General features: G+C 34.1%; 2 protein-coding genes and 1 long non-coding RNA gene across 7 annotated transcripts; 2 read left to right on the top strand and 1 right to left on the bottom strand.

Moving 5' to 3' along the window:
• The first annotated feature begins 4,298 nt into the window (after positions 1-4,298).
• Positions 4,299-9,483, top strand: LOC139905272 (uncharacterized). The gene is made up of 3 exons (XM_071888093.1): positions 4,299-5,503; positions 5,560-5,646; positions 9,424-9,483. Exons 1-3 carry the CDS (start codon positions 4,823-4,825, stop codon positions 9,481-9,483), a joined length of 828 nt encoding a protein of 275 aa, XP_071744194.1. The 5' UTR covers positions 4,299-4,822.
• Positions 9,484-9,588: 105 nt separating this feature from the next.
• Positions 9,589-10,853, top strand: LOC121118988 (uncharacterized). The gene is made up of 4 exons (XR_011780439.1): positions 9,589-9,791; positions 9,857-10,357; positions 10,452-10,624; positions 10,713-10,853. It is a non-coding gene; the product is annotated as an uncharacterized lncRNA (long non-coding RNA).
• Positions 10,854-27,148: 16,295 nt separating this feature from the next.
• On the bottom strand, positions 27,149-42,760 carry chinmo (Chronologically inappropriate morphogenesis). Of its 5 annotated transcripts, XR_011780167.1 has the most exons (9): positions 42,542-42,626; positions 42,307-42,469; positions 41,142-42,153; positions 32,612-32,778; positions 31,834-32,063; positions 30,941-31,766; positions 30,689-30,859; positions 30,199-30,598; positions 27,149-29,981 (listed from the first exon to the last, which is right to left on the bottom strand). XR_011780167.1 is itself a non-coding variant. In XM_071888580.1 (8 exons), the coding sequence occupies exons 3-8, from the start codon at positions 41,927-41,929 to the stop codon at positions 30,255-30,257; spliced, it is 2,526 nt and encodes an 841-aa protein (XP_071744681.1). In that variant the 5' UTR covers positions 41,930-42,153; positions 42,307-42,469; positions 42,542-42,718; the 3' UTR covers positions 30,121-30,254. The 5 variants fall into 5 exon arrangements, 2 of the variants coding, with proteins under 2 accessions (XP_071744681.1, XP_040567549.1); XR_005864120.2 differs by having other exon boundaries at positions 42,307-42,760; XR_005864121.2 differs by having other exon boundaries at positions 28,813-29,984; positions 42,307-42,760.
• Positions 42,761-72,089: the final 29,329 nt, after the last annotated feature.

Here is a 72,089-nt window from a genome sequence, read left to right as displayed (position 1 = left end):
GAAAATAAACTTGAACACAATGTTCAAGTGGGAAACTTTCGTGATCACCTTGACGGAAGATAGTAATGGAAGGATTTTTCACAACATTAAAATGAAACAAAGTTATGTTTATAATACAGCTCTATTTCTTGGCTTCAAGGTGGATGAAATAAGCGGTGCTCAAGCTCAGTAGGAATATGTTTATACCTCTTTCTATACAAATGAACCCATAGATATTCAACCAAGACTAATATAATTTAAAAAAGTATATATGACAGAAGTAGATAATCCAAATGGAAATGCCATTAAAATAGCGATGAGAATTAAAAGAATCGATAACTTTGGAATCAATAAAAGGAAGATAATAAAAATATAGGTAATTAATAGGTTTAAAAAAGTGGATGAAACTAAGTTGAAAGAATGGATCACTAAATTCGGTGAAATAATTGACTCCTATCCTGATGCAAACCCTGAAGATCAAGACGCTTAAATGAAATTTAAGAAATATAAATAAGTTTGGAGGACGACGATATATTTGTAGTTCATGTAGATTCTTATACTACACCTCAAATAAATAACCTTATCAATGTAAGATTTCCCAGCGTACGTCTTCAGTTTCAAAATTGTTTGCAGTTTGGGAATGCACAGTTAAGTTGTGACGACAAAAAAATTGCAGGTCCAAAAATACAAATCAGTATTGATTCAGAAAATCAAAGAGTTTGAAGACCACAAAATCCCGAACTATGAACCTTAAGAACAAAAATCATCTGGGGCAAGTGAAGCTAGAAAACAAACTAGTCAAGGTAATATTACAGAGGAGGACAATGGGTCAAAGAAGCTTGAAGTAGTGAATTGTGAAGAAGTGGATATTGGAAACTCGAAATGCCTAAATCCAGATCTGGATCTAACTCAAAAAGAACTATATCTAACTCCCAGTCTTCCCCGAATACATTGTCCCAGCCTCATAAAACAACACCGAAAAGAATGGCCGTATCTATTCTTTCACTATACGTTAATCACTACAAAACATTAACAGAAAATATGACATAGACAGATTCCTCAAATGTTTTAGATTACCATTTATTGGGATTCTATGTGACACTGGATTTCACATAGAAAATGATTATTTCGTCCCAGAATGCTTTGATACTTTTCCCACTTTTAGAGACTCCAACATTGATCCTAAGAGAGGTGTTAGCCTGCTTATCAAATCCAAATTAATTCCCGCTGCTACTCATCGATGTTCCGATGGAAATCTGATTAAAACACAATGTAGTTACTTAGGTGTAAACTTTGATCTAATTTTTTAGAAGAAACCTAATGCAAACTATTTCTCACAGACCAACCATCATAGGAGGAGGCTTTAAAGTAAAGTTGAATATGGAGAGAGTCTAAGTAGCAAAGCATCAAATCCAAGCCCACGTTCGACTAAAATACTGACTTCAATAGTGGTGTCTTTAAGTTTCATGGATGTGGGATGTGAAATGAATAATCTTGAACACACCTTTTTCACATCTGATAAAAATAATAAATCTGTAACATCCCGAATTGATTTGCTTATGATCAAAGGTTTCCTAAGTGATGCAGTAAAATCATAGAATGTAATAGACGCTAAACTATCGGACCACAAATCCGTTCAAATGATATTGGGTCCTCAGTCTAAGGAAATTCGAAACAAGAAAAGTGGGTTCTTAACTCTTATATTATGAATGATCCAGAGGTCGACGACAGAATCAGAAGTGTTATTGATGATGTTTCTACCAGGATACGGTATTGAAAAAATATTTTCCTTCGAGGGGAATAAATGGTGATGAGAATTAAGGGTATGTGTAGAAGAGCAGGAGCTATATCTGCTAAAAGAAAACAACAAGCTTTAAAAATAATCGACTCATTTTCCAAAAACGATATTACTGAAGAGGAAAAAAGATGATGGACCTGCACCAAATTTATAAAGCAGTGGATTTAAAGTTCAGGATAAAACTAAAATTCGACGATATAGATGATCTATAAGGCTTATTGCAAATATAACCTTATTTTGGTAAACATACAAAAGGAGGCGTTGAGAAATACTAGGATTTAAAGTTCAGGATAAAACTAAAATTCGACGATATAGATGATCTATCACACTCAAGGTTACAGTGTATACGGCAGGATAATATAAAATGCAAATCAAAAAACATTAGTCTAAAGAAGAAGGATGGAACCACTGCTGACGACTCCAAAGAAATTTGTAGTGAGATGGAAGGGTATTATTCTTAACTATATACATGTTTCGATTGTGTTAATTAAGCTAAGTGTAGAAGATGTGAGTCGAATTTCGCCTCCTTTTGCGAAGAGTTAAGATGTGAGGCAGACGATGATTACAGAATATCTGAAGAAGAAAAGAATCGAGTAGAGAAACACTTGACATGCGAAGAAGTTAAGAAAGCTATAAACAAAAATGCTAAACTCAGCATTTTTACATTTGAATCCTACAAAAAATATTACTCTCTTTTAATGAGAAGGTATTTCACGTTGGATTTTTCCAGAATTGGCATCTGATGACATTTAGTCCTTATACCAAAAGTAAATAAAGACCCTGGATATCTGAATAACTACCATCTGTTAACGATGCAAAATTGTATTTATAAGATTTTCTCGTATGTCTTATCTAACAAAGAGCCCGTTGCTCCATTCCTCTCAGTATGGCTTCCTAAAAACAAACACATGGACAACATACCCGAGCTTGCAGACTTTCCTAGAATTACAGCAGGATATCTCCCTGATTCCTATAAATTTTGCCAAAGCTTTTGATACATTATCGCATGAATACATAATCCGTACATTGTTTAGTAAAGGCTTTGGGGATTTCATAAAAATGGTCGGGGTAACAATTTCTGGTTCTGGAACACTAAAATAAGGTTTAGAAAGTATGAAACATTCTTTCACAACAAAAGGTGGGTTAGACAAGGAGACCCAGTGTCGCGATCTTATTTATCATTTGTGTCGATCGAGTTCTCCAGATTATTCAGAAGCATGATCAAATAATAATGTTCATCCAAAGTGCCTTTGTTGCGCTGATGACACTTTCATTTTTGGTGGCAAACCTTTAGAAACTAAATGATCTATAAAAAAGAGCATGGCGATACTTCCAGCAGTCTTATCGGAAGGGGTTAGTGAAACGCTAATGGATTTTTTACAGAAAAATAACACACTTTTCATGGAGAATCCTCATGATAGTTACGAAAAAGTTCTTGAAAAACTAGGAATATACACTGAGCGTAGGCAGGGTATTTGTAAAGGTGCAAGTGGATCCATTAAAAATCTAGAGTTATTGGTTGGGAACGCCTTGTTAAAGAAACCATAAGTCTATCTGTAATCCAAACGGTCAATGCTGATATTACAGAGCAGGGCCGTACGTCAGTATTGCGCTTTGTCCGCTTCAGCGGACCAAAAAAAAACAACAACAACCTTACTCAACCGTCCACCAATCATATAGGTATGTAAATATAGATGAATTAAGTCATAATTAATTATTAAAATCTATTATAGATATGTAACTTATGACCAACTCATAATAGTACTGAGTCATTATAATAAAATTACATATTTGTAGCACGTCCACCCAAAAGGAAGCTAGATAATTTTTCTCAAAATTGAACATGGAATACATTTTCCAACAAATTATAGTTCATTTAAATGAAAAAAGGATTCTGATTAATCCTTTGGAGGCACCACAAATTGTACTGAAAGTAGCCAAAATTCACCGGCACATTTATAGAATTAGTAAATTAATAAATTATATCTCTAAGACAATATTGGGGCCAAATTATGTCAGATAGATAAAACGGAGGTTTTAAACTACAGTTAACACTCTCGGGTATCTCAATTCATCGCAGAAATTTGAATTCAAATCCTGTAATTTACCGTAATATCTCTTTCAAATATTGCCTGTCATTTTATAAATATAAATGATTGAACCTTTGAATATAAAACGCGTTTTCCGCTTCCCGTGATACATTTCTGGTAATTAATAAATTACTGCAATTATTTCAAGAGTACTTTACAGCCAAAAATAAAAAAACAAAGACGCACACAACATTTTTCGTATGGATTTAAAGTACTTCACATTGAGTGGATATTTGAGTTAGATATTACGTTTAACGTTACTGGTTGCAAATGTGAAGTACTTTACAACCTGTTCACACGACAATCATATTCTCAAAGATAAACTGGAGCCCGAAGTCAAAAAATTGGCTGAGCTGGGGCAGGTTTTGCCAAATGGACTTCACCTGACATCCAAAATGAGCTGATAGAGATTATAGCATCCAAAGTGACGGAAAATATAATTGAAGATGTCAAGAATTGTGCCGGCGATGATGACTACTGGTTCTCTGTGATTGTTGATGAGACATCAGATATGTCAAACACGGAGCAGTTCAGTCTGTCACTGGGATATCTGACGAGTGAAGGCATCAAGAAAGAGAGCTTCCTCAAGTTTGTAAAAGTTACCCAGACTGACGGCAAATATTTGTTTGAGAAGCTTCACGAGGCTGTCAAGGATCTCGGCCTTAACCCCGCCCTCACTGTCTCCCTGGCCGCGGATGGTGCCTCCAAAATATCCGGCATCAAGAAGGGTCTTGCCGCCAGGTGGAAGGAAGCAGCCCCACTGTGTGTCTACATCCACTGCTACGCCCATGTTCTCAATCTCGAAGCCAAGGATCTTCTCTCAGATATAACCCTGTTGAGAAATACAATGGGGACAGTACAAATTTTATAAAACTTCATTGAAGGGTCACCAAAGAGGTCAGGAATCTACAAGTCGGTGAAGATAACAAGTAAAGATGAGGAGCATACCAAGGTGATGACCGTGAAGAACCTGTCTGCTACCCACTGGATTCTCCGCTACGATGCTGTACACGCTGTATCTCTAGGGATGGTCAGAATCATGAAGACCCTCATGATAATGAGAAAAGATAAAGATCCATTGTCGAGTTCAACAGCAACTTCTCTGCTCAACAGCATCTTTAGTCACGAATTTGTTTTCGGCATTGAACTATTGAAGACACTCCTCAGACACACATCTAGCTTATCAGATGAACTTCAAGGCAGAAAGGTTGACCTAACAAAGGCCCGGAAACACGTCAACCTAGTGATTAGGACTCTTGAAGATCTTAAGAATGAGAAAATCTTTGAATCAATCTGGAAACTTGCTGAGTTCAAGTCGTCTGAGATGAAATCAGTATTTGACCAGGAGTACTCAATTGATTTGGAATTCAAGGAGGGGAAGATTCCAAGGAGAATAAAGTGGAAAGGAACAACTGAATCCTACTTCCGTGAAACACATTTCGATGTTGCAATCAATAAGATTGTATCAGAGCTTGAGAGCAGATTTGCCACCGACGATACAAACCTCACAATGGATTTCATTGCAATCGTCAATGACAGTGAAGTGGAGAACTGTGTCATTGAGCGTGTCGCCAAGCACTACAGACTTGAACTCGAGCAGCTCCAGTCAGACCATGCAATCTTCCAGCAATTCAAGGCTAATATTAGAATGTTTCATTTTGCATTATATGTTTAAAATTTATGTTTCTCTAGGCAGATATTGACACAGAAGACATGGTTTCGTCACAAATTGCTGCGGAGTTAATAAGCTCGGGAGTATTCCGCCTGATGCTATACAAGGTGATCGTTATCCTGGCATCAATGCCCATCAGCAGTTGTGAGGCGGAGCGGTCATTCTCCTGTCTCAGAAGGCTCAAGAACCACATGAGGACCACCATGGACCAGGAGAGGCTCTCCTCCCTCACCCTCTTGAACATGGACAAGGTGATGGTGGACAAGGTGCTCCATGAAGACATAGACAGTTTGATTGACACCTTTGCGTCAAGGAAAGAGAGGAAAAACTTCTTCTTCTAATCATGATAAAGAACACATGTATTTTTTTCTTCATTTTTTTCAAACACATAACCATGTATACATGCGAGTTAAGAACATCAAGACTTGCGAACATAATTTATTTTCTGTCGATGTAACCGTTTCATGGTATATTATAATCTCGTTCATTATCTTCATCCGTTATTATTTTAAAAATATTTAAGGAGGTTTAAATTGTTTGACTTAATTGTATAGTTCAAAAATTTTCTCTCATTCTTGCACCGTGCATTTTATACTCCATTATACTCCTTCCTTTATGAATAGGTTGGCATTGACTTTCCGTCTAGTGTTTTTCATTTTATTTTTCCCAATATTTGCCTGAAGAAAATAATGGTCAGACAGTCCATTGGACGATATTCTTGCAAGATTTAATCTATGCTGTAGCATTTGCCATTTTTAAATATCCCACATTCACCACTGAAAATCAACCGTTCACCCTTATAAAGCGGACGGAAAAATCTTCCTGACATACAGCACTGTTACAGATTATGTTATATCCTCAGCTAACTTGTTGGAGAGAATGGTAGGGCAAGCCTTCAAAGCCAGATTCAGAATCTAAAAATTAGTTCAGATGCCTTTGCTTCCATTTCGAATGAGGGCCTGTCTGCTATAAACTGCAGATATGAAAAAATGTGGAAAGAAACCAACAATGAAACCGTTTCAAAGTTATTTGGAGAGGAGAAACATAAAGAAAGACCCAAAAGACATCATCAATGCGTACAAAAAAATAATCAGGAGCACCGGCGAAGTAGTTTAAATACCACATTTTATCAGGAACTTTAGAAGTTGGAGCCAAATTTTTTAAAGACCAAAGACGTTCGTGCTCATTTTGCAACACAAATAACGGAACAACTGACCACCTCTTCTGGGACTGTGTAACATTAAAGGACCTCTACAAACGGGTCTCCCAGACTCTTTTAGAGAATTTTAAGGGAAGGACTAGTGGGGAAGACACTTTATCACATTTTAAAGGCAAGGAAGAAAATGAATAAATAAACATAAACAGCATAATAACAAAAACCCTAGAGATTATTTATGCTAAACGGACCACAAAAGATACAGATCTTTGAGGCCTCAATTCCTACGATTAAATTGGTGATCAACGTTCTTAAATCAATTAAATAACTGTTTTAAATTCTTATGTAAAATGTTGCTTTTGATTTTCCTTATAATTTGTTTATTATGTTTTTTTATATGTTCGTTATGTTGGTCTTTTTAATATAATTTTAGAGGTATACCGGACCGTGCAAAATTATTTACCTATGATGTAAATATACTTTTTAAGAGGTTTTATGGCAACCAGTCTGATTGTTTCGTATTTTTACTGTTAAAATAAACAAAAATCCTTCCTGTGAGAGCGTAGCAACTTACACACGTGAGACCATGTCCAATCAGGAAACAAAGAGGATCGAAATTGCAGCCCTCCTCCGAGCGGGAGTGTCTCATAACAACATTAAGGAACAGGTTGGGGCCTCGTTGAAGACAATTTACAACGTTTCCAAGTGCTTGGAGGCTGTGGGGGATCTCAAGCATTCCCCTGGGGCTGGCAGGAAGCCCACTGTCTCAACAAGGCAAGTAAAGGCAGTGTTCAAGAGGACTCCCAACAGGTCCATTGCCGATACGGCCAGAAAGATGGGAACGTCGAGATCAACTGTTTCAAGGGCATTGAAAGGGGCTGGAGGAAAGTCCCTGAGGCGTACTGAACGCCCTCTGCTAATTGAACGTCAGCGAGAAGTCAGAGTTGGGCGTGCCAAGAAAATCTTGAATAATATCAATGATTGTTATGACACATCATCATTTTTTCAGATGAGAAAACTTTTACGGTCGATCCTATTTTCAACAGGCAAAATGACCGTGTTGTGAGCTTTGGAGATGTTTGGAGATCCAACAGGAAGGCCATGAAGCCGGTATGGTTCCCCACTAGCTCAGACTAACAGGGGAGGATTATGTGAAGATTCTGGCGTCCAAGGTCCTTCCGTGGATCAAATCCATAGTCGGCAACTCTCATTGGGTTTTCAACAAGATGGAGTACCCGCCCACGCTTCCAAGAAAGCTCAGGAGTGGCTCAAGGACAACATGAACTTTTGGCTCAAGGACTACTGGCCCCCTCAGAGCCCAGATCTGAACCCACTAGACTTCTGTATCTAGGCGCAAGTGGAGACCAAGGCCTGCAAAAAATGACACAAGAACATAAATGCCTTAAAGGCTGCTGTCAACAAGGCCTGGGCCTCCATGGACGCCGATTACATCCAGCAAGTCTGTGGCAGCTTCAGACGTCGCCTGACCAGTGTCATTGAGTCAAATGGTGGCTACATTGATTAAATTTGATCACAAACTATTTTATTATTCTAAAAATTTATGAATAAATTGTTTCTCAAGTCATTCATATGTCATTATGGTCCGCGATATGTTCTGAACAAAAATCGGTAAATAATTCTGCACGGCCCGGTAATGTAAAAATCAACTGTGATGTTATTTATATCATAATTAATGAAATAAAGAATGCCATAGGGCCAATAAAAAAAAATCATGTTATGGATAAAAATAATGATGCAATCTAAAATGAAGATGATATGTTTTGAAAAATGCCCCACTTTTGTTTATTCTACAAAATTTGAATCCAATCCAGTTAACAATTATAACATTGAAAGAAAGATTGCCGCTACTCCCAAGTTAACTATTATTGAAAATCTAGGCTTGAAAATATTAATCTTGAACCTTTCAAAACTACATGTCAGGAGGGAATAGAGAAAGAAAAGGGATATATCAAATTGAGAGAATGGACACCTGAAACCATAAATTACGTATTTGTTTTTTTGGTATCAATATCAGAAAATTATATTTACTTTTCAATTCTGATTTTTATTTATTTTAAAATTACTTTTAAAAAAAATATAAATTTTTTTTACTAGAAAATGAATTATTTGATATTTTTTTCGAAAAAAATAAACTATAAAAATTTTAATAAATTTCACAAATTTTTTTAACAAAAATTAACTTTTTCAAATTTTTCTTTTATGAAAAAATATCTTTTAACAAATTTATTTTTTCAAATTCTTCTTTATGAAAAATTAACTTTTAAAAAATTTATTTTTGAATTCATTTTCAAAATATTTTATTTTTTAAATTTATAAAAAAAAAATTGTCCAGAAAATTAATTTTTGGGAAAAAAACTAAGAGTTATTGAAATTTTTTTCTAATAAATTCAAAATTTGAATTTTTTGAAAACAATTTGGAATTATTGAATTATTTTTTCAAGAAATTAAAAATTTGAATTTTTTTTCTTAAAATTTTATTTACATAAAAATAATTTTATTATTAACTTTTGTTCCAAAAGGTTTTCAGTGGCATGTCAGACATAAATGTACCAAAAAATTCTCGTTTGACATAGGCTCACGCAAAGAATTATGATAATTAAATGCAACATAGATATTTACTATGTAGATAGCTGATTGAGCCCATAAATTTTGAATGTTTTAACATTAATAAATAATTATCAATTATTACTTTTTTCTTAAATATCAGATACGTATCACGACTGCAACGTCTATAATGACCAAACTTTCATCCATCATTGACAAATAGACAACGGTTCCAATAGCCAAATTTAAGTACCTAAAAATGTAATTAGAGAATAATTAAGTAGATAACAATACTTATATGATTTATAGATAATTTTACTATCTTCATAGTAAATCTCCAAAGCTTAATAATTCAAAGTTCCATTTCATTATCCTAATATCCTGGATTTGTTTCTACATCAAACGGGACCTTTTCGGTACATTTATGTCCGACATCACACTGAAAACTCTTTTAAAACACAGTTTATGATAGGAGGGTTTTTGTATTTTAAAAAATTGCTATCAAGATTGATGGTTTCAGGAGCCAATTTTGTATGTATTCATTTTAATACTATTAATATTATAACTCTCACTATTTTGTTACAATCATGAGATAGATAAGTGACATTGGAAAGTGCTGTTAAAGGTTTTAAGCTGTTTTTATTCAATATTATACTTCATGGGTATTGAAAAACTTCAGTCTTTCGCCTCTGAAAATCGGAACGTTGTTGATACTCTTTAAATGAATGCATGTAATTTTTTTATTGTCGGCTTTCGTAAAATCTTCTAAATTCATTAAATGATGACGACCCAAAAAATAAGCTCCTAAAGGACCGACCAATACTACTGTAATGGATTGCTGTTGAGTGTCTGTAGTTCCGTCCAATGTATGAATATACCCTTCCCTCTTTCTTTATCTTGTATAACACGTTTTTACGTTGAGACTCCGTTGACTAGGTGATAGAGAAGTGAGAGGGAATTACTTTTCCAGTTTAAATTTCTACTCAACCAAATTTGGATGATTCATGATAGGGAGTTGAATATTGCAGAAGATAAGGATCTTGCTTATATCAGTAATCTAATGGGAACGTTCAGGATTGGAATTAATTATGTGAAATGTATGTATACAATACCAAATTCCTTTTAGGAATTTGAGTTTTACTGTGTCGTTCTACCTTGAATGTTTTCAGCAATAGAGTTCTATAATTACAGAAACCTCCCACAAAAATTCTCGAATCATCTTCGTAACTCCATACATTTTTACCACTATTATCAGCAACCCAGGATTTAACATCTATAGTCAATACTTTATATCAAACTTCATCATGATACAACTTTACACGTTGTTAATACTTCTAAAATAAATACGCAGTGAGTAGTTACAGGTAGGTTACTTATTTCTATATGATTATGAATTATGATATATTTTCTCCTCAAGAATGAAAAAATAATGATAATAGCTTCTATTATTAGTTTCTAGTATAATATGGATTGCCAATTGCAAAAAGCTGCTCCGGCTTTTTAGAACATATAAAATTCCTGTCTGAATATAGGCCTGTTCTAACTAACTGTCTTTAAGGTAGGATTATATCTATTAGTTGTGTACAGGAAATACGTGATTTATTTTTAAGAAATTTGCATATTGTAATATTTAAACCTCAACAGCTGTACCTTTCAAAATGAATGGGTTCTGTAATTTAAATGTGTCATGTTTTTAAAGTGAAATTACAAGGATAAACTAAATTTTGGAAACACAAAAATGACTAACTTGACATTTTCTCTCCCCCAAACAAGAAAAGTTTTAAATTGCTAAACAAAAAGGTTTAAAGGTTGAGGTTTAAAGATTATAATATGAAAAGTTCTTTAGAAATAGTACAGACATGATAGATGTGGTGGTAAATTGTAACCTAACTTAAGCCGAAAATATCTAAAAGGAGGAAAGGGCAGTTTGTTTGTTTTTAAATCTGCGAACTCGGGCCTAAAGTAAATTATTGTCTATTGCTGTTTTTGTTTATTATAATATGTGATTGAGTATGTTGAGATGTGCGTCATTCATCATTATTAATTACTCACAAAGGATTACCCAGCGTTACTCGGGACAAGGAGGGAGCAGGAAATCACGTAGACAATGATAAATATTATATCTTTTTAATGTTTTCACCGATTTCATTTTTTCCCCATACCTTTTTTATTTTGAATAAATTTAGAAAATATTCTTATTCGTATAGTTATTTTTGAGACGCCAGTCACTTTCTGATATATAACTCAGACTCTATTTTATATTTATATACATTATGTGTTGCAAAATTGGGAGATAACCTGACACTGGAAGTTTAAGGAAGAAAATCTATTTCTCTCATTTCTATGTATCAAAAGTGGGATTTAAGTAAGAAAACCAGGTAGCATTTCTTCATGAGTCATCATATTTCATTCTTCCACCAAATGGCCGATCTGAACTACTTCAAAGTCGTTAATCGAAAGAATGATTGAACAAATTAAATTTTACTCCATACTCAAATACTGCTCAGCCCGGCGTCAGACATTTCTTCGTAGAGGGGTATATCAAAATACTACAAATTATAATATATCTATTAGTTATAACCTGAGTTTAAAATAATCCCATCACTAGTATGCTAAAAAAATAATAATCCGAAAATTAACGTGGTACCCCTGACAATTTAGGAATGTTTTGGACAAGAACAACTTAGCTGATTAAGAGGGTTCGAAAAAAAATACACACAAATCCTGTATTAACTACAAACATGGCCAATAATTATTATGGAGTTGATCTAAACTCTAGACTTACTCCTACAAGGACTTTTAATCATTACCATACTCGTAACTTCCCAAAAAATGTTGTATAGTTAAGAATGGTTACAATATTAATAAATTATCTCACTCAGTTTTCATCAAAGTTGAATGTCTTAATAAAATGCTCAAATTTGAAGAGAAGGGCCCAGTCCTGGACTATTTGTGCCCTAAAATTAGCCTTTGGTCTTTGAGCGCCTGCAGGCTAAAAGCCACACTTGTTATTATTATTTACACTTTAGAACAAAAAAATAACCATTAAAACTTTCAAACTCGATGGGTTTGGCATTTAAAGCCACTTTAAATCCAGTTTTTAGGGTAAAACTACGATTACATGCCATAATTTGAAAGAACTTTATTTATGAAAATCAAAATGAAAAAAAAATTATACAAAGATTTCAGCAATTGAAAAATGAACTATTCATTACTTTATCTTGATTACAGTTAATAAAAAATATATATAACCACCAAAAATCAAGTAAATGAAGGACCTTTCTAAGAAGGTAATATATATATATTTTTTTTATTCAAGTACTTTATATCAGAGGTGAAGTTATAGTTATAGTTACTATATATTTAAATTTAAAAAAAAAACGCATTTAAAAAAGGTCGATTTTGATTGATTTTTTGTCAATTTAGTTTTTAATATTTATTAAGAAGTTTCATATAATAAGCTAGTTAGTAGTCAGGTTGTGTTGAATATGGATTACAGTAATATTGGAAAGATTGGACTGTTTATGAGTTTATAACCAACTATATAGTTAATAATTTAGATGTAAGAGGATTAAAACAAGTTTATAGATGCTTTATATTCAAAACTATTTATTACATAGTTAGTTATAACTCATAAGTGAGTCAACTTTTTTTCCCTGGATTGTTATATTGCATATTTATTTAGATCTATTATATATTAGTATTTGACTCCATCTTTTCAGTTTTAAGGTCAAGTCCTGGTCCTCATACTCTTGGTCTTTTTGATCCCAAATCATATGCTCCGGGTACATGGAAAATAAGTAATGTCTGGATCTACTTGTTGTCTCGTCTAAGGCAAAATATTTTTTCCCACAAGTTTTTCCTTAATCTTTGCCAACACTAATTTACTTTAGGACTCCATTGACTTTGCGATGACGTAGTAAGGATAAAAAAACAATAAAATAATAATGTTAACAGTTTTGGCGAATAAAAACATATATTAAGGGAGGGAGCACTCTCATTGATTCAGACAACAGCTGCAAAAAGCTGGACCCTCTTTTCAAATAGAATTTTCAGCAACTCTGATTATTACTTATAACTAGGGCTGTGCATCAAACGAGTGCGAGGAAAATGCGGGAGCGAGACATGTGGTACTATTGATTAAAGTTAGGGTTTCGTAGGATAGAATATCACGTGATTATGTTATAGAAATGAGAATCTGCTATATTTCAAATAAAACTAGAAGAGTTAATATAAAAAGTAGTTGAAATATTCAAATTCAGAAATACCTAATTCACTTCGTTCAAATCATGATAAAATTTCTTATATTTATAAAAGTTGCTGATATGATATGTTATACAATGAGTAATCAAAAACTTATGATAATAAATTTACCCGTAGGACTAGATTACTAGTAAATTTATAAATTAAAGTATTATAACGTATATTTGTGATATTAAGTTCAAGAAGTATAGGTAAAATATTAATTAGAAATTTTAATAGTAGGTAAATGTAATTTATTATAAAAAACGTTATTTGATAAATAATTACTCTTACGAATCTAATATTTCAATACTTCATTTAATAATTAGCATGTTCCTGACACTATGCACTTATAAACACGACCTTATTTTGATATGAATGGCTCTCAAAATGTTGAACACCCTCTTTAAGTAACATTAAGTTAACATTTGCAACATTAATTGCATAAGCAGCTTTGATGTCTATCATTTTGATTAGATAAGGACGACCCAAGGAAAGGCAATCACAATAGGTTTGTAACACAAGACCTTTCACTTCGGAATCCATATTGTCTGGGTTTGTCAAAACACTTTCTCACTTCAGAATTGATTATCTTAACTGGTAATTATGGACATCCTTATGGCTTCCTTTCTTGTGTATTGAGATAATATTGGTGTATTTCCAGTCAAACAGCACCACTTCCTCCTGCATGAACTAGTTGAATGACGTTATTAAGCTTCTTCAATAAGAAAGTACAGATCCCTTCAGGATCCGACGAGAAAGAACTATTGAGGGAGGAAATGGCTTTTAGGGCAACTGATTCTGCAAAGAAAATCTTGGATAGGCGAGGACGGTTATCTGGGAGTGGTTGATCAATGTAGGAAGTTTCAGAAACTGTTGAGTAAACTGAGTGAACGAAGTCGTTAAAAATATTTGCAATTCTATGGTCATCGGTCATTCGAGTACCGTCATCCAGTTCATATTCGTTAAAAATCATATTGAGCAGCCCAGATTTGTGTTTCATATAAGAGAAAACAGGCTTGAGGATATTTTTATTAAAATTAGCAAATAATTTATCTTGAAATTTAATCAGTATCAATAACAATAGAGTAGTGATCTGAGAGGGACACCTATTCCATAATTTTGGTCTTAATATTACATGATGAATTACATAGGACAATATCTAATATGTTACCTTTGATGTATGTGGATTCCGTGATGTATTGGTGGAGGATAGAGTCTAGGAAAGCCTGGATATGTAGATTTGCTGAGTTATAATAAGGTGTCAAAGTATTACAGTCAACTGCAGAAATATTGAAGTCACCGCACATTATAGTTGAGTTACTCACTTCCTGGTTGTTATTGGAGTCGGGGATCTGTATACGCACATGTATTTCAAATTTTGAACTTGAATTGTACACAGTTCAAAAAATTCACCAAAGTGATCCAGGAGGTTAATAAACCTTGTATCATTTCAGCAGTAGATAGCAACCCCATCCTCTCTGGACTTGGTGGATAAGTTGTGATCTGCTCGAAAAATTAAAAGATAGTTTTTTAAATGATTTCGGTGTTTAGATGCTACTTTAGCTAAGTTTCACTGATACAGACCAATGAAGGCTCGTGGTTGTCAACAATCATTTGAAGTACTTTGACTATCTCCTTTTCTGTTTTTTAGCTTATAATAACTTCTTTGGTCTGGTCATCAACTAACTCTACTATAATTGGGGGGGGGGGCATTCTGCTTACTCCTAATACGTATTTGATTTTACCTTTTTCAATTAGAAACTTTTCTGCAATTATCTCTTTCGACTCCATTTCTGACGGTAGACGATATCTAATCAGTTTTCTTCTATTGTGCTCTCTCACCTGTAGTTCATAGTCAGTCCATTTTGTGAGACTATACAGCTCTTTTTCCACATTATCAACTCTCTTGTTGGTTCATTGTATTTCATAAGTGAGTACTTCTAATTTGTTATTAAAAGACTCAAACTTCTTGTCGATCGACTTTGATTTTTCCATTAGGTCACCACTAGTATATATAGACTGAAGAGAACCAGAAGCCTCCCTGTTTCTTTTTTCCCTACCATTTACCATGATATTTAGAAAATTATTTTATTGATAAGCGAAATAGAGTAAAAAGAATGACTTTTGACAGTTCTTAGAGTTAGTTTCAGATGAAATTTGAAGGAATGTGCGCCCGATGAATGCAAGGAAGAGTTTTTACTTTTGACAGATCTTGGTTCTCCATTGCAGGTGAATCAATGTATTACAAAATAAATTAATCAACAAGTTAGGTTGGAAGATGGTACACAGCAAAGCAGTAGGACTAAAGAGTAAAAGTAAAAGTGATTAGATTCTACGATGTGTAGGAAGTAAACGACGAAATATAGAGGAGCCAAAATGGATTTGAATAGTCACTTGGCAGATCAAGTCCAGGGAAGATTTGCTATCCGAAGTATGAAAATTAAATGCAGTATGAGATAATATGTACCTTGCACTTATGTTTAATTTAATATCACAGATCCCACAAGACACGTATACACGTAGCGAGTATGTTATATCAATTGCATTAGAAATATCATAATACAGTATCGAATAAAATACTATGTATGATTTTAATATTACAAAATATATACAAGTATAAGTAATTCATTTTAAAAATTGTAAATAAATAATACTACAGTGAAAAGGAAATTTTTCTTATTTCAATGCAATACTTATTATACATTCAAATGTTATCAAAGATTTACAAAGGTTGGAATATCCTCTGGCGATGAATGAAATTACCACCAAAGTTTCTTGACTTGCTATATTTGTCTTTGAGTATCTTCTTCAGTCGCAGGCACATATATTTCTTCAATATAAGATGTAGGCGACAGTTTTAATGGGTTTTAGTATTATTACAGTGCTTAAACAATATTGATAGAAGCAAAGATGCTGTTTTCCAAGGTGAATAGGCAGAGATATGTCAACTTCTCAGTTGCGTATTTGTCATATATATAGACTTCTTTTGACTTCAGCCTTACTTCTATGGGATAAAGCAGACGGATGAAGCAGTCCCTTTATTTAATCTTCATAATATTTTTTTCATTAAAATCAAGGCACGCTTGTGGGAAGGATCATCTTTCAAATGTTTCAATGCTTGTCTGCAATCACTGCATTTCAATGCATTCTGAAGAGCCCTGTACTAGTAGCCAGCAATAGTAGCTGAAAAGACTTTCCACTCCCGAACTGCACAAAAATGGAATTTCAGTCCACTTTCCTTTCCTGACTTGTAGCTTGACATGAATTCCATGATATTATATTGCCGTTGTGCTTGAAATACCGAGAAAGTATCAGTAGCTGAGAGTGAGAGAACAACTGTTTCATCTTGAGCAACACAATTTGCAGCCGCAGTACTTAGGACATTCTTTCGAGCATATAAAAGCAACTTTCTAAAAGCAATTATGATTTACCTTGGTGTAAGATTGTTAACCCATTTGTTTCTCACCCTGATAGATGAGAAAAATGTCTCCAAATGGTCTTGGCTGAATTTGTAGCGTGCTAAAGATTCGAAATATAATGTTTTTATTTCTATGTAGTTTACCAATCTTCTCACAAACTCATTGCAAGCCAGCAATCCCTAATCTCAATCCATGACTTTCTTGAAGCTGTTGCGATTTCTCCAGATTTTCCTATTGTACTTTTCCTCTTCCTGCTCAAAAAAGGCCTCATAATAATGAAAGGTCAATCTTACAAGTTTTATCATGTGAGTTGGATCCAATATTACACTTACAGAACTGTTGACATGAGGATAATCTCGCTTCGTGTGCCATCTCAAGGCATTTTCTGATAAGTCCAGGTTGAATATAAGATTTTGTTCCACGAACAAAAAAAGTAGCGAACAGTCAATTTCCAGTTTCCCTTCAAACCGTCCAACATGAAGACGAGAGTTTACTTTGAAACTGTTCCAACTTCTCCAAAATCTTGAGAGCCATTATCAACTGTGCCAAAGTTTTTTTCAGATTTTTGTCGAATTCCATAAGTTCCTTAAGAGACATCCCATCTATAATAAGAGCACCATCCTTAAAGATAGCCTAGTCATCTTCCTACCAAAAAAAAAACAATTCTTCGAAAGCTTCAGTTTGAAAACCAGGTAGACACGAGAATGAGCTTAACCAAGTTCTGAGAGATCACGGTGATGGTAGTGCAAATGTTTTACGTAAGAATGGATAAGCTCGAGGAGAATGAAAATTGAAAGGCAAAATTTATTTAACTTTATTTCTTTATTTTTGATTTTTTTTGAGTAGTTGCTTCACAAGATCCAATTCTTCTATATCAAACTTCTCTAGGACTACAGCAGCTTCCATGTTGATCAAACTCTCATCAATGATGTCTATAAGCATATTGTTCTTCTCGGATGCTTTATCTGCCCGTTTCCTGAACATTTCAGGGCTTCTTTGCAACATTTCAAGCCTGCACTTCAGCCCTTTATTTTTTTTTCTCAGTAAATCCTTGTCATTTGGGTATGCATACTCATGGTCGCTTACAATATGAGACTCGTCATTATTCTTTTTCCTATGCTTTGTGATATTTTTATTACTTGCAGTCTCTTCAATCCTGCTTGGTCCTGCAAAAAAAAAAAAAAAAAAAAGTGAACATATCTATCATAATTCATAATGCATCACAATGTGGGCATTGTTGAATAAAATTGAATGTGTCGTTTTATTGTTTTAATTTAAACATAAATGCCTGCAACTGGAAAAATATTTCTGATAAATTTCCTCCTTCCTTTATTGTCTGGTGGTTGGTAGTAAGAAGGAAACGTTGGGAAATTACACCACTTTTCAAGTGCTTCCTCGCTAATCCAGGAGTAGTAACATAATCCGAGGGCAATAAATGTGCTGAGCAGACTCTATAGTCTCCATCTCCCTCAGGCTTCCAATCTATTCTCCGTAGTGCTTGAATTTTACTTTTCTTGTACTTCTTTTGTCGAAGGTGTCTGTGAAATGAGAGTCCAGCTCCAGAAACAGAGTCTTGGAAAAACCTGGATTCCGCAAATACTAACAATACTCGATTTGAACTTAGTCACAAGTATGTATTTATGATTTCAAGAACCGATCAAGGCAACACAACCTCTCTATATATTTTCTCGGACACAATTTGTCCTCCTTTTGCCACTCTCTCTTCTCTCTGGATATGCTTGAGCTGGTTAACTCGCTATTTATATGGGGTTCTCCCTTTCTCTAGTAGTCCTTGCTTAAGAGGATCTAGTAGTACATTTACTTCTGCAATGAAGTTGACGAAAGGTTATGTTTTAGCTCTGTTTGTTTGTTAGTCATAAGGATGACAGCAAAAGTGACCCATCGATTTTGATCAAACTAGTTTCGAAGATTATATATGGTCTCAGTAAAATACAATTAAATTTTGAGAAGTCAAGGTAACACAAAAGGTTAATGAAAAATGCATAACCCACCATAACTTTGGAACATATTGAGCCACAGAGCTCAAATTGATATCCTTATGTAGGTTTAATAAAGATGTTTGATATAACGAAAAATCCAATTTTGGAAAAATGAACATAGGCGGAGATTTGTGTTCTATTTAGTGACCTTTCTAATATTTCTTGTCATCTTTTTTTAGTTTTTTTTTAAAGATTATCCTTAAAAAACTGTACTTTTCTTTAAAAATTTATAATGACATCTTTCGGGTGCTCATTTGTCCAAATCATCGGGGGGGTTTTCCTTTCTAATTTTGCCGAAGAAATCGCTATAAAATCCTAAGACTAATAATTATTATTTACTTATTCAGGTATCTCCAAATACTCAACAAGATTGATGGAATTTATGATAAAATATATAGTGTATCCTTGTGAGTAGCAAAGAGAATATTATATTCATGTACAACTTACTCCGGCCCTTAAACCCTTAGTACATCTTAGGATCTCATTGATGTTATTGTCAAAAAATAATGTAATTTAAATATCTGTAGCGTATAGGCCTACTATCTATATATTAAGAGTAGATGATTCTATACTTGTTTGTGGAGATAGTTAGTTATAAAACCTATATTTGTACAAATTTCTGACCTTTATAATTTATTCTTATATTGGACAAAGAATATTAATTCATACAGTGAGAGGTAAATGACTTTCTTATTCTAGATGCTACCTGCAAGCCTGACACTTGGAAACAAAATTTGTTTCACTATATGTAATAAACAAAATAGGTATGCACGTTCTCTGCCATGTAGCATAGATTGTGCAAAATCTTTTAGAACGACTATCTCGCTTCTTCTTACTTATTCTATGTATATACAGTAATAACTCAGACTAAGAGCACCACTTTTAGTGCCAAAGAAGAGCTTACGTACCAAAATTGACTCGTATCAACGCATGTGCCCCTTAAATATTAAAAAAAATTGAACAGTTCTCGAAAATGTACTATTTGATGTGGGATGAGCAAGGATTTTGTTGAGAGAATATAGAAAGAGTTGTAGAAAATATGACTTGAAATGCGTACGCGTTAACAATTTGAGCAATGTTTTTTTATTTCCCAAAGTGTTTCCTTAATTACTTTTCAATTTTTGAAGATAAAACATTTAAATATAAAGTAATCACTGGTGTGTGTCCTGAGGAGTGACAGGGGGGTAACAATGTGGATTTATTAGGGAGTTATAACTTATAAGAAGAGTTTTAGAAAATATTACCTCCCACTATGTAAAAATAAAGCAAACCGAAAATAAACGTAATGATCCTGACAATTTGAATATTGTTTTGGACAAAAGCTAAAACATGGGCTAAAAATTCCCTGTCTTCACATATAGACGGTGCTGTTATTTTTTAATTAACAGCATTTCTTAGTATGTTAAAAACCTAGAGGGTAGAAGCTGAAACTAATTAAAGAAATTCAGTGCCATATCATCAAGACAGTGTGTCTTGATATCGCAGACGGGGAGGGTGCTATTGCAGGTCCAATAGAGTTGGAGGGCTGGAGCTAAACAGCAAAATTCCAGCAGCCCCACCCCCGGGACTGCCGTGGTACATTTTCCTGTTCAGGAGGTGCAACGGCCTGAGCATGAGTTTTATGACGAATCGCCCCCTAAACCCAGATCACCTGTCGTGCGGGAAATCAGGGAGCAAAGTCTGAACCTGACAGAGAAAATTAAATTTTTAAAAGCCATGATGGCAAATATTGTAAGCCAGGAGGAGTCCCCTTCCGTTGTGATGGCAGGAATAAGAGCTGAGACAAGCACACAAAACACACACAAAGGGAAGCTGAGTTACTCACTGCTCTAGAAGACGCAGCCAGAGGAGCTGATTTGTACTCTTTGATTCCAGATCTGCGGGCTGCCGTCACCTGCGCAACAGCTCCAGGTAAAGTAAAAAACAAGGTTAAGGAATCTGAGTTAACCCCCAATGTCCTGATTCAACCAACTCAGTCAAGTCAGGAGGCAAACCTCACAAAGAGATAGGCACTTATTCCTTCACTATCAAACACCAGAAAGTGATCCTTAAAGAACATGACTCTTCGTTGTCGAAAACAATTAGCCTAAGGCTTGTCGATTTGTTTGAAGACAGTACAAAGAGTAGAGAAGGACTGACACCCTATGTAATCTACTCCTACCTACACCACCTCATATTCTCTAAAAAATAAGATTGCCCGCCCTCTAAAACACTCCTCATGAAGGTGAGGAGCCTCTTGGCAGCAAGGTATGTGTATAGGATAGAAGATGAAATTGTGATTGAGTTATTGTCAGCCTTGGAGGTAGGTCCCACATTTAACAAAATTATTAATATACTAATCTGGGATTTGGTGAGGGGTTACCAGGATAGAAAGGTCGTATCCCACCTCAAAAATAATAAAATGCTTAGCCGTTTTTGGAGGGAGGGGCCAAGAAGTTTTCAGTAACGTCAAAAGCTGACAACAGGCAGCCCGAATTAATCAACGCTATTATGTACGAGCTGCAAGGGCCGATCACTGAAGATAAGGTCAAGAACAGCCTCCCATCCGCGGGTGCAGGGAAGGATCCTCTGGGTATGGATGGGAGTATGTTTAGATGTCTGAATATCCCAGTGTTACCTAGTGTTATAATAAAATACTCCTAGCTGGGGAGATCCCCCGGAGCATCTTTGAGGCAATAACTCCTTCATTCCCAAGAAGGAGGACCTGGTAGAAATGGGGGACTATCGACGCATCACTATTTTCCCTACCTGCTGATTCACAAGGTGATTACCAATCGTTTGAAGCAAGTACCGATCAGTGAGTATCAGAGGGTTTTTTCGTGAGATGTTAAGATAAATCCCTCATTCTCAAAACCCTAATTAAATTAGCCACAAAGTCAAACAAGAAAAGGAGAGTGACAGTGGTTTTTATAGACTTTGCAAAGGCCTTTGACTCAGTCTCACATGACTCATTTTTGAAGGCCAGCGCAAGGTTAGGCCTCCCACCCTTACTCCTGAAATATTTAACGAATGTCTATAGTAACGACTATATCGGCCAGTAAAGATATCAAGATCTTTGTGCAAAAGAAATTAAGTTCGACCATTTGAAGGGACAGGGTCTTTCAGAGTTCCATACAATCCCCAAAATTGTCACATTGTTGCTCATTTTACAATTGTTGATTATCATATAGGGTAACGGTTTCCAATGTCCTAAACGGATAATTGAGGTTTTGTCCCCATTGATTTTCAATCCTGATTTTACTGAAAACGTACTGAAGAAAGTAAGGAGAACATCGATTCTCTTCACCAGTTGAGTCTCTGAATTCGCCTCCGCCATGAGGAAGAGATAATTCCCATACAAATCCACTCTGTACTTACGTAATACATTGGATGTCAATAATTCCATAGCTGTAACAAACAGGAGAGGAGAAACTGGGTAGCCCTGTCTACAGCTCCTTCCCAACTCAATTGGTTTACTCTGTATTCCATTATTATATATGGCTGATATTCCATTATCAAGAAGAGCACGTATGGGGTTGAAAAAATATCCAATTACTATAATAAAAATTTTGAAAAAGCCAATTTTGAAAAAAAAAAAACTTATTTTCTTTGTTAAGCCAGTGATTTTTCAGCCCAGGAGTTATCTCGACATTTTATTTGATTAGCTATGAGTAGAGATGGGATTTGTGTAAGAGTACGAGGATAAAGGCTCATTTAGCTATGAGTTGAAGCAAATAAACACAGATTCAAGTCCGTATCTTGCAAAATTATCGACAGAGATTACCCCAATGTCCATCCTCAATTTAACTCCAAGTCCAACAAATCCTCTGTGTTGCTCTTCGTCATTCACACACTAGTAATTACTTTATACCTTGATGTTCTCTCTTCAAGAATAATTATAACAGCTTTGGAAAATAAAAATGCTATTCTGGTTGCAACTAAAAAAAGTACTGCACACATATTTCTTACAACTCCAGTTGTAAATGTTAGTCCTCGTTAGAATTAGAGTAAAATTGAGGATCTATATCTTATTCATTCCAAGATAAATGCGGAGTTTGTGTTTATTTACTTCCTCTAACAACTGCTTGCAGCGGATCTAATAAAACGTCATGACAGCTAAGCTGCTCTCCTCCCAAACATTCTTGAAACTGTCAGGATGACAATGTCATTTTTCGGTTTCTTTTTTATTAGCATGCCAATAGTTTATATTTTATACATCTTTAAATATATAAGGAAATTTTTCTACCTATTTAAACACTCGTAGTCAGTAAATTTTCTTTGTTATTGACTTTCTATGTATATTTCATTGCGAATTCATGGCTTAGATGATTATGAAGCAACAACACCTTCGCTTCAATGATTTTTACAGCAACTCATATACAATTTATATAGAAGTAGACTCTCCTTACTACAAATCAATCATTTATTTCTGCCAATATGAAAAATTAAGTAACCAACTTGGAGCTGTGTTATTACTGATATTATTATATAATACTATGATCGGTGATGCGTAATACATATATATATATATAGATGAAAATCTTGTGTATTTTGTTAATTTAAAAAAACAAAAAATAAACCGCAAATCAAAATGGTTCATTTTAGTTTAATAAACTAATTCAATTTATATAACATTACGAGAACGACATAAGATTAGACGACTTTTTCTATTATACATATGCTCAATAAATATGAAAACTAACATTTATAGAAAATGTTTGCTTATTTAAATATAAATTAAATAAAGGTTTTATGGCAATAAATTTCATTTTTTTAGACAAATATTTATTTTGATGTTTCTCTCATGAACATTATACAACTACTGAAACTATATGTAACTTTTTTACCCTCTTTTCTAATTGTGGTTGGTTTGTTCTCGTGATATGTGCAGCTGAATACGATTATAGCGATTAAGCAAATTAACTATAGGGTAGAATAGCCTCCCCCCCCCCTCCTAAAAAAAAAGCTTTCTTATCAAATTGGAGTGGTCTAATCTTTAGAATTGGCTTATTTCGAAGTGCTTTGAGCACGACGAGTGAATGAGTGGAAGGCTTACTCCTCTTCATTTGTAGTATCCATTTCTTTGAGGTACTCTTATCCTTTGGAAAGGAAAAAAGCGTGACATCTTTGCCTACAGATTTGCTTGAATATTTAACAGTGCTATACGAAGGCAGTTTGCTTGGAGTCGTAACTCTTCTTATAGGGATCTGAACATTAGCACCCCCAAACCTTCAGTGTGTATCAACAAGACCGATAAGTAAATAAATCTTCAAAAAATAAAATATGTCAACGAACATTAATTAGGTAAGTTTGCTCTGATAAACCATAAGCCCCTTAAAAGGCACTTTAATATTGCTTTCACATTTTAATAGCTTAATAAAACATTTATCTACTTCAACAAAGAAGACTTACTTACAAAGATTTACTTTTCTGTGTTCTTAATCTAAAATGAAAACGGCCGGAGAAGCTTATTGTGCTGCGATAAATTGTTCCAACAATTATTTGCATTTCTTTAGATTTCTCGTTAACGATAATATCTGCAAATGAAGGATTCAGAATTCTCGTCTAGCCGATTTAAGAGGAAGATGGAGTGAGTAATGCAACGTTAGTCTTAGACTTCGTGATAAGCATTTTGAGGACTGCATATTCATGAATGCTGCTTTAAAAAAAAAAACAAAAAAAAACAAATGCAATTTTCACTATGTTCAATGTACCAAATCTTCCCACCAATGTAACTCCTCAACGTCGTCTTTTTCTACAACGTATTCAAGGTAAGAGCCCCATTTGTTTGACTTTACTTGTAATTCATTCAGCAGGTATGATTTTGATATATACTTATAAGAAGATAGGGTTGTAAAAAAAGATTTTTTTTTGCAGATAACATTTGCATAGATATATTTCGGCATAGTTCAAACTACCTGCTCTTTCATCAATACAATACCTGAATGACAAAGTTCCATGTGAATGAGGGGTGCTATCCTAATTTGCTAAGGCTATTGGCATTGAGGTGTAGCAGTTTGGACGAAAAGGATCGAGTGTGCAACTTAATTGTAGATGAGATATGGGGCAAATTTATAGATTTTGACCCCATCCTTGATGTGCTGAAGAGAATCAAGCATTAGAATATTTTGCTGGATATAGTTTAAGAAATCTCAAAAAGTTACATATTGCTTCTTGAGAGACATACAATTACCTAACCACAAAGCTAACTGTGTTTAAAACAGAGATTACAACCATTGAAATGTTCTTGTGGCTGAAAAGATACGATACAGACTCATCAACACTTTTCCGTGTAGAGCCAAAATATGTTAAAAACATTTTACTTGAGAGCAACTTCTGCTTCTTCCGTATCAATGGGATTCTTAATCTCCTAAAAATCACTATTCATAAGTATATTTAAGACCATTTTGCCAAGACGACGTTCGTGGAAAGTTAGCTCTACATGTTGTCCGTACTTTGCTGCACTATAAAGTCAAATGTATAAATAAAGAGCTAAATAACACTATCAAAAGAGCCAAAAGAAAATTATAAATTATAAAGCATTCGTATCTGTTGTCACATATTAAAATCATGTCATAGAAATTGGCAATAAATATCATTTTAGGTAATATTTTATATCATCATTGTAATTGTTCATAAGATTAGTTTTACGCACTGAGTGGACAGGGGAGCCACTATCAACATTAGTTACAAAATCGTCTTACTGGGCCTCTATATATATGCTCTGTGATATATGTATGTATAAATGTAGATATTATATAGGTCGGTGGGTGTCACAACAGAAGAGCGGGAGAATGAAATAAACAAAAACACTGGCAAAAATTACTCCATTGGCGATCTTCAATTCTATTCTGAGTCTGGCAAGGACTTACAATTATAATTCCACAACAAATCTTCCAGGTTACTCTTTGTCTTTGATGAGCACACACAAATGTTCTATTAGGGGTTGAATGTAATAAAAAAGGAACTTCACTACTCCGTGAGTTAAACAATACTGACAACTCCAAACGAAAAGAAAATTCATTCTTTAGTTTATCAATTTCATAAAAAAGAGTAAGCTAAAAAATACATAAGATTTTCATCAATAAGAAATAATTGAAGTAGAGTTCTGTGTCAAGAAAAAACAAAGTTTAGACCTTAGAAAAGGAAAAACTGTGGGGATAAAACGTCTCCTCCCAAACGTTCTTTAAATTGTAGTAATTAACACTTCCATTTTCGATTTATTTTATTTTTGCATACTGGTAGGACACGCCATTCGAAATATCTTTGTAGGTCAGATAATAAAAGTAAGTTCTAAAAACGTTTAAATTCACGCAAGTAATTCACCAGTAATTGGAATCAATTATTTCAATCAAGGAATAACCGTTACCCGTCTGAAATATACAGCCCACCTTGTACTATGAGCAGTAATGTAAATCGTTTTTATGGAATTGATAATCTGAAAAATGAATTTTCTTTTCCTTAGCAGTTGTCAGTATTATTTAACATTCAGAGTAGTGAACTTCTTTTTCTACTACAATCAAACCCTGATAGAACATTAATGTGTGTTCATATAATGTGGATTTATTGCGGCGTTATCATTGTAAGTCCTTGTTCATTTTCTTCTCGCTTGTCACAGTTGATAGTAGCTTTTCTCCAAAACATTATTCAAATTGTGAGGCTTACCATGTTTATTTTCGGTTTCTCTTTTTAAACATGCCCATTATTTATTCACAAGATTTTCATCACTATCAATACACCTCTAACTTGTGTTATGTCATCCCCTATTTAGAACTGATGACTGGAGTCCTCTCCAGTTCAATCTTGTATATCAGTCCTAAAACTTTTAAAGTTTGGTCTTTGTTAACATTACTTAATTATAATTTTTTTTAATCAATTCTAGTCCTACTAATCCGAAGGAATGATTCTAAGATTATCCTTATCCTAAGACTGGAGTGAATAAATAAATACCAACAACACACTACCTTTTACCATGCCCCAAAGATAAATAAAAAAACTACACCGAACGAATCCAAACATTTAATAATTAAGGTTTATTCATACCTAAAGATATATATAAGTAGACAATATAATCTCAAAGTATACGCAACATCATTCTTAAAAAAAGTTATTCTATTTAATTTTCTACACTTAGAGTGTATACAAATTTAATTATAATTAAATGTAATAATAATAATAATATTGATAATATAATTAACGGTAACATATTTTTTTTTCTTTTCAAGAAAATTCTATTTTCATTTCATTTGGAAAAAAATGTTTTTAACTTATTTCTATCAGTCTTGTAAATATTGAAATTGGAAACAAGAATGGCATGGGAGGAAGAAACGAAGAGAAAAAGAGTTGGTAAGGGTGAATAGATGAAAAATTCGTAAAAGGTTTTAGTAAAAAATACAATTTTACAAAAAAAAAAAAAAAAGATAAATTTTGAATCTGTCTTTATTTTTTCTCTTTCTTTAAAAAATGCAATCTTTCAAAAGGTTGAATCAATTATGATTATTATAGGGATGGGGGAAGTTGCCAGGATATCACTTGTTTCATGAGAAGAAATAGAGGTTAAATGAACTTTTAAAAAACTAAAAAAATATCGGTCAACAAGACGGTCAAGTAAGTAAATATCTCCATTACAGAAAAAAAAATATAATTAAATGAATTTTTTTTGCACCAAATACTTAATAAAAGAATCTGCATATTCGATGATTTCAAGAAAAAAACAGATGTAAAGTATTTAAATTATTGTTTAGTTTTGAAAATACTATTTTTTAAATGGCACTAGGTACCTTTCCATTAAACTATTTTGCCTCGAAACATTTTCCCATAATATATTAATAAATGTGATTTATTCTTTAGTATCGTTAATTTTTCATTAAGGTTGATGTTCCTATCGAATTTTTTAATCAAAATACACAATATGTATTACTATAAAACTCATTTATTAGTTGTTTCCAGTTGGAAAAATGATGGAATTATGTCCCAAAATTGTAATGCATACACCAACAAAATCTTACTATTTCATGAGTTCAAACCAGAGACAAAATATGTTCGAATAGAAGAAGTTATTTTCTTTTATCAATTCTCATTATACTTTATGGATTATTCATAGAAGAAAAGACTCGTGGATTTACAAAAAAAGCCATCCATTTCCATCATTTTCTAACAGAAAACAACCATTTACTGTGTTTTATAGTCAATTGCTTAAAAAAAATCAATGAGTACATACATTTCCAGCAAAAATCAACAATAACGGCGTATAAGTATCATTCCTAGATGTATTAAGGTAAAATGTCCTGAGGGAAAAGTTTATGGCAAAAAAACCCAACACCTTTTTAAATATATATTCATGGAGTAGGAAGGAAAGGGAGGAAATATATATATAAACTATCGAATATACATGAATAGTAAAAACACACAGAAAAAAAAATATATATGTTAAAAAGTGGTATTAATATGTACAATATTCAATTTTACAAAATAATAATGATTATTATCCTTATAATAATATTTTTAGCTCTAAAAATCTCATTTTTTCAAAAGAATATTTATTTTACATAGAAAAACTGAAAAAATCGTACGTGAAAAAAGAGAACCTGACTTTTATACAAATCCAAAATTGTTCGTGTTATTTGTGGATGGAATTGAGGGGATTCTTCATCTCTAGTATATAATTAACAACTTAATTAATTGATATATATATATATAATGGAATACATGTTCAAAATTGGATAGGAGAAGGAGGATAAAGTAAAATAATTTAAATAGACTGAGGTATTGATGAGAGTAAATATTGTTGTCATTGATCATACTCGTAATATCACTGTATCTCTCCTTTATAAGTCTATTATTAACATCAATGAATTCATTGCTGTTTGAATATAATATGTACGTAAATTGCAGATAATCTCTTAAGAAAAAAAAAAAAAAATCAACTGAGGTAGTTGGGCTTTATTAAATAAACACAAAGAGATGATTTTCCCTTGAAGAAAAGCAGGGGGTTCTAAATAAGTAAGTTATTTAAATGACTTTCTACAAATTCCTTTCTCCTTGTGTTCCTCTCATTAATTTATTTTTGAAAAATTGAGGTTATATGTTTCATTATTAAAATATATGTAGGAGGAATGTAGTTGCATTGAGTGCCATCTTTGAGATGAAATGCATTCACATTAGTTAAAAGTTTACCAGTATTTCACATAATATTAACAATTTAGGTATATGGGAAAAAAAGTATGTCAGTCTTAACTCCTTGCTTTAAAAAAAAATACAAATAAATTATTTTTAATCAGTAGATAAAAAGTGAAATATATTAAGAGAGGAAGAGACCCAAATCCTGAACATGTATTTCATACCATATACACTCCATTCATTTCATTAAAAATAATAGTGGTATGAATTGTTGGTGGTATACAAATGATTTTCTACTCATTCTAAGAAGTGAGAAAAACATCATTTCTTTATATCTGTTGAAGACCATTTTTGGTACTTGCTACAAATCAGGTTAGACTTTACTTTACCTTGCGATAAATGAACATATAATTATAATTTATAATAATAAAAAAACTGGCTTTGTTTTAAAACCCGCCAAAATAAAATGAGTTTAACATAGTTTAAATGTTCTTAAAACATTATGAAGTGTATCTTTTACAGGATAAACATTACTTAAGCAAGAGAAGGGAAAGAAATATTATTTAAAAAAAGAAAAGAAAGAAAAAAAAACAAAAAAACTTATGTGTGCATTATCTATATAAAAACAAGATTGTTAACATTAATGTAAATAAATGTAATTAAAGTCTCCCATTTTAAGTAATTATATATTAATATGTTGGCTGTGCTTGTACATATCGATATATAAGTTAACTTGAATACCTGTATTAATTTAATGAGAAATCAGTCAGCATATGTTATGAGGTGTGGGTTATTCTCAGCTTTTTTAATTCAGTATTAAAAAAGGATTTGAGGGGATTGGGGCATAAAATATTAACGGAGGAAATAACGACATTAAATATCATATTAAACATTATTTTCTTTTGCAATGACACATTTTTAGTCAGTCTTGTGGATTTCTAGAGAGGTCTGAGAGAACACTACTTAATAAAAATGATTTAAAAAAAAAAAATTCTTTACTAACCATCAAACTACAACACTTTTTTTTTACTTTTCTTTTTCGATTTAACTGATCACTTTTTTTCTTCAAGGGAAAAAAAAAAATCGTTCATTTTCTTAAAAAAAAAATACATACAAAACGTGGTTAATAAAGAATTCGAAAAAATTATCTTTTTATATCATCAGTCATGATCATACACATTTAAGCATTATGCTGGTGCAAAAATCTTATCAACTCCAGGGGGCATTAGATGTCATGGGTGTTTAGCTACTATTTCTGGGGTTGAATTTTGTCCATTACCAGATGTATTAGGAGAAGGTGGCTGTAGTAATGATGTAGCGGATGCTACAGCAGCCATTTGTTGCGCGGAAATCGGATCAGGAGGTATACGCGTAGAAGTAAATCGTGTAGGAATGTTACGACTTAGGTGACGATGTTCTCTAGCAACATGACGACGAACTGTATTATTTCGTGTGAATGTGCGAGGGCAGTATGGACACGACACTCTTATTCCCTGATGCCTCTGGCGAATATGAGCACGTAGGTTGGTTTCATAACCATAAGTTCTTTCGCAAAATGGGCATCTCAGCTTTGTACCTAATTATAAAAATAATGTTTCCGTGATTTTTCTATCAAGATATGATCAAATTGTCTTTATAAAAGATAGTAAAAGAAAGAGGTCATTACCGGTACCATTTTCAGGATCTCTAACATGAGAAGCTAATCTCACATAGTCACTAGCTGAAAAACCTTGAGCTAGAGTTACAGGAATAGGTAAAGTCCTTGCGTGTTGTTGAGCTAATCGTCGAAATGTTTCCAAATTATTGGCAGCAGTCCTAACATCTTCATCATTTAATCCTAATATGAAAGAGTAGATTTTAAGTTATGGGTTATAATGCAAGAATGTGAGAACTCAATATGAGTACAACAATAATTTACCTGAGGGATTTCTTGGAGGAGTAATATCATTCAGCCTTGATATTTCTTCTCTTGAATTCCTGAAGTCAGGAAATTTAGTCTGATGTGTAAGATCGTCATTATTAGTATTTGATTCAGGTTCGCAGTGTTCGGACTCTCTTCGCAGTCTTTCTTTATATGCACGGGATAATAAACCGGATGGTCCGGAGTTTAGTTCAGTCGTAGTAGAATCGGAAGGGAAAGATTGATGTTTCGAAAGGCCTGAAACAGGTGGTTGAGGTGAAGAGGAATTTCCCATACCTCTTGGAGGTGGTGGGACATCCTCGTAATCTTCAGCCTTGTTAGATGATGGACGAATCATAGGAGATGAGCGAACATAGTGATCGTCCTCTTCCTCTCTTTTAGAGACCGAAGGAGGACGATGTGGAGATGCTGATCCCCCACGTATCATTTTGGAATAACGTTCCCCTCCTCCGCAAGGTGAAGGAGACGCTTTATGATTAAAAGGTGATGACGAAGAGGGAAGATTGTTACTTCCACTACTAGCAGCCGCGGCTGCTGCTGCCGCTGCTGCAACAGCTTCGACTGGTCTTCCTGCAAATGTGGGCAATCGATACATAGGAAATTGTTCCCTTGGGTAATAGTTAGGAGAAGAATGTTCTGGTATAGGACTTCTAGTTGGTGGTGAGTCATCCCTCTCTCTCTTTTTCCTCATAAGAGGTGGGGATATGGGAACACCACCAGAATTGATAGGAGACCAAGACCTGCTACTAGTAGAGGCAGCCGCCATATGCATATTTTGATTATTTATTTCAATGTTTCGGGGTCCTTCGGACAAGCCCTTAACCTATGAGATTACAGAAAATTATGGATTAAAACCTTAATATATAAAAATGTTAAATAAGAGGTCATACCTGAAGTACTTCAGCAGTCTTGAGAACGCTGTTGATTCTGTCATGATGCAAATAGGCCTCACCTCTATACATAAAATGAAGCAAAATCTGAAGATCATCTGCTCTTGTTCCATCCAAAATGACAAAAAATTGATTATTTGTGGGGGCATTGATTGGCGCATGGCTAAATAGACTTTCAAAATGAGTGCTACACGCTGCTAACACGAGTCTGTGAGCTTTGAAGGTTTGACCTATAGAAATATTGATAATTATTGATTAATATTAATACAGATATCGAATAGAATTTTTTTATGATCATATGTATATACGTAACACTCATCAAGCTATTCTTATCTTTTTCAAACAATTTGTTTTTGTAGGTAAATAACGATGTAAAAAAGGAAGAAAAAGGCTTCAAAAATAATTGATTTGATTACAATGCTGAATGTACTCAACATGAGAAAAGTGCATGGAAACTATTCAACAATGAAACGGAAAAATCTACAATAAGGAAGGTTCAATTACATACTCTGTAATGCAGCGTACTGTGAAAAAAACTATAAATATAAATTGGATTTACAGCAACTATTAATTTGCTGAGTCATAAAGTGCCATACATAATAGCATACCGCAGACGGTAAATATTTGTTTTCTCTTAGCGAAAGAAGGAGGAAGCATGACTTTGGTGAATGTGTAGGTTACAATCTATGTTTGTACAAGAACATCAATATAAAAAGAAGAATCTCCCTTAATAACTGCATTAACTTAAACAAAATAGCAGATGAATGAATTATTATACCTTCACAGAATAGTGTAACATCCGAAAGAGTTTCAGACTCGAGCAATCCATGAAATGCTGTTAGTATGTTCGTTTCGTATTTGCTCCATTTGAGCTTATACTTTTCACTCCCCATCTTTCTCATTCTATCCCTTCCTTCAACGACGGAAAAAGTTGCTGTACTCTCCCTGTAAAGAAATAAAAATATATATACTGTAATATTCATGTACGAAAACGATTTTTTTGCTAAATGTAAAATGTGTATATAAATTTGCAGGCACGCGCATCTTGTGATTCTTTTTCTTCTTCAAATTTATCATTAAGTTAAGAGGCCGGTTTCAAAGTTCTACCTTTAAGGGTGAACCCACTGATTTTATTATTTGTTACTATATAGATAGTACATGTATTTCTTTTTCTTTCTCAAGCCGGTTGGTCTCATTTCTCTGTAGCATGCTTACTCTAGGTAATATGTTGTATACTTACATATTAAATCCTCTGAGTAAATGAACCTCATCTAACTGAAGAGGCTTCATCTATTACTACTAATAAGTCATCTGTTGCCTCATAATAATAATAAAGAAGCGTAGTCATCATCTATCTAAGAAATTAATAATGAGGTCGAAGAAAGGAGGGATTTGCCTTCGTCTATCACTCATATTAATTTATATGTGCAAAAGGCTGGGACAATCATGAAGAATATTAGACATTTAGTGAAATAATAACCATACAAGAGCCCTTCATTTACTACTCCTCTTTTACTCAGTAAGGACGATGAGTTGATCATCATCATTATTTTAACTACGTGGCAAAGGTTCATTTTAATTAAGATACAGGGATTCGCCCACATTAGATGATTGAACCAAGTCATACATCAATGTACATCCAACATACGATTTCTAGTTCGCAATGCGTTGTAGTCAGATACTACGAACATACATGGCTATATAATAATAATAATAATTTAACAGAAGAAAAAAAACAATAAAATAGTAAGAGGAGAATATGATCCTTCGTAGAATAGTAATACAAGTACATATAGAAATAGACCAGGACGGTGGTGGTGGTAGTGTGAAGGCTTGAGGCACTCAAGAGAATTTCGCTGATGCAATTCCGCCCGTTCAGCCCGTAAAGAACCTGCGCTTTCCATGCAGTTATGCACAAAAACTCACTCTCATTGGTCAATGCCGCATTAAAAAAAGCAATCATAAAAATAAACATTGTTTGCTCCTCTCGCGCCTAAGCCAAGCAGCAAGACAGAAGCACACACGCAGAGGCAACAAGAAAAAAGGAGAGAAAAAAGCGCGCGGGGTTTTATTAGTGTAATGCGAAATCACATAACATCATCGCGCGCCAATTTTCATTATTGCTAACTACTCATTCAAATTATTGGTGTATTTTATAATATTATTTAATTATGGGAATTAAAAAAGAGGCTCTTGGGATTTCCCCCCCCCCATTACTACTTTGCCTCGTTCAGAGACTTTGTATATGAGGTGCACAATCATCCGAGGATCCTTTGTCTTCATAATGCAGTTTACAAAGAAAGTTATACAAAATCACAGGCAACTAACGAGTATGTCAATATAATCGGGGATCTTTTGCAGATTTTACACGATTTTCTTCTCGTGAGGATTCCATAGCACCCAAAAAGTAGGTTCATACATAAGACACGACAACAAACACTTGAAAACGAAGTAATTACTTACTTGGGAGGTGCACATGGCTCCTTTGTCTTCTGGTTACTGTGTAGTAGTGATTCTGAGGTAATAATTGGTTCGTCAATTTAGCAGGAATTTATTTTAATATTTTGTAAATTTTTGTTATTTTTTTTTTTTTAGTAGTAGTAGTGGTTGTTGTGTTGTTTAGAGTGTAGAAGTATGTTTTCCCACTGAGTGCAGTTTGACTACTACACTCTTGCGCGTACTGCAAATCATTCCCCCCCCCCTCTTCTGCTTGTTATTCTACCGGAAATCAACGTAGACACTCGGCAGTATAGGCAAAGCGGTCTCGACTCTCTCTCTCTCTCTTTTGTATGTACTATGTATTTTATAGTTCTCTCTTTATTACACTTTACGACAACAATGTATGTATGTAATGTACATTATATGTATATATATATATATATACGTTAGATTCCTTTGGCTGCTGCTGTTTCTTCTCCCTACTCCCTTTACAACATACACTTTTGTTGAAAGAAAGTTAATCACCAAGGTCATCCTTGAATTTCGGTGATTCTAGGGCCGGGAATGCACACTATTATTATATTCCCGTAGAGTGAACAACAAATCATTTATCATAGTAGATATTTAATTAGGAGTTATTACTGTTAAATGCCCGTCTTATCTGCAGTTGAATGGCTCTAGTATTGTGGTAAAAACCTAATAGGATATTATATAATTATGAAATCATCAGCTTAAAATGAAGTTGTTAATGGGAAATGATGTCTCGGAGTATTTCGAATTGTTCGATAGAGATTCGACGTACTCTTAGTGTTTAACATTTGAGATCTTCTCAGGTTTTGATCGGATAGAGTACGCTCTCTATTTTGTACATTAGACAATCTCCACAGTGTGTAAGAATAGCCACTTGGACGCCCTCTATTCAATCAAAACTTCACAGGATCTCACATTTTAAGTAATAAGAAGAAGTAGGACTTCTGTACATAAATTTAAATGACTCAGAGGCATAAATTGGTTGTGATAATAACTTTGTATTGAGCTTTGATTACCTTTTCAGTCATAATTATCCTTTAAAATCCTATTGAGTTTTACTGCGATACTTGCGTCATGCATCTGTCGTTAACAGCCCCTATAGTACATATTTGCAACAAATGCAAAAAATGTATTTACTTAAGACATTGTCATAGCAGCAGCTTAACAACTATTTCCTTTCGATAGAGACTTTTTAACGCCCTTACAGCTTGTCTGCAGATGCACGGTGCTAGTATCACGCCAAAACTTTGTAGGATTTAAAAGGATAATTGAAACATGGTGAAAATTGAAAAATTGCAGCAAAATGTAAAGTCGTTATCACAAGCAAATGATGCCACGGAGAATTTTGAATTATGTGATAGAAATTCGACGTCCTTATTGTTTAAAATGTGAGATTTGATTGGATAGAGAGCATTCTACTAGTCATTAGTACATCAAACAGTTCTTATTATTGTTTAACATGCTATACGACCACACTTGTCCACAGATACACAGCAGTAGTATCGCTGTAAAACCCAATAGGATTTTAATTGAATCATTGAAACATAATGAAATGTGAAAAATCCAAGTTAGACTTCTTCCTAGTGATTAAAATGTGAGATCCTCTCAGATTTTGATTGGATGGAGTGTGTTCTAGTGGTCATTAGTACATCAAACAGTCCCTATACTACATCATTGACAAAGGGATATATATACATAAGTATTAAGGGGATTCGAAGGAGCCTACATGTATATTCGATAGATATACAGAAAGCGTTGCGTAAATACATTGATATATATATAAAGGACCGCATCTCAGGAAAATCCTCTTCCTTTCTACTAGTTCTCTTGCATTTTTTAAAATAATAATAACATAAAGAATCAACGACAACAAGAACAAGAGGAAAGCTCTCTACTACTTCATAAGCTCCCTGTTTCTTTCTCTCATTGTATATATATATATATTCTCCCTCAAAGTAAGAGAGAAAGTGTAAGCCTTCTTCTTTCCCTATTTTTCAAATTAAATAATATTAAGTATATCCTTAACTTTTTCTTTCTATACTTCTACTCTCTTCCTCCTTCTCTCGCTCAACTGCAAGGATATCGCAGTGAAAATATGTATGTATGAATGTACAAATACAAGCATACATGCTTTACTGTACTACATATGGAAATGACGCGTTATCAAATTCTGTAAGTGACGACGAACTGCACCCTTTCCCTCCAAGAATGATTATGTAGTATATATTATTTATATATACACTGGAAGAAGAGTAACCTTTATGTAAGAAAGATAAGCATTTTGAATTATTATGCTTGTATTAATAATGGTGTTGTTGTTGTTTTTCTTCTTCTAGGGGCACCCGCACGCTCAAAAAGTAGTTGTTATTTGAACAAAGAATCAGCATTGTCATAATGAAAAACTGGATATTTCTCTCTACTTATTTTTTATTGCATAACAACATCTGACTACATGGGTATTATTATTATATTATGTAGGGAGGCGAGAACAACAAAAGTTAGCCGTTTGCCTCCTCCTTCGACCGAATACTTTATAATACAAATTGCAAGGGTCCATTCCCCCCTTCAGTGGTAGCTGCGCTGCTCAGGCTTAAGGAACGATCACTCAGAAAATAAAGTAATTCTACTGCGAGGAATTGTACTATATATATATATTTGCCAATATCTTCTTCATGTTAGAGTATAAGAGGCGTATCAAAAGAAAGGAGATTTGCGTATAGTGTGATCCATTCATTTTGATGAGTAAAAGGAGAGAGAGAGAGAGCTGCTGTAAGGAGGCAGGGGAGAGCAGCTACACTCACATACATGTCATAATTATGTTCTTTTTCAAAACGATGGCATAGCATATATTATATAGTAAAAAAAGCGTAGTGTATTTCTCACACATACTGCAATGAGTGCATGCAGCAAATGAAAAGGCGTGCGGTTGAGTATGCCTTCTACTACTGATTGTAGCTTTTATTTGAATGTACAATGTAGCTTGCGAAGAGGAATAAGAAGGTTGATGATAATGATGACAATTTATTTCTTCACATCGTTTTTCAGCATTTTTGTCGGCCTTGAGAAATGATTCCAAGCGCAATGTGTATTTGTTCTTAGTTATAGCTCATATATATATATATATATAATATAAGGGCCTATCATAATAATGATATGTTCATAGTGCATGTTCCAGTCGTGAGGATCATTAGATTTTGACTAAGACTGTCGTGTCAGCATAATATTAGTTTATAAATATTGTAAGCGCCGCATCCGCGATTTCTCTTTCTTTTTATGCCTTCTTTAGGATGATTACTATTATAACAACTAATACACAGCAGTCGAAGCAACATGCTAATAAGCATTTTTTAATGCTAAGTCATCTTCCCGAATAAAAATGTACAAAAAATACAAACTCATTCATTCGTCCTTAGGATTGTTATTAGTAGTAATGTTGCCAATTAGCTTTTACACTCGTCGTGTATACTGTTATACATATATGTTGAGTACATGTTGCTACTTGTATAAGCTAACTGTACAAGTTGCAATAAAAAAAAGATGAATTACTTAAAAGGATTTAAATGAATAGGCTTGGGATGAGGATCATACAATAATTGAATTAATGGCGTATCGATCATTATTTAGAACGCATATTAGTTCTAAAACGGGTTGAGTTTGGTCCTTGATGACGTCACTCAACTTTATTTTTTATTTTTTTCAAATCAGTTCTAGTACTGAGAGTCCGAAGGACCCATAAGACTGAACTGGACCGAATAAATAAGGAATAAATTGAATGTTCCATGAATGAACAATATATTTTTTTGTATTATAACGTTGTGTACAGGTTGCTATGTCTGTACAAGTTACAATTTCTACGTCTTAAAATTCATTATTCAATTACAACATTATTAATTCTATCTACCAACAAGCTATTCACTGATACTATCATTTTATTTTGATATTTTACAATTCTATGGTTATTATGTATTACTAAGTAGTATAACTTTGGGCATTAGAACTGTTTAATGTGGCAAAGAATACTTATACGGAGACATTGGGCTTTAGGACAATTTTGCCGTATTTTTTTTTGTTTGCAATTTTTTTTAAATGCCAAATTTGACAAATTGATTTTTTTAGAGGAGACAAAATTTTTTTTTTTTAAATTTGAGAATTAAACTTTTTTTTAGAGACTCAATTTGTACGATAAACAATTTTTTTTATTAGAAGGGAAAAGTGGATTTTTATTTTTACTGAGAAGCATTTGATTTAACATTTTAAGTTGAGATAATTTTTTTTATTGTGAGAACTATAAAAATTCCGCTAAAGTTGGGAGGAGGGGTAGGGTAATGGCCCCCGGATGGTTCCAGCGCCACCGACTTCAGCCCAAATCTACTGTAAATCCTTCATTTAAAATGATTCATCTCATTTTTTGGCTGCAACTTGTACAATTTGTATAGCACAGTATGCAGTATACAGTATGTATTATTTATTTTAAAAAATGGTCATCCCACCTACCAACTATTAGATGATTCTATCATTTAATTTTGATATATTACAATTACATGGTTATTATATATTAATGAGGTATATAACTGTCGTAATTTGATCTTTGTAATATACCAAAGAAAACTTATATGTATTTGAGTAATTTGTATTAAAATAGTCAAAAATGACACCATCAATTTTTGGATCATTTATGGAATATTCAATAATTGCATGTTCCGCATCCCAAGTACTGTAAATCTTTCAATTAAAGGCCTAGTCTTGCATCTATCCTAGGACTGATTGCCTAATCAGTCTCTCCCCCTCCCCCCTTTTTATATCGGTCCGATCTTTATTTACCATTCAACGGTCTTAAGGTCCAATACCTCAGTCCTTCAGTCTTAGTTATCTTTTTAGATATTCTTCACTCTTAGGAATACAAAAAATTATACATGATAGCTAGTATAAAAATAAGTTAACACACGTCCTACTATAAACTTAAGATATCTTGTCTCTTGAAAAAGGTTATGTTGAACAGTTGAAAGGACAAGGTTAGTCATATTAGACCGATCTAACACTAAAAATGCTTCATTTTTTGTTTGTTTGCAACTTGTAACCAACATATATGGATTATATAATAGAAATACAATAATAGCAAGGCAACCCTTTTGTCAGAAAAGAAGGGGAAATAATTTTTCTTCTTTCCCTCCTCTTCTCCTTAACAACAGCGCAATAGAATATCCAAGGAATAATTCCTTGATACATTTTTTTATTTCTTATTTATAGGTGTGTGACGTCACTAATGGAAAGTTAGTTACACACATAGGGGGCGCCACATACAACCAAAGCAATATCATTTACTTTTTTTTAAATGCGTATTTTCTTTTCATTCCTTCTTTCTTTCTCTGTATATAGTCCATGCAGATAAATGTATTTCACTTGAATTAAATAATTTATCGAATGTGGTGTGTGTATAAGAGGAGTAAAGAGGAAGAAGGAAGAACTCTATGACGTAGAACAACTGTAGTTGCCTTACATAGTTAGATCCTTCATTTGATCTCTGTCACTTATAAGTCAGTGTAAATATGTTAATGGTATGTTCGTCCTTATTTATAACTGTAGACTGCAGTTCCGTCCAATTCAGTCTCGGTCCAGTCCAGTTCAGTCCTAAAATTTTTTGTCCTTCATGACCTCACTCAAATTTATTTCTTCTTGTTTTAATCAGTTTTAGTACTGAGAGTCCGAAGGACCGACATTCTTAAGGACCCTTGCTAAGACAGGACTGGACCGAATAAATAAAAACTGACACAACACTAAGTTAGGTAGTTACAAGATATCAATGTACAATTTATAGAGCCTACTTACTTACGTTGAACTCACCAATGGGTAACAATCTACGTAGATTAATAAGTAATAACAAGATATTTCCTATGTACATAAAATCTAGGTCATCTGGATTTTTGTAGTGAGCGGATTGTCTAAGTAATAAAGTATGGACAAATAAGGTATTTTTGCACATTGACAATTATATTGTCAATAGGGTGGTTTGATTTTCAACTTTTTACGAATTTTGATTACGGTAGGTGCAGAAAAGTTGTCAAATGGTATGAAAATGACCTATGCAAAATATCTTTGTCCTTCGGGGTCATTTGTAGGTCGCACATCTCGATTTTTACATTTTCAGAAAGGAAGGATCAAAATTATTTTATGTTATTCTCTCTTTTTTTCTTCGTAGGGTAGCTTTAGAAAAAAAGGAACACTTTATAAATACATTTTATAGGCTAGAATAATGTCTATCATCACTAATTTCTGTAAAATAAGGATTGATACTGTAATTTGATATTTATTGACGAAGTAAAAAAACAACTTTTGTCTCCTTTCAAACTTTGGACAAGATGTGCGACCTAAAGATGACCTCGTAGGGTAATTCAATTTTGTATAGGTAATTTTCATACCATGTGACAACTATTTTGCGCAGGCCATAATCGAAATTCTAAAAAAGTTGAAAAACATACCAGCCTAATGTAAATATATTTATGAAATGAAATAAATCCTTGACGGGGGAAGGACTCAGGAAAAACGTACAGAGGGAAAGGGGTAGCAGACGCATAGGTGACTGGTGAATCTTTTCTTTTTGGGAAAAGGGGAGCTGTGATGATTATATTTTAAAAAGTGAAAGTTAGGAAGAGTACTGTTGTTGTTACTAAGGACTGCTATAACTATGGATCTGAATCCTAATGTCAGAAGAGGTATGTTTGTGTGTGGGGAGGGGGGTGGTTGAGTGATAAATAAATAAAAGGTGTAAGCTGCAAGGACACATTTACAAACATAAGTGACATGATCGTTCATAATATGTTATAATATGTGAAAGAATTTACCTATTATTCCGTGAAACATATTCCCAGTCGTCATCCATGTGAACAACTCTACTGCCACTCCCGCTGTTACTGTTATTGCTACCCCGATGTTGGAGGTGTTGTTGTTGGTGGTGCGGATGGGGCGGGTGAGGATTCTCATCTCGATAGTAGTGCACGTTAGGATGCCCATGCTGCATTTGCTCAGTAGAAGAAGAATAAGAGGGTCTCTCTGGGGATCGGGGATGATGTCGGGAATAGAAAGATCCTCCACCATTGGCAGGTAGTGGGGGTTGGGGTCCATGATCTTCCCTCGACCGGTGATGGTAAATGACAGGGGATGAACGGGGAGGATCAATATAGTGGGCGGTTGGAGGTGGCGGTCCAGGACTTGGTCCTCTACCTCCACCACTCGTTGTTGATGTGGGCCTACGAGGGGTTCCTCCATTACTACTACCCCCATTGTTATTAGTACTGCTGTTGGTGGTGGGACCATTGGCACTGGCACTCGCATTGTTATTGCTTTTACCACCAATACTATTGTGATTGGAGGTCGTACAGCCGCTTGTACTATTTGTGTTATTATTATTATTAGAGGGTGCGTTGCTGTGTGAGGTTGTCGACATGTTGAGAGGTTCTTCTTTCATCAAAGAAATCGTTTTATCTTCCAGAATGATATTACTCGTTGACGTCAAAGTCGTCTCTCCTTCTTTATCTACGTGATGATGAGGTTGTTCCTGGGTGTGTTGGGGCTGGAGAAGACGTTGTTGATGAGGATGAGGATGATCACTGACTTGCAAAGTTTTTTTCATGTATGATATTTAATTGGACTTTTTAAAGATATCAATGTATTTATTAAGAGTCTGACTACGAACAAGATGAGTCAGTTGTTGTATTATTTATTTTCCGTTGTTGCAATTTGTTTGCTTTTTTTTTTTTTTTGCAAAGCAAGGGGGAACGGGGCGGGAGTATAAGGGGGTGGGGTGGGGTATGAGGGTGACTTAATTACTATCTATGCTCTTCATTAAAGTTAAATCTGTGGCAAAAAGAATCCATCAACAGAGAGAGAGAGAGAGACATAGGGAAAAAGTAAGGAGAAAAAAGGAAAAAAATGAAATTATTAATAAGTATTTGAGCAACCTGATGAGGCTTAATGACACATATAATTCAAATAATAAAAAAACCTTACTTCGTCTCGCATTCATAATGACAGACGCATTTTCGATGAATTCCTTTCTTTAGTTGGATTTATATAGTGATGAATGATGAGGGTTGATGGTTCTTCGTCTTCTTGAATTGTGCTACTCCTTCCTAAGACAACTACTACAACGACTACGCCGAGTCTAAAGATCCTACCAACGATAAGTACGACAGCAACTCCTGTTAGTCTGTCCTCGTTCGTTATATAAATTAAATATACATACATTAAATGTATGAAGAATAATCAGAAGGTTCGCCGTTTGTTGTTTACTTTAAATTTTTTAACGCGAGACTAAAACCTTCCTATATTAACTAAAATAACTATCAAGTACAAAAATAATAAGAACACAAAAAAAAAAAAAAAATATCTGCCGAACTCTCCTTCGGAACCTGCAAAAATGGCAGAGTTAAGCGGCTGCAAATGCAGAATTATTCCACTCAATACGCTTTTGATAATATTATTATATACATTTTTTGCCGGTTGCTCCTTTTGGTGGTGGTGTAGTCAACGTCAAAATCGCCCTCTTACATTTGCAAAAAAAAGGAGCGCTATTATTGCATCAATGTGCGAATTTGTTTGCACCGGCCTGCTTCCTAAAGTTCATTCACATTTTTTAAATGTGTGCAAAAATATGTGCAAAAAAATCATTAGATAGAAATTTATTATTTTTATTATTTTCCTGCGAATTTTATTATAGATATACTATTTGTTCTCCCTTCCTCCATTTGCCTTCTCTTCTTTCGTGTGTGTATTCCTGATTCACATACATACTTACTCACTCAAAGTCCTCCTCAATTCAGAGGAGTATCTGGGTCATACACACATAAGGCTTTCTTCTTCTTTTCTATATGTTTTTTTATTCCCTTAACCTCATTCAATATTGTGTAGTTATTATAACTTACTACAAACTACGTTTCTGCACAGACTCTCTTCATTCGGGGGCCTTCCTCTTCTCCTCTTCTTCTCCATACAAAAATAAAGAAGAAGAATAGGAGAAAAATCCAAAGAGAGAAAAGAAGGAAGAAGGAGGCCTATATCAATAATGTAATAATGATTCTTAATAATAATGGCGATCATGTTAAATATCATTTGTTTCATTCAATGACAGTGGCTCTCAAACTTTTTACAGTCGTAGCGGCATTGTATTGTACAGCTTGTATTGTGTGAGTCCTTATTTATTCAGTACAGTCCAATCTTAGGATCCGTCCTATTAGTCATTATTTACTCGGTCCTGTCGAGTTTTAGGACAGGTTCCAGCAGTCCTTATTTATTCAGCCCAGTTCCGTCTTAGGACAGGTTCTATTGGTCCTTATTTATTAGGTCCAGTCCAGTCTAAGGACCGATACAGTTTAGTCTTAGGACCGGTCCTATCAGTCCTTATTCAATCGGTCCAGTCCTGTCTTAGGACAGAGTTGTCAGAGTTGATTAAAATAAAAAATATAATTGAGTAACGCTATTAAGGACCGAACTTTATAAGTTTTCGAACTGATATGCCGATATGACGGCACCGAGACCGAACTGGACGCGACTTCAGTTTTACGTTATAAATAAGGACTGATACACCACTCGATGTTGCTACTCCCTCACGCACTCTATACTTACAAAATAGAGTCAGAGTCCGTTTCATCACTTTGTATAATTGCCTGCTTTTAATTTAAACTGTAAATAATAAATATTGTAAGAATTCTATGTATTCCACCTGAAAAATCTGATGGAAGACGTAGAGAGCCTATATAAATGAAATTTTTATCAATCGTCCGTTAGGGAAATGAATAATTCCCTGAAATATTTTTTGCTGACGTCATAAATTAAATGCTAATTGAAAGAGATAGCATCTTGGAGGATTGGAGTTGATATATTTTACTATTTAAAATCAAAATATTTGTAATACAACTTATATCAAATGGGTTTTAGTATGTAAAAATGTATAACAACTGCATTGAGTACTACTAGATGCCAATGATCAACAGTGATATTTGAATATACTCTTAGTAATATGCATGGAAAATCCTATCCTATCCTAAGGATATAGTTGTACCATTTTTAATCGATTAGGGAAGAGAAAAGTAGGAAAATATGGTCATTGTAACGGTGAATTTTTATCTAGAATATGGAAATTGTATAAAAATGTCAAACATGCTTTAAATACATCTTAGAGTCTAATATATAACCAAATTAGGTCATAGAGAGTAAATGTGTAAGCTTTTTTATTTGTTGGTCCCATTTTGTTATCCAATAGTTCATTATTTTTTTTTATATTAATGAAAAAAGGATTTTTATTCTTATAGAACTTCATTGTTTAGGTTTCCAAAATGGTGGACATCACAAATGCTGACGTCACGTGGAAACGCTCAATTATTTCCTAAAAAAACTTCATCACATTTCATAGCCTTTTGTATTACTTTTCTATCGGATACCGAAGGAACGAACGAACGAACGAAGGACCGACCGACCTTCTTTTTATTTCATGCTGCTGCTCAGTGCTTAAATGCTGTAGATACACACAACATATTTTTCAGTCAAGTCTAGTCGAAGAAAAGGAAAAAAAAAAAGAGAGAAGAAAAATGGCTTATTAAGCAGACATCATACAGACATTTTGTATGTATGTAAAAAAGAAGCATACATTTTTTTTCACAAGTCGATATCTTTTTTTAGTGCTTTATGTTACTTATAGTTATATGAATACGCACACGCTAGGAGTGAAAAAAGAGAGCTTCACTTCTGCTGATTTTATTACTAATATGTATAATATATTGTCATTTATCATACGACGAGATCATACACGAATACATAGAGCACCCGTCCATCGTAGGACTGTTTGATGTACAATAATAGCCACTAGGGCACCCTCTATCCAGTCAAAACTGGGAGGATCTCACATTTTAAACCCTAAGAGGATGTCGAATTTCTGTCCAACAATTCAAAATTCTCCGTTGCATCGTTTTCTTCTGATAACAACTTTTTTAAGCTGTAATTTTGCACATTTCGTAATATTTTCAGTCATCCTTTAAAATTCTATTGAGTTTTGTAACGATACGAGTGCCTTGCATCAGCTGGCAAGACGTGACGGATGTTAAACAATCCCTGTAGGGACTGTTTGATGTACAGTAGTATCCACTAGGATGCCTTTTATCTATTCAAAATCTGATGGGATCTGAAATTTTAAGCCCTAATAGGATGTTGAACTTCTGTCAAACAATTCAAAATACTCCGTGGCATCATTTGCCATTAACTACTTTTCTTTAACTTTGATTTTTACCATTTCATTATCTTTTCAAATCCTATTAGGGGTTTCCGCGATGCTAGTGCCCTTCAACTGCTGGCCATAATAACTCCTAATTAAATATCTAATATATAAAATCATAAAGGACTTAATGCTCACTTAACAAGAATATAATAATACTGTGCCCTCCCGGCCATTCAACACAAGTTTATGTTTTAGACGAAGCAGGGAGTAGTAACAATAGCTGCCAAGGGATACTAGCTCCATGCATCTTGAGACAGGTTGTGCCGGACGTTAAGCAGTCCCTCATGAAAGGAAAAACTGTTTAGCTGCTCATATGAAAATTCCTTAATTGTATTTGTTGCGAATATGTATTGTAGGGACCGTTGAACGTCCATAAGATTATTAAGAATGGCTTAAACCATGATGAAATGTGAAAAATCACAGCTCAAATTAAAGTATTTATCACAAGCAAGTGATGCCATGTAGTGTTTTGAATTGTTGGACAAAAATTCAACTTCCTTTTAGTGCATAAAATGTGATATCCTCTCAGGTTTTGATTGAATAGTGAGAGTCCTTCTGGTTATTTGAGCATATCACACAAAGGGACTGTTGAACGTTCAGCATGTGCTGATACAGTGTACTAATATCGTGGCAATATAGGATTTTTTAAAAGATGAATGAAACCATTTTGAAATGGGAAAAATCATAGCTTATTATAAAGTTCGATGTCCAATTGTGCTTTAAAATTGTGACATCCTCTCAGGTTTATATTGGATAGAGGGCGCCCTTGTGCATATCCTTGTACATCAAAAGTGGCATTTGTATTTAACCGTACCTACGCTTGTTTGATGCTATTTGAATAGCAGTATAGTAAAAAAGGCCTGACTCATTTCCCATCTTTTTTTCTGTATTTAAATGCATTAGGCTTTTTTTACAAACTGAGCTTGTACGATGATTCTATACACATGTACGATGTACATGCCGAATCACATTCTCTTCTAAACAGGTTATTTCATATAGCTATAAGTTTGCTATTTTTGCAATTCTCCTGGTTTTATATGTACATATACATCATTTTTTTTTCTCTTATTATGTTTTGCACAGCAAGGCATAAATGATTAAATTTAAATGAGGAACATATTATGTACACATTATATTGTATAGGGAGTATCTCCCTACATCATTAAGACACATATTCTTGGTTAGACTCTTTCTCTTTTTATTGTTATTATTTACTGTCTGAAAATTGGAATCGTCGTATATGTACATATTTTTTTACGTTAGACATACATAGAATTGGTGTGTGTACGTCCGTATATATATATAGACGTGTCTAGAGTTTATATAGTCTAGATATTAAAAAAATTGTCTGAAAATAATGTCTAGAATAAAAAACATAGTGAAAAATAAAAAAGAGACGGGAAATGAATTTTTTTGAAAGAAGAAAATGAAAAGTATGATATTGTTTCCAAAGAAGTGGGAGGAGGGAGTCCCTCCCCCCCTCTCCTATTAGGGACATTCAGGCCTTGATGTACAGATTACTGTAGAAGTTGTACATGGTGGCTATCTCTCTAACTTCCAAAATGAAAAAGGATAATGGTTCCTTTACTTCTATATAGGCTCTTATGAATCGAAGGTTGTCTATCTATCTAGGCCTTCATTTAGTGGTTACGTATAGTCTGTAATACACAAAATCTATCTTTCTGATTTTTCAGAATCAAGGAGATGATGTTTCTTTGACTTAATTATAGATTTTTTTAAATGAATAAAAGATTGTCTATCTACACACCTAGGTCTTGCTTTAAGTTTGACATATGTATAAGAAGTTGTATATAGTCGCTATCTCTCTGATTTCTAGAATGAAGGAGATTCTATTTTCTTTGATTTAATTATAGATTCTTTTGAATCAAAGGTTGTCTATTTTCGTATCTAGGTCTTGCTTTAAACTTTACTTAAAATAAGTTGGACAGTGTTAATTTCATAAGCTATAACATGTATATTGCATGACAATTATCTGAATATTTTTTAGAATGTTTCATCTTTCCAAAACAGTTTTTATTTAATTATGTATTTCAAAGCTTTAAAATGGCATACTTTTGAACATAACGAACAAGATTCTTAAAAATACACGCCCCAATATTGTTTCTTTAAAAAACAAAATAATATAAATGAGAAGTTGATTAGTTCTAGATAATGCATATAAACTAACCTAAACCTTCGACTCTATGTAGGAGTGATGACTATGCAGCAGGTTGATAGTTGAGTTATATCTGTACACAAAACGAAGGTTCCATTTCCCCCAAACTTTTCCAAAGATTAAGTACTTTCCCAATAACTTATCGATGCCTGTATGAATCCTGGACTCATTTGAACGTACGAAGTAGAGGTAAAGTAAGACTTGTTAATGATTTGTTCAATATTGTTGATGTTTTTATAGGAAGGGAATGAAACCAACAGGCAATCAGTCTTGAAGATCGATGTTTAAAGCGAAGCCTTCAAGAGCCTCTTAGTCATGTTTACCAAGTGGCTTACTTCCGAACATTCGTAAAATAAATGAGAAGAGGTTTCCTTCTCCAAGACTCAGAAGGTACATTTTTTTTCTTTTCCTAAATAAATAGCCACAAGACTAAATGTAACGAAGACGGAACAAAATGTTATCAAGCGAAATTAACACCGAAGAGTTTTTTTTCCAGAAGGAGGAAGATGCTCCTTAGACTTCATTCAAAGTTTGAATCTACATCATGAACTAAATATGTTCAATGCACATAGTGTGGCAACAAAAGTCAATAAAACCAGTTTATAAATCAGAAAAGTTTTACTTTTCTTTCATAATCATCAGTGGGATGAGACCCAAGGATGTCTCTGCCGTGGCGCAGATGAAGTTCCCAGCCCATTTCATGGTGTTTGGAGTGGTTAGCTCCTAAGGCCACGTCATGCCTCCTCATGTGTCAACACTGATGGCTATTTGGACGTACTAGAGACTAAAGTGAAGCCCTAGATCGATATTGTTACCAATTGGAGGCCTTAAATGTGGGAGAAGGACTTGGCTTCCTGCCACACCTCGGGGGAAAAAAAATTATTTAGAACCATTTTGGCGATGTTTTTTTTTTTGTGTGTGGGGCACAATCGAACGACAAACCTACCAAACCCCTTCAACACCAAAGATGAGCTTAACAGCCGGATCAAGAAGGAATTCCAGAATTTACAAAGGGATAAGTAACGAAGGCTTTTTCACGCTTTCGGCCTCGTATAGAGGCTGTAGAAGTAATTTTATTAAATAAAATAATTTCAGAATCTGGTTTTATTTTTTAATCTGATACCTGGTTGGAGAGAAAATTGCGTTTGAAAAAAAAAAATCTTTTTAGGCATAGACACCTTGCTCACCCTGTATTATTTGTGAAAATTTTCTCATCGCAGTGGAACAACATAAACACTGCGATGAGAAAATGCCATATTGCGGTTAGTTCATTTATATTTATATTATATGGATGTAGAAATTGTACATTAAGTTCAAGCCCAATATATTTGGTATTATTCTATGAATACGTACAGAAAACAAGGATGCGTATTTATCATTTTATTCATTAAATGCCATTACCACCGCCTTAACCCTGAAAAGAATTAACAATTTAAGGAATGAGAAACAAGGAATGATATCCTAGGAAATTCTTATTTGGTTCAGAGAGCCTATTATTATTAAGTAACCCTTAAAAAGTAGAAGAAAACCAGTTTATCCCATCTTGCAAAAAACAAAAAAAACAAAAACCAGAGGAACCAATCAGGTAGCAATGCAAATATACTACCAACGACTCGTGATTTAGCCAACTAAATATATTGTAGAGAATGAACCAAGGACAGTAGTTCAATCACTTTTCACTTTATGTATAGAAGAGTACCCTTTGGTTGTATATTTTAGGTACATTCAAATAGGGTATATACATTTTGAGTACAAGTTGTATAGACAAATTGTACAAGTTGTACCCAAAAAATGAGATGAATCATTATAAATTTTATTTGAAATGAGAATAATGCAATGATGGAATATTCCATGAATGCTCGACATGTTGTTGGTGTAATTTTTGCCTCTTTTAATAAAAAAAATTACTAAAATATAAGTATTATGTAACACATTATAAAATTTTAATGTCACAGTTATACTACTCATAATTACATAATAACAAAGTAATATATTATAATAGATCAAAATAAAATGATAGAATCAGTTAATAGTTAGTTGGTAATTAGAATTACCAATGTTTTAATGGAGTAATGCAAATTGCCACTTGTACAGTTTGCTTATACAAATTACAACTTGTTTTGATATCTCAACTTGTACACAACTCTAAATTACACCCCTAATGTATTGTCCATCCATAGAGCATCCAATTTAGTGTTGTGTCAGTCCTTATTTATTCGGTCCAGTCTAGTCTTAGGACCAGTCCTTCAGACCATGGGTCCTTTGAACTGATATACGGGATTGAACAGAACTAGACCGAGACTGACCTAAAGGGGGATGGAGTCTGACGTCCTAAATAAGGATCAACACAGCACTCATACCAACCACTGCAAATCCTTCATTTAAAATGATTCATCTTATTTTCTGACTGCAACTTATACTATTTACAACTTGTACAGACATTACCAGTTGTATACAACTCTATATGATACCCCTAATATATCGTCCATCAATGGAACATTCAATTAAGTGTTGTGTCAGTCCTTATTTATTAGGTCCAGTTCAGTCTTAGGACCAGTCCTTAATACCATCGGTCCTTCTGACTGATATGTAGGACTAAACTGAACTGGAATGCAGTCTTACGTCCTAAATAATGCTTACCAAACACTGTACATCCTTCATTTAGGATGATTCATTTCATTTTTTGGTTGCAACTTGTACACAACATATAAGTTTATTATAAGAAGGATTGTTGTAGTTATAGGGATCGTTTCTGCAAAAAAAAAAAAAAAAAAAAAAAAAAAAGGAAAAGCAAAAAAACTACGCAGTTTCTCTGAATGAATGACGTAGAAACTGAATGTGCACTATTGCTTCTTTCACTGAGCAGAAAAGGCTTTTTACAAAGCTGAATAGGCAAAAGAAACCAATTTTCCACCTTGAGGGAAGAAAGAAATACTTTCTTTCATATGACTTTCTATTACTGAAAGAGAGAGAGAGGGGGGGGGGGATAAATAGAAAGCAAATCCTGCAACTCACTCATATTCGCAGTAGCAGTGGCAGCAAAATTAATAAATACAAGTGGAGTTCTGAAAATAAAGAGGGGGAAAAATAAATACACTAATTAATTACATTATATACGCCAACTATAAATGCTCCAAAGCCTTTCTCTTTATTTTTCAGAGAAATCGATTTACTAACTAGGAAGAAGAGAGGTGGTGGGAGGGAGGGGGCCAGAAAATGGGACACATCTTTTAACAACCCAAATACAATGCTGCTCAAAAAGGGCCTCTTTATACTGCACATCAATTTTTACTACTACTTAATATGAATTTTGCGTGCAAGGAATACATCTGGGATTAAATTAAAGTGTTTTCTACATGCTTGTTGTACATGATGTGCTTATTTTCAAGGAAAGCCCAAGTTGTTGTTTTTTCTATTGTTGCTCTTTCCCTCCCATTCCACCCGACCTATATATTACTACACCCATTACACATACATTATATTACAGCCGTCATTCCTTTCATTTTGCCATTTTACAGATTGCAAATATTTACAAACTCCATGAAATTAATAATATTGGACCATGGGAATCTGAAAGAAGCCAAATGAATTAGCACATTATAAGATATCAAAGAAAGATTTATCCAATATATATTGAGGAAAATTATCTGTAAATTTGACCACCAGGGGAGGCAATGCCAGCTGGAAGGCAGTGCATACTCGACTTACCACCAGATGCTATGTGCTATGTGGCTGCAGCTCATCTTTTCCCACTCCTTATTCATGGAGGACATGAATGCGAAGATGCTACTGTAGCAGACTCGCTTTGGACTCTACTTACCACAAGATGGTGTAGTCCAGTGGGTTGAGGTAAGCTGAGTCAGAATCCCCCACAAACATGTGGGATGTAGTTGAGGCTCATCTTCTTCCACTCCTTATTTATGGAGGACTTGAGATCGACAATGTTGTTGTAGTGGAATCGCTTTGTACACCCCTTCCCACCAGTTGTTGTAGTCCAGTGGACCAACGTCTGGGATCTAACATGGCAAGAAGTATACTACAACGCTTTATACGGAATGGTTAATGCTTTTTAATCTGAAGAACTCGCACATGATAATACATCAAAGAGGGGCTTATTTAATATATATATATGCAGCAATATTATTTGAGACTTTGACCACCATTGGTAGCAATGGAAGCCTTCACGTGGGCCTGGAAGGCAGTGTCTACATTTGCAATGTAGCTGCCATTACTTATTAACGGAATAATTGAGGTCGGCAATGTTGCTGTGGCAGAGTCGTTTTGTATTCTGGGTGCCACAGTAGGGGAGTTGAGATAAGTGGGCCGGAAGGCCATTCACACATGAGAGATGTAACTGCTACTCTTCCACTCCTTATTCATGTATCCCTTGAGATCAGTAATTGCTGCGGCAGACTCGGCGGGCTTTAAACTCCACTTGCCAGAATTTGTTGTAGTTTAGTGGCTTGAAGCCTGGGCTCTTAGATAGCAATAAATATATTTGAAGTAATTAAGAAGACTCTTACAACGCTTTATACGGAATTGTTGATGCTTTCGGGTCAAAAATGACCTCTTCTCAAACCTCTTTGACTTCGCCACATAAGCCTTGACCACCCTTGACACGGTATACCGATCTAGTGACTTCTTTTGAGGCCATCTAGGTCATGGATATGAACAAAATAGTGTTTGATAGCATTGGAGATTAGCTTGACTGGTCTACCACTTCAAGGACGATCAATTGAGATCATATCCTCTTCCATGTACTTATAAACGCGGTAAATATTATGTGGGAGTTTATCCTGAGCTGATTAACGGTGTCAAAAGTCTCATGGGCGGCGTGAACATCAGAGTTGAAATCTAGTACCTTTCTGTCTCCATCTTTTTTCAGAAGTGATACATCCGTATTTACAATTTTGCCTTAGAATATAACAAATACAGCTTTTCAATAATGTACCCAACTTTACAATTGAAACTCTTTACATCTCTCAAAAATACCTTTAAATAGGGGTTACAAGACTTATTCGTTAACCAGTACTTGCTCACTTTAATAACATACTAGTATTCATTCATCCACTTTCCCTCCTGAACATACTGTATGACCTTAAAATGATTTTATATTGCTGGGGTTTTACATAGAATATGTGATATGGTCCACACGCTCCTTCACGCAGGACTGCACTTATTGTACATATATCTATATATATAATGTAATTTGGAACAACAAACGGCAACACAGACTCCTTCATTTTGCGATTATCATGATGACAATGGAGTTTTTTTTCATTTCCCCGAAATTCTAAGGGAAAACCGCAGACTCATGACCCATTATTCTCCTTCCCCTTCCTCCAATAAATATAGCAGTCATAAATTAATAAGATTTGAGCTTTGATCATGTCTAAGCATGTTCACTCCTTCTATTTCTCTCTCTTTTTTCTTTTGCAAAATTGGAGTGCGTAGAAATTATACTTTTTATTTTGCAAAGAAAAGAATATCATTTGATATATGTGATTATATAAGGAAGCTAGTTGCAAAAAGAAGAGAAAAAATAAATATTTATATATATATATATGTACACATTTTGCTACACTCTTTTTGTTTTTTTGCAATAGTCTTCTTGCTTGAATTTTTAAGGAAATTTTTTATATTCTTGCAAAGGCAAGCCAATGACTCCATTTATGTGTTTTGCACGCCTATTAGGAATGCGTGAGTGTGCAGAAAATAGAAATAAATACAAAAATGCAAAATTCTTATTTTACTAAAAATAATAATAAAAACCCTTAATCTGTTAGGGAAGAGAGAAAGAGGGGAAAGAGAAGAACGATAAGAAGAAGAAACAGAGACCTCAATTCTTCTTTTCCTTTCCAAATTTCAACATAAAATGTCCATGATAACTACTGAACTATATCTAATATTAATAATATGCAGGGCTCGAAGATGAAATTAGCGCCCTATTTGGATCCCCCTGGAACCAAATGTCTTCTTCATATTTATATTTTTTTTAATCCTGCATAATATTGGTATAATAAGAATAATCAGAAGAAACTGGAGGATTCGAAGAACTCGCAGAAGACCATTTCTAGGTCGCAGAGGTTACATGAGGACTCCAGGAAGGTCAGGGACGCAGAGTTCATCCATAAGGTACGCACCATCATTGACTAATCCCCAACACTACTTGCAATTAATGGAACAGACTTTGATCCACTACATCACCCAGGTGGCCAGGGATCCCCATACCTTACCATGTGTCCTGCAAGTACCTTGCCTGGCTTGTGGAGAACTGCTACGACGTTGTGATTAAGGACCGGTGGCTCCCTAGCTGCCCGATCTTAATCCAATTAATTATTTTGTCTTGAGCTACCTAAAGGCGCGCACTAATAAACGTCCCAACAGAACTAGTGCAAGTCTAGTGGCTGTCACCAAGGCACACTTTGCATTCATACGCAGGTGCTCATCATTAATGCTTTTTCCCGCTTAAGATGCTGCATTGAGGCTGGGAACAATAATATTGAGTAAGCCTCAAGACAGATGACCTACAATGACCTTGTTTATTTTAAATACGAGAGATGGCGCGGATTTCCTCTTCCAGCCTTATTACAACATACAAGAGCAACAGCAATCCGAATAAGTCAAGCCAGCGCCAGAGATGCACAAACAGACTCAATGAATTCCAATGAAATCCTTACAAATTGAATAATACAAATATACTTTGTTTTTATGTTCTTCAAAACAATGCTGTAAACATTATTTGAATGTACATATTATTTAGGTTAAAGGAATACACTAACCTCAAAGTAAAGTGTGGTGTAGAATGTATTATCTTTTTTTTTTATATTTGTCTATCAGCTAAATATGTTGTTTTATGGTTTTTCAAAGCCAGAGTGGAAAAGGACACATTTTTCTCTCTCTCTCTCTGAGGGCGGACTCTTTATTCATTGGATTCCATTTTAGACGTTCTTAATTAAGATGTACATAAATTGCAAATCTCTCCTTACCTGGATAAGAAATAAGCATATTATTATGCTATCAATAAAGTCGTGAATTCAAGAATGATTTCATTTTATGATGGTTATTAATATAATTTATGTACATATAAGTGTGAAGACTCGATCCAAGACCAATTGTTTACTCTAGTTCAGTCTTAATTACATTTTTCCTTGATCAATTTGGACCGATATTTTGTTTTAACCCATGGACCGATTTTTTTTTCAATTTTCTCGCTACTCCTGATTTTGAGCACTAATGAATAAAATATGCCCTACCAGTATGTAAAAATAAAAGAAACCAAAAAGTAACGTGCTGACAAATTGAAGAATAATTGGAAGGCAAGCAGACTGGGCTGTCATGGTTTTTATTTGACCAGCTGCAAGCAGCCGTGAGAGAAGGGAAATAAACATTAATCCTATATATATATAGTAAGTACTGTCTCCGTTCATTTGAGCAACCTTAATTTCAGGGAGTGTTATCTTAGTTACGTTAAAAATCAAATGTAAGAAATCTAGCAGGAGTAACTGAGGCTCGTCTCAATTCTAGAAGCTTCTGTGGAGGGATGAATTTACAAAATTTATTGAGTGGGATGAATTTACAAAACACTTGGATTGATAGGTACATGTAGAGTAGGATCTTTAAAAAAGGATTTGCGTTCTACAATCATTCTCTTTGTCAAATGTCATGATAGTAAACTCTTGATTCATGAGTCCTTTTTGACTTTGCTCAAAACTATATATATTTTGTTCTTTTTTTAATAGGCTTCAAGGAAAGGCTCTTTTTGGATTCTCCTTTATCACTCTATTATCTATATTGAATGACGAAATATTCATGATTATTAAAGGACAAAATAAACTATAGATAGTCCCTATAGTCTATAGATACTCTTGGTTTACCATATTAAAATGTCACTGAAATGAACGATGCCGAAAAGGAGCTCGCCCAAATAAATACTTGCCAAATTGAATGTTGCTAAGATGACATTCGCTGAAATTGATGTTGCTCAAATCAATGCACACGAGCAAAGGCATATAGGTTAGAATTACTCCGACGTAAATCCTCAATTCTAGTCCGATTCCATCAATGACTTACACTTAGGTTATTACCCTTCGTTAATTAAAGCGACGGATACTGAAATGGAAGTACACATACTGCTACGTTGTGTTGGATTCGAGACAAAATATGTTTTCGAACTGAGTTGTGCTGAGTTAGAGATTTTTAGTTCAGGGTGAAATTTAGTTTGTGTATGTAATCGTCAATTATGCATGATATATTTACGGATAGTTGCAAAAATAAAAGAAACCCAAAATGTACGTGCTCACCCTGGCAATTTGAAGAATGTTTTGGAGGAGAGTAGTTTAGCTGGCATCAAGCTTTATTATATCAGCTGCACACAGCTATGGAATAAATGAAATTTAAAAAAATCCCCCACTCCATGTAAAGCAGGGACAAATAGGCTGGAATTAATCTGATGTCCATTCTCAATTCTACTCCGTCCAACAAGGATTTACACCTTATAACTCCCCAGGATAACTCTCTCATTGTTAATCTCCATCTTTCGTGAGCGCACGCCCATGTTATTATTTTATACTTACACGAACTCATTCTTCAAAAATTAAATCATCTATTCAGATTACCGATTAGAAAACCAAGATCCCGCTTTTTAAGACATATTTTATACACCTATGTATTCTGTATATGAGTTGTACTATCTATGACTCTTTCAAGTAATTCAACTTGATATGACGCTCTTATAAGTAAATACCCACCATTTTGAAACACTGCTAACGTAATGAACACTTCATTTATAGAATTGGTATAGAGCAAATTTGAAATGAGCATGATCCAGACCAGATTTTTTTAAAGGACCAATTTAGACTGAGTTTTGTTTTGAGATCGAACCAGAACGAACTTCTTCAAAATGACGGAACTAATTGTGTCCACTGAAAATAGTCGCAGACCGGTCTAAGATTTTCAGAGCGAACTCCAGCACTGGAAAACAAAGCATGGATTCTCGAGCCTCCTAGTCTTCATGACATTTGTCAGAAAGTGGCCTAGGGTCCTCGTGTATAAAGACAATCGAAAGTTGGCCTTCACGGCTCTACTGATGGCTCTAGTAGCCACAGAGAAGTCGTTGGTGAGCCGATTTATCTATTAGGTTGTGTCCTCCTGGATCTTCTTTTTCAAACTGGGCAGGAACGTTGGATCCCTGTTTAAATTTTGCCCTCCTGCTTTCTCGGAGAGCTATACTTCATCTTTCTTTATCTTGGTTACCTTGAAAACCAGGATCCTGGAGTACTTTTGTCCATAACCATTACTACCTAAGCTAGGAAATCTGAGATATGTTCCGTTGGCTTTTGGCTCACTCATGATGACGAGATGTTTATTATAGTCTGTTTATGCACAAACGATGACTGAACCAGAATCCCAAAAATTATCACTAACCCATCCGATATTAATGAGAAAATTAACAGTCCTCATTTTGCTGCCTAACCCTGGAGCCTGTACAATAAAATCAATTGATATGATAAAAACAAAGAGCTGATATTTCTTCATTTACTGTCTGTCTTAGAATATACTTATATAACAAAGATAGAAAATTCTGCAAAGTCATGTATTTTTTATTTTTTTCAATAAAAATATACTCGCTATTTCCATAGAAGTACAAAAAATGCATAGATTTGAAGGTAGGTATATTAAGTATGTAATATTGTAGTACGTACACTGTACACTTGAGTGGTTAGAAGGTTAAACTCACTATTTTTCTCCTTCTTGTGGATTGATTCACTCACTACTAAGAAAGAAGGAAAGAAAACTAGATTCCATTTCTGAAGAAAAGAAATTCGAATAAATATACAGATAGATAGATTTTATGGAGAGTATTAAAAAACCGATTAAAATCTGAAGTTTTTACGATATTTATTGCCACATTGTATATACAGGGTGCTGGCGATCATATATCCAGAGCCAGTTTAAATCTCGACATCCTGGTAACCCTGAAATCTATGTGTATAAAACTGGCTCATCAGATTTAGCCCAAAAACTGTAGATTAAGACATACATAAACTTTGAGATGTACTTCCAAATGCGAACGCCATACGGCCATTATTGAGTGCTTACGGGCTGAATCCCTCCAAATGAGGTTATTTAGTGTACGATGCTACCGTAATAAACTTTTTACTATGTTACAAATACTTTTAAGGAGTCTGATAGGTCGTTCTAAGACCAAAAAGGGCCGAACTTTATAAGTTGTAGAGTTGAACTGGAGTGGTCTTCAGTCATAAATAAGGATCGCCACAATACTACTGTGGAGAGTAAAATATTTTTGTATACCTGAATTTAATTTTGGGAAAATAATTGTACCATACATTGTCCTTACACTTTCTGGATTTAAAATCCCCACCCTGTATACCTATTTCGTCTATTAAGTGGAGACGACTCATGCCTGTACCTATAATAATATAAATGCTATATAATCATAACAACGTGTTTTAATAACCTCGTTTCTAGTCCCAGACATTTACAGAGTATTTACCTACCTTGTGTGTGCCGAAGATATGTATGTATTTGTAAGAATCATTAACATAAACCTGTTTCATAACTTGGCAATTTTTTTTCCTTCTCTTTCCTATTTTGCATTTAGCACAAAATTGAAGGCGTTATTCTACATTTTTTTTCTTCGTCATGTACACATAGCTAATCTGCCCTGTTTGCTTGCTTCCTAGAGCTAAGTATTTTCCTTTTTTTTAACTAAAAAAATAAGAAAGGTGCAAAAACAGTTACTGAGTCACTACTACTCTAGCTTAGTTATTAGTTGTGTTATATTTCTCTTTGTTAAATTGCATGTCAAGTCCGAAGTAGAAATAGAAAATCACAAATATTATAGTCTATATTATAGTCTCCCTACTTCAATAACATTTTTCCATTCCATACAATAAAATAATATTATAGAAAACTTTTGTACACATACATAAATGCACAGCATTCAATCCAGGCTCACCTTCTATTCGTCATTCGGTTTTAGTTCCTTACTTTTTTTGTCTCTTTAAAGATCCGGAAATAGCAACACAAAAAAATTTAAACTATGCATCTTTAAACTAAGGGTTCCTAAACGTTTTTGGAATCGACAGCACGCTATTGATTATCAAAACATTCGAAGGCACACCTTCCCAAATAAATAAGTAAAAAACCTATATATTTAGAGAGTGTGGGTCCACAAATTGCAGTAGGATTTAATTACAAGGTTTCATTACCCAACTAAACGACAGCTGAAACAAAAATAAACGAGCTATGTCTCTATCCCATGTCTCGAAGGGCAAAAATGAAGGCATAAGAACAAAGGAGGCAATGCAAACTCCTTTGTGCCAGTCTCAGTACCTATATCGCTGCAGAGACCATTGGTATCTCCATCTGGACTACCTACAATATCAAGAAGTCAATTAAGAATCAGCCCCTCCCACAGAGCCAAGATGAACCCAAAACATAAATGGAACTATATGACTGACTTCCGGCCAGCCTCCATATGGCTCTCCTACAGCCCTGACCTCAACCCCCCTGGACTATGCAGTTTGGGTTTCTCGGAGAAGAATATCTACTGTATTTCTCATGCGAATTTGAATTTGTTCTGAGCTGTCATTATGACAGCGTCAAACGCCATGGTGACGGTCTTCATTGTCAAGAGCTGCCAATCTGTTATTTTTTTTTATTTAAATGTTCCTTTAATTGGTTAGATGGAGTTGCACTGATTAAATATAAGTAAACATTATAGTATTACAATTACTCCATCTAACCTAGGAATCTTTTGGTGAAATCCATATACATGAAGTATACTTCTTTCTCTAGGAATCACTGGGGCGCGAACGTACACATATAAGAACATTAAACAGAAATTTTTTTTTTGTTGTAGCTGTTATTGCCTATTAAGGAGGGCATATTAAATTTAAAAAAAAACTAGCTAAATTTAGTATTTAAACAGCTCACAAATTGGTTTTGAGTTGTCTTTGCTTAATTCTATAACAATCATGTTTTTCACAATTTAGTCATGCTACTGCTAGTTTTGGATCCCCAATTTGTAAAACAAATAACTAACTGTGCTATAGATATTTGTGATGTATCTGTCAGTTGTGATTCCCAAAATGTGCGTATATTATGCTTACCAAGTACGAGCCACTTGTGCTTGCCTCTAGGAAATAATGAGATCAAGTCGTGGTGAGAATCGTGAGAGGCTGGCAAGCAGAGACGCATTTAAAGTTGTTTCCATTTTTTTCCTTGCCTCTGATTTTGTGAGGGTGACAATGGAAAACCATGACTCACATAAACCTGAAATTGTGAACGACAACATAAATTTGATTCCCTGTATTGACAAAGAGGGATATTGAACGGTTCGGGACTTTGGTTTTGCAGCAGTTGCATTTGAGTTCCTTTAGGTTTTACTTGTTAACTTTGCTAAATAAATATATTCAAATAATCCAGTACCACTTCCTTCACGGTGCAGTAGTTGAGAAACCCCGTCTTAGCTGATAGGCAGCTAATTATATGATAGGAAGAAAGGAGCTCATTATGGGTTTCTTTACTTGATTCATCATTAGTTATATTCAACAGACGATGACTTGACACCTTCAAAAATTTTAAATGGTTGCAAATGGCGTCTCACTAGCAGACTCTACATATGACGAACTTACACTTATGTGGTCATCGCATATCATGCATCATTATAGTATATTATATTATATTTAATATAATATAATACCAGTACCTTCGTACTTCCTGATCGAATGGAATATCCCAATAAACTTGAAATAACATGTCTCGTTTGTAATACCAAAATTCACCATATGTACATATTAGATATGGTTTTATAATTCTTTTCCCCCTCTTTTTTATGCGTGCCAAATTTAAAAGATCATCAATAAACTAATGCAAAGAAGAACAAAAACACTGCCTCAAGTCATTTGGGATACTACTACTAACTACATAAGTGATGCAGTATAACTTATTATGTCGATTTATAGATCCTTCCCTATTCTCTGTATCATTTTGTACGGATTTTGTGGAGTATGGTTTCATAGCTCATCTTTGCCTCTTAGCCCAATACTCCACCAAAAATTGACGATACAAACGATACTGGCAATTGGGAAGGGCCCATAGGGTAATCAGCAGTGATGTCATTAACGTGTTACTTAGTAACGCGTTGCTCTAACCTGACTACTTTTTTTACAGTAGCGAGTAACCTAAAGCGCTACTATTTCCAAAGCATTAATCAGATTAAAGTTACTTACAACCAGTTCATGCTGCGTTACTATATTTTTCATCTTCTCCCATTTAGATAGTATAATGCCACTTTCAATATTAACCATCAGAGAGCAGTATAACACACTTGATTCTGTGAAATACGGCGCATACACCATACCCCTCTACGGCACTCAGCCATGGTGGTGATGATGGCAGTGTAACTGTGGCACACTACAATGTTCTAATTGATTAGAGTGCATTGCAACCACACACAAAAACAAATCATTTTTTTTCAATACGCTGCATAGATTTTCTTGTGCACTGACAATGTTTGAGCAGTGTTCGATTGTTCAAGCTCGCAATTTGGAGGGAACATTGGCTACAATATACCGTAATTTCTTCTTTCTTGCGTCTCACGGTAAGGTCAACTCAGGTGTGCTTTCCCAGACACAATTATTTGTGTTAAGTTTGAAAGAAGCACTGTTTATTTAATTTTTTTAGAAGGAAATTGTTTTTAAGTTGAACCCGTAAGACATGGTTAATGTTGCTGTTTAAAATGCACATGTATTAAGTGAGTTTTGCTAATAGCAGTTCTCCTTTTTATGTTGCGGCATGTCAGCTACTGAATATAACTTATAAAGTAACTTTTGGTCTAACTTGGTAAAGTTGAAAATCTAGTAGTCAGTAAAGTAACTAAGTTACTTTTTGAAGGAGTATTCAGTAATCAGTAGTCGGACTACTTTTCCAAATAACTTTGGCAACTCTGGTAATGAGGCATAGTTCTACTTTGCCTGATGCTCCACCAAAAATCGACATATAAATAGCTGCTAAAGCGATTATCTATAAATATAAAACTATGTTTGTCTGTCTGTTTGTATGAATATATGGGGGGGGTGGAATCACTTGGATGCACTATATATTGTGCTCCATGATGTATATTATAGACATATTTTAGGTACCCATTACTTTTCCTTTAAACTATTATGCATTAGAACATTTCTACTTAAACCCATTTTACCTTAATATATAAACTTATGATTAATTTCATAGTAAGACAAACCACAGTTATCTTAGTTGGACTTAAGAGACAAAAACACAATTTTTTTAGTGTAATTGAATATATTTCACTCCTTCTTGGGAGTCTTTTCAATTATAACTCATTATAATAACTATGAATAAAAGAACTACATAATCTGACAATTAAATATTTTAATTTAAAAAAAAAGAAGGAAACTATGATACAGTAATGATTGCAATTTCCTAACAATTTCCTATTTAGTCCTGCTCTCTTGATGGTAAATTTTCGAATCTACTCTCCCTCTCTGGTCAATTTCATCACTTTCGTATTTGGAGTCACCTTTTCAATTATTTCTACTTTGATATGATGCATCTTGTGGGAACTGGTGAAATGTAATCCAGTAGCTTCTTCTCCTTTATTGATGTAATCTATATGTTCTCTCCCTTTGTCTTTTAATCTTCTTCCTGTTTGACCTATATATTCGGTTCCATAGTTGGGGCTTGAACAAGCAATGCAATAAACTTCTCTAGTTGTCTCACAATCAACGAAATGACGAAATTGTACAATAGCTTATGATTGAGTAGCAACACAGACTTCTTTAATAATATTCAGAAATGGGCAGCAATTGCAATTGTCCTATATGCATTTTTTGATCCCCACATTTAACCTAGTAGGTCTATCACTTGCAAGCTCTGGAACTTTGGCCTTACATATCATAGCTTTGAGATTTCTTGGTTGTTAAAATGCAACCATTGGTGGAAATGGAAAGATTTCTTTCATTGTGAGAAACCTCACCAATGTGTTCCAGTGTTTCTAAATTGATATGGGAAACACTTAGTAACTGTGAGTAAAATGTGATGGGAAATACGACTCGATTACATTCCACTTTGACACTGGGGTTGAGCTCTTCTTCTCTTGGTATGGTCATGGCTCTGTTCAAACAGTCCCCACCAACTCTTCCAGAGTAACTTCTACTCATCAACATGTACTTCAGTTCCACCACCCTTTGCTTTCTTTGTTTTGAGTCATTGCATAAAGTAACAATCCTGAGGGCCAGACTGGAAGAGATATTTTTAGTGACATGAACGGGATGTGATTAATGATTAGTCTTGAGTGGGGAACTTTTGTCTTTGTTACTTTGCCAACCTTTCAGAGAAGGTATAACCTGCCTTGGTCCTTTTCTTTTGGATCTAAAGCCTTGGTATCTTCTTCAGAAATTCCATCAGTGACTACAATTTCCTTTAAGACTTGAGAAATCATTGACTTAGTGTTTCTCAGTTCCTTCTCATTAATTTTTTTTGCAGTAGATTGGATTGCCCAGATGCTCTTTTGCTGACTCAATGTAGTCCTCAGGGTAGGGGGAATTATCTTCTTAGCCAAACAAAGCTCCCAGAAAAGTTCAGTGCACACTGCTTTGGTTCTTTTCTATAGTAGAGTGATGGTGTTGAAATACTATTATCTGAGCCAAGGACATGGGAGTGTTTTGTCATATTTCTTTAGGATTGTATTTAATATATCAATAAATGAGGATAATAAGTCTTTTTTGTTTCAAATTAATGTTCACTTTGAATTTTTTAAATCAAAATATGTATTATACTTGTATATTACTATAAAACGCATTCAATGGTTGTTTTCTGTTGGAATAATGATGAAATTATGCTCTTACATCATATTGTGGTTTTTTTTTTGTCAATCCATGAATTGTTTCCAATATGAATGATCCATCATGTCTAATGATAATTGATAACGGAAAGAGGATTAACACTTCTTCAATTGGAATCGTTGTGATTTTTGTCTGCTATTGTTTCTCCTATTATACTAAATTTACTATATATTTATCTAGCTCGAATTCATTACATAGTGAGATTTCGATAGTTTAATGCATTGAAATTTTGGGCGTAATTACATCTTTTTTCCGACAAAAATAACTCTTTAATAAGCTTTATATCATAATAATAACAATAAAATATTTTGATTTAAAAAATTGCAAGGGAACATCTATTTTAGACAAAAAAAAAATCAATAACGACAAATTAAGTCGAAATATTCTTGAGAAAAATGGTTTCAGGGAAAAATGTCCAGAGGCAAAATAGTTTAAGGCAAAAGTACGTAGCGCCCGTATTTTGATCTACGAAATAAAAATATATTATCATTAATGAAATATTGTAGACCTGTGCATATGGCATCGAACGTGCATACATGGTGCACTGTATATTGTACTTTAAAAAAATGAATGGGAAATACAAAATTACTTTATTCCCAACTTATTATAATATAAAATTCATAAGAACAGGAGTAAATTATATTTAAAAGGTATGTTATTGAAAAAAAAAAATTATAATATTTATAAATAATACTCAAAAATATATTGTACAGTAGCATGATCTAACATTATATACCCACGTACTTAATTAGTACGCTTGATTAAAAAAAATAATATCAGCGACTTCATGTCTGTCACATGCTCAAAATGACGTAATTAAACAAGTGTGGCTATGTAACATATCACTCAATAAGTCCACGGTATGACACATATATGCCAACATTGTTGACAAATCTACGTAATTTCCGGTTAGAAATAATCTTCAAAGATTACGTGTCAAATTTTCATCGCATTTTGACTGAATGTTTTCAGTTGGACTTTGTAGAATTACTCGGGTGTCTATTCTGTCGAGTTGAAATGAAAAATCATGCAGTTATTCTAAGGGATGAAGTGAACTCCATTAGCTGATCAAATGTTGTGTCAGTCTTTTGGTGTTGCTCAAAATGGCTGCAAGGATCATGATGCTGGGCGGAAACTTGGTTATAATAACTTGGTGGACATCATTTCTCTATGATGTCCAACATTTGTCGTTCTGGATGTTGTGGGATCCATCAACAGTCCATTGTTTCTCATCCGAATAAAAGATGATTCAGTTACCATGGGAATCCCAACCCTGTAGTAATTTTCTTCTGTGGGCAGCCTGGGTGGTGTCATCCTCAGGTAAGTATTTTTGACCCTGGACACTGTTGTACGGCTTAATGGGAGTCCCAGGAGATGACTTCATGAAATGTTTCAGGCGTATGAGGAACATGGGAGTGCGTTTTTTATAACTCTGACTTTTCTCTTATATGCTCCTCCTTCTTCCAGTGATAGACGTCGTACACAACTATTTGGATACCCCAGCATCTTCTTGATGGACGCTGGGCTGTGTTCCGCGCAAATCAATTTAACGATGGCGTTCCTCAGGGTTTCCTACATCGTACGTACTTGTTTTGAATCAAAATTTGTGCAACTTACTTAAATCTAAGTCTCAAACTCTCAATTTAAAATTTAAATAATAGAGTTAAATACTTTTCTTATTGTTCAGCATGTAGTTGAAAATGGTCCGAGCTTACCTGAACGACCCTGTAGTACTACCAGTCCGAAGGAATGATTGTCTGAAGGACCAGTCCCAAGGACTGATATGACCAGTCCTAATACTGGACTGAGACTGAAACAACACTACTTGTGAGTCCAAGTGCTATGCAGGGTTTATCTGAATATTTTTCATACTTAAATACCTACATACTCGTACATTATACATTTACAAGAATGAATTCAGTTCTTTATTATCAGGACATTCGTTCTCTGATATAATCACGATTATTTATAACAACAAATAATATATAGAGAGATTTGTCAGAATTTTAAAGAAGCAAACACGTCAATAGCTTTAATCTAAGTGACGAAGGATATACGAGTACGAAAGTGTTTGTATATTATCATAACGGGGGTAGGGGGAGAGACGACAATTGTAATGTACATGGTGCACACATTAGAAGTACATTTTTTAGGGGGAGTCATTTTCAATAATGCCTCTATATTAATAACTGATTCAATAGAATTAAACAAAATATATAAATATACTTCTAGAACGACCTTAATCTTGGATAAGACATTTATACAGGGTGCATAACATAACTTCCTTTTTTATAATTAGAGTTGAGTAGTTTGTAATAAAAAAAAGAGTACAAGCAGAAGGCGGGAGCAAGACGTATGATACACCTCAATTATGACCTTTGTTAATAACATCTGGATTCTTTTGAAAAACTTATATTGCGTTAAAACCTATGTTTTACTAATTTCGAGTGTAAACACTTATCATTTATTTAATACTAGCGTTAGTACCTGGCATTTTTTAGAATAAATGGCAAATTTTGCGTTAATATTATAGAAGATAACTCCTCTAGAATTCCACAGTTTTACTCTTTGTTTTCATGAGCGCACTCACACGTAACTACTCAATACTACTATCAATTGATATGTTTTCTTTCTCTCATGAATTATTCTTAAAATATTAAGGGTTTGATAAAAGTACAAAAAAAAAAAAAAAAAAATAGGTTAGGATGATTGATGATCACTTAGTTCTTTAGAACGCTTACCACTGAAACAAAAAAAAATCAATTTAACATACAAGCATTTATATTTTATTCAAATTGTAACATATACTGAAAATGCTCATGAATTATGATTTGAATGGAGTAGTAGGTAATAAAAAAAGTACAAGGAGAAGGCGAGAGCGAGACATATGATCCATCTAAATTAAGACCTTTTTTAATATCATCTGCCTGTTATATGATTTTTGGGGAAGAAAATGAGTTACTACTAAAAAAATAGAACTTTCTATATTTAAAATAGCATTAGTGCAGGCCAAGTATAATAACTATATATTTAAATTCATATACCTATATTTATTTTATTATGTTTCATAAAAACAATTTAGACCAAAGAAAGGTAATAATGAATACTTCAGAGGGAGAAGTTAACACCACGACAACCTATGAAATTATGAACAAAAAAGAAGAAAGAGCACACGCAGCAACGGGTTTTACTTTTCTAATTTTTAAGTGTAGTTCTTTTATTACAAACTACTCCACTCTAGATATAATGCGTGACAATCAAACTGTAGAAGCAGGGTGGGGGGATTTCATTCTAGAAGCTAGACTCTAAAGTTTTCTGGGAAATATAACGGTGATTCATGGTTTTTTATCATGCTCAAAATACACACAATTTCAATCACTAGCTATTGTCGTTCATAGGAGCAATAATGATTATTTGGTAGCCACAGATGAGATATCATGGAAGTATATTTCAGAAAAACGCTGCACCCAGCTGCATAAGTGTCTCAAGAAGTTCAAACTGTTGTTAGAGCAAAAGAGGACCATAATGAATACAAATTTAATATGTTTTTAAATTATTATTAGTAATCAATTGATAACAGAAGCAATATTTGAGATGTCAACAGTGTAGAATATACGTATATCACAATTATTTCCATGTTTAACTAATTTAACTGTGCCCTGTATGAGAAAAAACAGCTTCAAATTAATTTAATTTATGTGTTGTACATATTTCGAAAGTAATAATTTTCTCACTCGGACTAATTAGGACTTACCATTTGTAGTTTTTATTTATTTAAATGTTTCTTTCATTAGTTAGATGGAATTGCACTGATTAAGTATAGTTAAGTATTAAAAATATTTCATTTACTCCATATGACCTAGAAATCTAATGATCTAATGAAATGTCATGACAACTAAGCTGCTATTCTCTAGAACATTATTCAATCTGGCAGGGCTTCCCTGTTGATCTTCAGTTTTTTTTAGTTAACATGCCCAAAATCCACACGATTTCCATCACTACATATTTATCTTTTTTTTTTTAGATTGCAAAATGCTTAGGATTTACAACCCCCGGCTTGCCCGTTCCAACATGACTCCTTTGTACAAATTTTTCAACTTAATTTTATTATAGGTAAACTCGTATCTATCAAAGGGCCTAATAATACCTTCTTCTAATGCACGTTTTAAAAGATTAAAAAACAACAAAACAAGGATCTTTCTTTCTTTATACTTAGGTATGTATGTTTGAGCAAAATGAAGGTAATGAAAGGGTATTAGCCTAGGAGAGGAAAAAGAAGAATGTCAAGATGTGGAGTTCAGCTTTAAGTGTATGTAACATGTATAATCTATTACCTGTTCCAAGATGATACGTAGTTTTATAATAATAATTGTATAACAAAAATATGATAAACACTGTACTACATAATACCTAATTAAATATTTGGTCAAAATATTACCTACGATGAGCGAAGACTTTTTCTAATTTCAAGTGGAAAAGGGTTTTTACTAAGGTAGTCTGAAAATTTCCAACCTATCAAAGATACAAGATATTTTTTCGGAATTTTTATTTTCAACAATTTCTCCTTGTAACTCACCACACTTCTCCCAGATGTTCCATCTTCCATCTCTCTGACCCGTTTTTCTCTGGAAAATAATTATTCAGGAGACCCATTTTTTTGGCCAAATTACTCGGAGTTGGATTGACTTAAACGTGCCAAATTTTAACACGTTAAGCCTATATACAACATATGTCTACTGTTATTTGAATTTATTTAAAGGTTTCACTTTCAAAAACCAATATTGAATAACAGTCCTATCCTCGATTTTGTCAATTTTTACAAAAACACTCGCATCCACTCTCTCTAACGACTTTTACATAGCAAATGCTCGAACAAAATGCCAGAAACTTTCTTGCATAACTGTCAACAGATGCTAAATAGATGTGATTGTCTTTTATTTACGAGTACTGCCATCTTCGGATTGAGGTGGGAAACTTTTCAGACCATCCTCGTATTTGCCAAAGTTGAGTTCATTATTCTTTAATTCTTGAGGAAGAACGAACAAAGTATGAAGTGTTTGTTAATAAATGTGGAGAGGGACATCTAGAGCTGATATTCTAAAGTTAGTCACTATCATACATTGGAGCCGTGAAGAATGTACTTTTGCCGTCCCTAATAAATATTGCTTAAAAATGGCTTAATAAAAATTAATTAAAATTAAAATCTACGAAACGATTTTTTAAAAAAAATTCATTTTCATAATTTGAAATTTGCAAAGTTAGTTAAACATAAATAAATTTACGGATAAGGATACTAGAGAGCATTAATTGAAACTTAATCATCAGGGGTCATGCAAAAATTCTAAATTGGTTCAGTTTGTCCAAAAACCAAGTAATTATGACCGGATTTATTCTGAAAAAACAAAACAAAACACATTTTTAAGGCCTTTGCAAAATTGCCAAAAACTAATTATCTAATCATCACGAATCGATTACCTCAGTAGTCAATAATCTTAGAGACCTTTATTTGTTACCATCAGATCCGGTGTGATGCAAGAATATTGATCCAGCGCGGTTTGTTCGAATCAGATAATTGGAACCGGATTTATTTATGAAAACACGGTATTTTAAGACCTTTTGCAAAATCGCAAAATTATTTAATTTACTAATTATCCACAGTTATAAAATAAAACATATATATAATTGAATTTTGCATCTTTTTATATAAAATAACTGTTACTCTAAAACCTCTTAATAAAGATTTGGGGGAAAAAATTCAAAAATTAATAGGGAGTTATAAATGAAAGTCCTTCTTGAACAAAGCATTACTAACTAATAGAATGATGGGGGATCATATCTGCTTCTATACGGCGTTGGGATTTGTGTTTATTTCCTTTCCTCTCACGGCTGATTGCAGCGGCTCAAATAAGACAGCTAATCTGATCTCCTGCCAAACCCTTTCAAATTGTCTGGGACACTACATTTATTTCTTTTTTTTAACATACCGGTAGGGCATATTTTTTTACAACTATACTAAGTAGTATTGAGGTAGTGATAAATAGAGGAAGAAAGAATGAGAGAACTATTACTAGGACGATGAATGTATTTTGTAGTTTTTGTGGAATAAATGATCGAATTAGCATATGACCGACTTTCCTTTTATAAATGTATACAGCCATTGCTAATTAAAAATATAGCCTATACCCTTATTTTGACTGTACATTCTTAGTTGTGAGAATGCTTCAAAGAAAGAGAGCGTTACACATAACATAGGTACTAATGTACTATGTTCATAAATATAGTGTTATAATACTATATTATTACGAATATAAAATCGAACTCGCGTTGAAAACATTCTACTTATTAAAATTAGTTCGGAAAAGTACTTGAGCTTGTCCAAATATTATTTGTAGGGATGTGGCAGTCTTTAATATGGAGCTTCGAATCGGTCCCGTCCCTCTAGTCACGTTTCCTTTCTGTTTATAGATCCTTTATAACTACCCTCTGCAAGACTTCATTTTCACAAATATTTTACCCAATAGGGGATGAGCAAATTAAAAATTATATATATTATTTGCAAGGTGGTGTGAAAGTCTGTAGTTTCCTGTCTTTTTAAAAAAATGGCACATGCTGAAAACAATTTTTACAAAGCCCTTATCTGAGTAATATACAGAGTGATGAAAAATCCTCTATACAATGAACATCTTAAAAAAAAAAAATACCAAAATTGAAATCGACGATTTGAAGTATGTTTTGGAGGAGATCAATAACAATTCTCATGACGCTTCATTACATAGGCTACAATCAGCTGTGGCAAGGGAAGAGGGAAGAAGGAAATAAACAAGGACATTTTCTAGAACTACTCCGATGTCAATCCCCAATTCCACTATGAGTCCAACAAGGACTTACAATTATAAGTCTGCAACAAATTCTAAAGGTCTGTCTTTTATGAGCAAAGACGAATGTTCAATCTGGTTTTGAATTTAATTTTCTTCTATTAGGAAAGGATTTTTACTACCTCAGGAATTAAATAATAATGACAATTGTTAAGGAAAAGAAAATTCTACATTAATTCCACAAGTATTATATTTGGCTAAAGCCATCTCTTCTATAGCTGAAAAAGTGTTAAGGAAAAAGGAAACATGATTGAAGCTGTTGGTGGATCATAGCTACATTAATGCTCTAAAGAGGTCTCGCAAACAATTGGAAGGAGGACTGATTCTTTTGTCTAATATTCTGCCAAAAATTTACATCAAGATTTTTACAAATATGGTGTCTGAATCATATTTAGAATGGAGGAATGGTATTACTGGGTCTCCTGTCTATAAATTTTTATTATTCGGTTCAGATCTATCAAATGATGGAATTATTAATTTTGCTAGTGAATAGTGAAAGAAACCTTTTTATAAGAATTAAGGTGATCCAGTAGAGTTGGAAAATATTGCAATTTAGGATAATTTTCTACTACTCCATGATCTAAATAGTAACTCTGTCTTCAATACTGGAAGATTTCTCTTCCCCCTGAGTAGATTGTCGAACTTACACCTTCCTCTGGTGCCGTTAAAAGCATTCTAGTCAAAATATTTTGACTAGAATCCAACACTACATAGTAATATGTTAATTATATATATCGGGTCTTTACACTTTGTTTTTTCTACATAAATTAAGGTTTTTGTGAATGCAGAAAATTGTTCTGGTCAAATACTAAAAAAACAACACCTAAATCTTCCTAAGTGTCTTAAAAGCTGAGAACATGCCATCTGAACGTGACCCACAAATTTTGGTCATTGCACTTTTGGACGCTGGCAAGATACTAATGGAGATTGCAAATCAGTTGGAGATCTCCAGGCCAACCATATATCCTGTTATGAAGTTGGAAATAGTGGACAGGAAGCTTGGGTCGGGTAGGAAAACAAAAAGGAATCTGAAAGAAGGCAAGAAAGATGCCCTTGCCAACCCTTTGAAGTCGATGCGGGAGTACACCAAGGACTTTGGCGTTTCTGACCAAACCTTCCACTTGGCCATCAAAAAGGCTGGGGGCAAGAACCTTGTGAGGGTGGAGAGGACCCTCATAACACTAGTCATGAAAGAGAAACATCTCCAACATTGCAAGCCTCTGTTGAATGACCTTAGGCCAAGGCCAGTCGTGTTGGGATCTTCAGTGATGAGTGTACATGGCAGTGGACCCCATGGAAAACAACCGAAATAACATACATTTATCCTTTGGGGAGTTCAATGAGTCTCTCTGGACTCTCACTACCCCAAAGAACCCTGCATCTGTCACACCCCTGTTTTTTTTGGCTTCAGATGGCAAGGCCATTCCCCTCATCTGGAGCATGATCGGATACAGGCTCATAGGGGCCGACTACCTTCAGGCCTTGGAGGTGAAGTTGTTGCCTTGGCTTCAGATCAATACCCAGACATGAACGTGGTGTTCCATCAGGATAGAGCTCTTGCACACACGTCCAAAAATGTA

Source organism: Lepeophtheirus salmonis, chromosome 5 (genome assembly GCF_016086655.4).
Source record: "Lepeophtheirus salmonis chromosome 5, UVic_Lsal_1.4, whole genome shotgun sequence".
NCBI lineage: Eukaryota > Metazoa > Arthropoda > Copepoda > Siphonostomatoida > Caligidae > Lepeophtheirus > Lepeophtheirus salmonis.
The sequence above is the reverse complement of the archived record's forward strand: the minus strand, read 5'-3'. Positions and strand labels throughout refer to the sequence as shown.

Coding starts and splice junctions, on each gene's coding strand:
- LOC139905272 (XM_071888093.1), top strand. CDS start 4,823: ATGACCGTGAAGAACCTGTCTGCTACCCACTGGATTCTCCGCTACGAT. Junction 5,504..5,559: donor CAATCTTCCAGCAATTCAAG/GCTAATATTAGA, acceptor ATGTTTCTCTAG/GCAGATATTGACACAGAAGA. Junction 5,647..9,423: donor TCCGCCTGATGCTATACAAG/GTGATCGTTATC, acceptor CTTAAATATCAG/ATACGTATCACGACTGCAAC.
- chinmo (XM_040711615.2), bottom strand. CDS start 41,929: ATGAAAAAAACTTTGCAAGTCAGTGATCATCCTCATCCTCATCAACAA. Junction 32,064..32,611: donor TGTTACACTATTCTGTGAAG/GTATAATAATTC, acceptor ATATTTCTATAG/GTCAAACCTTCAAAGCTCAC. Junction 31,767..31,833: donor AGACTGCTGAAGTACTTCAG/GTATGACCTCTT, acceptor GTAATCTCATAG/GTTAAGGGCTTGTCCGAAGG.